Genomic DNA, 72,089 nt, shown 5'->3' with positions numbered 1-72,089 from the left:
TCATCCACTGCCCCTTCGGGATCTGCACTTGGCATAACAGTATCAGCTTTTTTTGTGCAATGTTCGTTTAAAGGGAACCTGTCACGTTGTACATGTGATCTTATACCTGTGCGGATTGGTACAGAGCAGGAGGAGCTAAGCAGACTGGCACGTAGTTTTATATAAAAAAAGATTCTGTAGAACTTGTAATTTATTCATTAAAATCTCTGTTGTTTAAATATTTAGGAGTCCAGTGGGTGGTCCGCTGGACTCCTAAGCACAGAAAGAGAACAGATTTAGATGAATACATTGCAAATTATAATTGATCCTTTCTCATAAAACTATATATCCAGCTCCTCCTGCTCTATAATATGCTGCCTGCAGATCAGGCACCAGATTTAGCATGGATCCCTTTAAAGCCTCAATTTTATCAAAAATTGTTAATATCTGTAGTAAGTATCAGTGTAAATGTTCCTGGAGGTTGTCAGAAATAAAGTTACGTTAAAACCAAGCACACCTTGTGAAATTCCCAATAAGTTTGATGTGTCATATGACCCTCTTCCTATTCGAAAAACAAAAGTTGGATTCAAAATGGCCGACTTCAAAATGGCCGCCATGGTCACCACCCATCTTGAAAAGTTTCCCCCCTCACATATACTAATGTGCCACAAACAGGAAGTTAATATCACCAACCATTCCCATTTTATTAAGGTATATCCATATAAATGGCCCACCCTGTAGAACCAGGCATACAAACTATTTTTGTTAGTGCCCCTTTAAGTCCTCATAGTTGAAGTGCAGGCTCATTGTTGAGAAGCCTGTATGCATTGCATCCCATCATTTTAAAATATATATTTTTCGTATTACAGAATAACATCATTATGACGAATGAATTAAACAGATGGACATTATACAGTTTGCTCACGGTAGTATCTCTGCGGGTGATCACTTCATAGCTTCCTGAAAAATACATCAGCCCAATGGATTTTCAGTGCACACATAATGCAGCTATACATAAGACCTACTCCCCATACAGCACTTTTTGTGCTGACCTATAGGTCTGTATGGAAATGTACTGCTTGATTTTTTTTGGACTGCTTATAGTAGTTTGGAAATGCTAAAAACATACTGAGCAAAGGGCCCTGTACATGGAGCAATACATATTAAAGTAATTGTGCATAATGTTCTCCACGACAAGATGGACCTGAGTAAACCGATTCAAAGAAACCTGAAAAGTCAAAAAACATAGACACAGAAGCTGACAGCATAGCGACAATAAAACCTAACGCCTCCATCCACACTCATCCCCTACCTTCAAGCTGCTAGAAAACATGTGGCAAATCAAGGGAGTATTCAACATCTATCTCAAAGTAGTATTTTTGAGGTCATACCTTAAATGTCAAGTCATGGGCCCCATTGCATGAAACATATAGCGGGTGTTCCTCTTCCTATATACATCCCTTTTACAAACGCTTAGACCTGTTTAGCTTTATGCCCCATGGCTTGAAATAACATGCAGAAAATTTGTTGGTTGGACTCTCATCCACCCCCTGGTCAAAGAGGACCAATACACATGCTGCATCCAAAACGCATTTCCAGCAAGAGCCCAAGGGAGTGCACTCCCAAATAATATGCATGAAACTGGCACCTGCCGTTCCACAACAGGGGCAGTTGGTATCTGCCTTAATTTGTACCTTGTGAAGCAGCCTCAGCATTTTGTAAGACCTAAGTTCATCACAAAGACCCCACGCATCAAATCAAGCTTACCCTGAGCTAATAATTGAAGCTTCTTTTTATCAGAGGATATTCAGTGGTGATAAAGAATGAAAATGAAGTCTTTCGTGTTTCCTTGGTGGCAGCCAGATCAACGATAACATTATCAATTAAGTATAGAGGAATGTAGCCATTGTGGAAGAATGTAAAATTACCGGAACTAGATTCACTTCCCGATTCTGAGTTTTGGCCAAAGCACAGAATTAAATATTTGACTTGGTTGTTCTCCGAAGGAGCTTTTAAAACCTTCCCTGAGTTAAAAGAGGCCTACCCAGGAATAGCCTGTTTAGATATTTTCAATTAAGACATGCCTGTGCAGAGCAATTTGGTAGTGGTAAGATCAAGATAGAATATGGAGAGATTGAAAAATTGCTAGACACAGAACTCTATGTAAACCAGTATCCTCCTTCTACTCAGTACTCATGTCCCAATTGGCTTCTTGGAGTTCTGTGTTGGGGCTGCGGAAAAAAAGAGCTGTTACCATCCCTTCCTACACTTTGAGGCCGGAGTCCGTGGAAGGCAGTACGATCACCTTTCTTATCAATTGGCTTATCTGCTGACCAAAGCATTGGCAAAGTGGCAGAAGGATATCCCTAGACTAGAAGACACAAACACGGGTAAACAGTACTCCTTGGTGATAATGCTGCGGGTGCTCGTCTCCAGGAAGGGTGGTAAAAAGCCCCCCAAAATAGCAACTCATGGATGTCCAAAAAATAAAAAAATGGAGACAGCACGTCCAAAAGGCGGAATTTTATTCCAGATGCAACGTTTCGGCTTAGTGATAGCCTTTGTCAAGACTAGAAGACAGGCATGAAAGAGAGCTCAAGTATAACTGGAGGAGTACAGTCATAAGTGCTAGGGATCAGTTGATACAGGTGAAGTGGTTGCACAGAGTCTATTTGACTCCGGTCAGGCTGGAAGGAATGCCTCAACTTAATAGTTCTGTATGTTCTAGATGTAATAGAGCGACTGGCACTCTAATGCACATGATCTGGGAATGTCCAAAAATTATGGAATTCTGGTCAGCAATTCATGAGTTTTTGAACTTGAAACTGGGATTGCCGGCGGTATGCTCCCCTGTTAGGACTTGTGGATGATCTGTTGCAAACCAAATACTCTAAAAAAACTATATCGGCTTCTAATGTTCTATGCTAGGAAGTCTATCCTATTGAATTGGAAGCCACCGAAAGCCCCCTCAATCCAACATTGGATGCAACTTATAGATGAAGCCTTGCCAATGTATAAAATGACATATTTTTGGCTAGAAATAATTCTGAGAGATTTGACAAAATATGGGGACTGTGGATGACTGCTGGAACGTTGGTGGTCTAAAGGAATGGGGGAGCCCTGTGGCGCTGCCGGGGAGGGGTGTATGAGAGAGTGATTGATATTACATTGTATAAGATAATTATTATGAAGCAACGGCAAAAAGGCAGCCAGACTTTTATGACATCTGTTTAATGTGCTAAACCGTCGCCAACATGTTTCACTGATTTGTGTGAATCTGGTTCTTTGAACTGTTCTAAATGTTTATTTCTTAAAATTACAAATAAAAACTTAGTAAGTATAGAGGAATGTATTTTGAGTATCATGGCCATGATAGCTCCAGGAACCTATTAAAAAAAGTCTATACCAAACCATGGGGAATACCAAATTCCTCCTGCCGTTGGTCAAATCCCTTTTAGGTATTCACACTGCATGTGTGCAATGCTATTCTCTACTCTCCTCCAAGCCACCAAGATCATCCATTTTCTAGAGCTCTGGAAGATTCAGATTGTGCTACATTACATAGGGGTACCCTGGTACATCTGCTTATACCCTCTAGGCATTTTCTTCAATCCCAGACTTTGAATATCATGACAAGCTTTGGACAAGTGGGTTGTAAATGAGATAATTTACCCACTTCTAATAGGGAGACAGAATACCATGGGATTTGTTGAGCGATCAACCTCCCTATTCCTTGCTTTAGTACCTATCCCTTGTATTGAAGCCTGGCCACAATATAATATGCCCATGCTTTGGGATTTACCAGTCCAACCTAGTACTTGTCCCTCTGCGGATATTTCAGTTCAATTCTGGCATACTGTTTTTTCCAAAGCAAAGTCCTAAAATGGCTGTGCACCTTACTGAGATGAGTCAACACTGAAACTGGCACACTGCGCCGGATGTACAATATTTGGGGAATAAGCACAATTTTAATTAGATTTTCTCTACCGAGTATCCTGTAGAGAAAGGGGGACATCTGGAGACAACTCTGCCTGTATTGATCTTAGCTGGTCCACTGACCACACTCTTGCCTGTTCCCTTTGTGCCGAGAACCAGTGTCTAATGACCCGCCTGGGTCAGCAGTTAATGATCAGAGGCTACAAGAGGTGGAGGCCTGGTTCCCCTGCAGCAAGACCAGATCCCTGTATTGGCGTGGAAGAGTGGAAACCAGAGACCAATACATCCTTAGGAGTAACCCAAAGCCAAATCCATTCAGTGGGTCAGGCTCCATGGGTCCACACCTGCTGCTTTATATTTTGTCTAACTTGATTGGCTTAGTTTGAGACAGAATATTACGCCAGGTTTTGGCACTAAATTTTGCATCTTAGGCCTTTCTCACTTTCTCACAAAGTCTCACCCCTCTTTTGGACCTTGTGCAGAAACTTTCTATAAACCTAGCTGCACTTAACTATGCCAAGTTGCACCCCCTTTTGGGGCAATTTTCTCCAAACTCTAGGCGCACTCACTTTAGTAAAGGTGGGCCATTGTGTGTACACAGAGGTGTGTTAGGCCCCGAGATCTTCTCCTGGAGACTGACTCGTGACACAATACATGTAAGGCCATACTAAGATCTCTTCAATAGTCTTTATTGGTTAATGTGAAAGAACATCTTTAAAACATTCACTAAAAGCAGAATTAAAATGTAGGTTACTAGGCAACACTGGGAAAAATATTTTCAACCTCACAGAAATTAGAACCGTTTTCTTTGGCCAAACATTCTTGTGCGCAAACTGTGTAAAACGCGGAAATGTTACATCCAAAAGACTTCCAGGAAAAGTTGGACATGTCTTCATTCTTCTACTGTACAAGTAACCAGTACACATTTTTGCTACCAGTCAGCTTCAGCTATGGAATATAACAGTCTATGTGATTATGTACAGACATTTTATACAAGAACGGATGGCTGAATGTGACTCCTGATTGAAGGAAGGCTTGAGCATGTGAATTTCAATGCGTTCCATACTTGGTTGTCACAGGAGATTGGTATAAACATGCCAAATAAACATATATGGTCTCTTAAATCAAGGATGCATGTTTATGTGGGGGGTTTTAAGACATTTGTCCATGAAATACAAGTATTAGCATAGTCACAGATCTAGCCAATAAAATGTGTCTGGATAGCACCACCTGCTCTTTGATCTTTTCCTTATTTCTCTGTCCATCTCACTGTTGTGGGGCACAAATACTTAGTTCCATTATTTAACTGCCTCCATCTGTATCTACTATTAGAAACTGACCGTTCGAGGGAGAGGACTGCAGAAGAAGGGATTCGCCTCCTGAGCTGTGATAGGGAGAAAGCTGCAACAGAAAGAACACGCCCCTGAGGTGCCAGCCTGAAGAGAATCTAGCAGAGCAATTTATGGGAAGATCTCTGGATCAATGTAAGGTACTGGGCTGGTTCTAGCTTTGTTAGAAAGGGATTTCCATGTACTATAGGATGTCTGATTTTCATTTTTAACATTTGCAGCGAGCCCAGGAGGAACCGAAGCAACGGATGAGAGTGGCAGTGGCTCTGGCTGTTGCAGTGGCTTTCTTCACAATGTTGCTCCCTAGGGCCATGCAGTGAAAGGTGGGGGAACCCTTTCTTCCCTTGGGGCACATCCTGATTCTGGGGCTCCTGCCTGATGGTAGCTGGGGTGCCCATGATGTTAGGTGCATGTATGGGTGGAAGGCAGGGTGTGTAGAGTTCAATGGCCAGAGTTTTGTGCAGTAACCAGGCCAGATGTAGCAGAATATATGTCTCACTTTATTCAACTGCAAAATGGGAGTTGTAGTACATCCAATTAAAGCAGACATAGTTCCAAATGTACACCAGACAGCAATGTATGGATTTAGGCAAGGGTGGGAGTTATGGCCCTCTGCCCTCTCTATCTTGCTAAAGTGTCTCTCAGTAGAATCTATGGCTCGCAACAGTACCTTGGCAATAATGGATGTAATGTCCACTTCAGGATATGGGTTTTGTGACCAGTTGTGAAGGGTGCCTTAACAGTGTACCTCACAGCAGTGAAGTCTTAGCAGCTTTTTGTAGCAGGTTACCTCACTGAATCCAGTGCTCAGCCATGCAAATTCTAGTTCTCTAATTGTCTCTTTTGTCTTTCTAGTTCTCTCTTTCTGTGGATCAGGCAGAGATCGGTGAGTCTCTGCAGTTTTTTTGGGCCTAAGAATAGAGAGCATGAGACAATGGCTTCCTTTCTCTCCGAACTCTCCCTAAGACGACCTCAAGTTAGGGGTGGACCCAAACACCACCTAGCCTCCTACAAAGGCTGATCCAAAATTGTTAATCATGGTTGTGCCATCCATACATGGTTATACTGGGTGCAATACATAACAAACCATTTGCAGATACCACCTGTCCTGGGATACTGTACATTAATCATGGGAAAATCGGTTATGCAGATGTTTCCAGAGACAGAAGCTCCTTGGTCCCCATTCTAAATCTGTTGAAGATGTGTCCCCACCTATTTTGTGCTATTCACAATACTGATATGTTCTTACGTATTGGAGGATGCTTTGGGACCCCTTAGGCACCAGGGCCCTGCGTATTTGCCACATCTGCACCCCTATAGCTTTGTGCTTGGATGTTACTCATGAGATGAACAAGAATCCTCTCAGCTGGTTGTGTAAAAAGAATACAGGAAAAAAATGATGGGTATTATGAATTTTTGAATTTGTTAATTTTTGAAGTCCTTTTTGTTGGAACTTGTGCTAAATTTATCAGACCTTACACACTGATAAATTTGGTAAATCTTTTTAAAATGTTTTTGTCTCAAACTTTTTCACCTCTACTTCTTCTAAAAAGTCAAATCTGGCCTACACTTACCTGCCTAGCTAACCCGTGGCGAGAAATCAGATTCACAAACTTTTGCTTGAAAATTGAGTGCACCCAAATTTTCAACCTTTTTTTTTACAGCAGAAAACTGGCATAAAAGGCTTTAGAAATAACCTCTTATCTATCACTCAGCCAGGTAATAGTCACAAAATACCAATGACCAGGTTTGATACTGGCTCATTGACATCCTAGGCCCTTTATACTGCTGAACATTCTCTGTAATTGAGATGAAAGGTTCCGAAAGAAGATATCACAGCAGCTGAATTGTAGGACTGCTGGATAAGCCAGCTGTTGTCTATAGGCACACATTGCATCCATCTCTAGGGTGTACGTAATCGGTCTATTATTATGTGAGAACAATAGCAAGAGAGACGCTGCTGGAAGCCTAGATTAAGATCCTTCATATGTGATTGGAACAAGCTATTACGTTACCGGGTGGCATTCTTCTCCATTTCTGGCTCCTATTAACGCAACCCATATTGAATTGCAAGACACGCGATGGTAATAGTGCGACTTGCAGAAATGTTGCTTTTTATGGTGTTGCTGTAGGTGTATTACACTTATCCTATGTACATAATTGCTGGTTATTACTATTATGACTGACTAACCTTACATTCACACAACTAGTAAGGGCTCGTGATCAGCCCTGCAAACAGTCCATGTGTCAATCACATCTCTAGGCCGACCACAGCTTCCCCGACCAGAACTGAGTATACTAATTTATGATACAGCCCATCTCTATTTGATTACGCGGCTATTGTACTGTACATGATGATGTCAGTAGCCCCACGATCGGATATGAACTGACTGTATCCTAAATTACTATGATGAAATCAGTTTGAGTCAGGGAAGCCGCAGTTAGCTCGGGAGATGCCACCGACACATGAACTGTGTTTCCTAGGATGATCACAGTTGTGTGCTAGCCCTTAGTGCTATTAGAAGGTTTGTCCACTATTTGGCAAGTGATGGCCTATCCTCAAAATATCTGATCGGTGTGGATCAGACACTCCGCTCCCCCGCCAATCGACTCCTTCAGAGTAACTCTAGCGCCAGAACCACACAGCTCCATCCACTGTAGTACAGCTGCGATCCCAGTCACTGCAATGGGAGAAACATAGAAACATAGAAACATAGAATGTGTCGGCAGATAAGAACCATTTGGCCCATCTAGTCTGCCCAATATACTGAATACTATGGATAGCCCCCGGCCCTATCTTATATGAAGGATGGCCTTATGCCTATCCCATGCATGCTTAAACTCCTTCACTGTATTTGCAGCTACCACTTCTGCAGGAAGGCTATTCCATGCATCCACTACTCTCTCAGTAAAGTAATACTTCCTTATATTACTTTTAAACCTTTGCCCCTCTAATTTAAAACTGTGTCCTCTTGTGGTAGTTTTTCTTCTTTTAAATATGCTCTCTTCCTTTACCGAGTTGATTCCCTTTATGTATTTAAAAGTTTCTATCATATCCCCTCTGTCTCTTCTTTCTTCCAAGCTATACATATTAAGGTCCTTTAACCTTTCCTGGTAAGTTTTATCCTGCAATCCATGTACTAGTTTAGTAGCTCTTCTCTGAACTCTCTCTAGAGTATCTATATCCTTCTGGAGATATGGCCTCCAGTACTGCGCACAATACTCCAAGTGAGGTCTCACCAGTGTTCTGTACAGCGGCATAAGCACTTCACTCTTTCTACTGCTTATACCTCTCCCTATACATCCAAGCATTCTGCTGGCATTTCGTGCTGCTCTATTACATTGTCTTCCCACCTTTAAGTCTTCTGAAATAATTACTCCTAAATCCCTTTCCTCAGATACTGAGGTCAGGACTGTGTCAAATATTCTATATTCTGCCCTTGGGTTTTTACGCCCCAGGTGCATTATCTTGCACTTATCCACAGAAGTAACCAGTTCAGTCTACTATATGGTGGACAAAGCTCAGTCAATACCATGATTGATATTGAGTATAGATATTGATACTTGAATAAAGCGTCAGACTGAAGTTCTGAGGGCCCACCCTCTCTCTATACAGGACATGTACAAGTCTACTTTAAAATTATTTTTATCATTGCACATGCAGTATCTGGAGCCCGCCAAAGGATCCACTGGTGGGCCAGTACAACACTGCTTGAATGTCTATCTCTGACACATTTGAGAAATATTGTGTACTGTAACCAGAGGTGTACAAAGAAACTGACCCCATAGCAAACATCTGAGAGGATTCCACTATTATGGGTTTTTCTACCCAGGACATAAGTCCTGGTGTTTGTTTCTATCTCGGCACCCTTGGACCAAGTCACCACAGCCTTGCTTGCTAAGAATGGAGTTTGTGGGGAACAATCTAGTAATAAATGCAATCTGATCAGCTGGTTCCCATATCTCCAATGGTCACCACCTAGTCTGCCTCCATGTAATGTACACTCTTGAATGTGACAGAATTTCATTTCAAGAGGAATAACCTCAAAGTAATTGCTTGGTGGCAAGACCCCCTCCTCTTTGCAGTGTTGGCCACCATGCAGTGCTGCATCCAGTAGAGTGAGGATCCATTAAAAAGAGGTTGCCATAATGTGGCAAGTGGGCTTATATGCAGTTTGATAAAAATGGATGCTAAGAACCTAATGTTCATTTATATAAATGTGGCTTAGCGGTAATAGACTAATATATAACATGTGGAAGTACCATCCATGTCTTTATCTACAATTGTGGTGGAGTCTCTCTATCATGGTACCTCCATCACCACAGCAATCCCGCTTTTGAAATCCTATCTACAGTAAGTCTTGTTAGAATCCAAATTGCCTAAAAAGCCATTAAAATCATTTATTTTTACATGTTCACGTGGAATTTCACTCATCTAAGGGCTATTTCACATGATGGATCTAACCTTTGTCAAAATTTCCCAGCAGAATCCAATTGAATGGGGCTTTTTTTGCGAGTGGACATTCGCCACAGTCCCACTAAATGCACAAAGAAAGAATACAGGGAGTGCAGAATTATTAGGCAAGTTGTATTTTTGAGGATTAATTTTATTATTGAACAACAACCATGTTCTCAATGAACCCAAAAAACTCATTAATATCAAAGCTGAATATTTTTGGAAGTCGTTTTTAGTTTGTTTTTAGTTTTAGCTATTTTAGGGGGATATCTGTGTGTGCAGGTGACTATTACTGTGCATAATTATTAGGCAACTTAACAAAAAACAAATATATACCCATTTCAATTATTTATTTTTACAAGTGAAACCAATATAACAGCTCAACATTCACAAATATACATTTCTGACATTCAAAAACAAAACAAAAACAAATCAGTGACCAATATAGCCACCTTTCTTTGCAAGGACACTCAAAAGCCTGCCATCCATGGATTCTGTCAGTGTTTTGATCTGTTCACCATCAACATTGCGTGCAGCAGCAACCACAGCCTCCCAGACACTGTTCAGAGAGGTGTACTGTTTTCCCTCCTTGTAAATCTCACATTTGATGATGGACCACAGGTTCTCAATGGGGTTCAGATCAGGTGAACAAGGAGGCCATGTCATTAGATTTTCTTCTTTTATACCCTTTCTTGCCGGCCACGCTGTGGAGTACTTGGACGCGTGTGATGGAGCATTGTCCTGCATGAAAATCATGTTTTTCTTGAAGGATGCAGACTTCTTCCTGTACCACTGCTTGAAGAAGGTGTCTTCCAGAAACTGGCAGTAGGACTGGGAGTTGAGCTTGACTCCATCCTCAACCCGAAAAGGCCCCACAAGCTCATCTTTGATGATACCAGCCCAAACCAGTACTCCACCTCCACCTTGCTGGCGTCTGAGTCGGACTGGAGCTCTCTGCCCTTTACCAATCCAGCCACGGGCCCATCCATCTGGCCCATCAAGACTCACTCTCATTTCATCAGTCCATAAAACCTTAGAAAAATCAGTCTTGAGATATTTCTTGGCCCAGTCTTGACGTTTCAGCTTGTGTGTCTTGTTCAGTGGTGGTCGTCTTTCAGCCTTTCTTACCTTGGCCATGTCTCTGAGTATTGCACACCTTGTGCTTTTGGGCACTCCAGTGATGTTGCAGCTCTGAAATATGGCCAAACTGGTGGCAAGTGGCATCTTGGCAGCTGCACGCTTGACTTTTCTCAGTTCATGGGCAGTTATTTTGCGCCTTGGTTTTTCCACACGCTTCTTGCGACCCTGTTGACTATTTTGAATGAAACGCTTGATTGTTCGATGATCACGCTTCAGAAGCTTTGCAATTTTAAGAGTGCTGCATCCCTCTGCAAGATATCTCACTATTTTTGACTTTTCTGAGCCTGTCAAGTCCTTCTTTTGACCCATTTTGCCAAAGGAAAGGAAGTTGCCTAATAATTATGCACACCTGATATAGGGTGTTGATGTCATTAGACCACACCCCTTCTCATTACAGAGATGCACATCACCTAATATGCTTAATTGGTAGTAGGCTTTCGAGCCTATACAGCTTGGAGTAAGACAACATCACTGGAGTGCCCAAAAGCACAAGGTGTGCAATACTCACAGACATGGCCAAGGTAAGAAAGGCTGAAAGACGACCACCACTGAACAAGACACACAAGCTGAAACGTCAAGACTGGGCCAAGAAATATCTCAAGACTGATTTTTCTAAGGTTTTATGGACTGATGAAATGAGAGTGAGTCTTGATGGGCCAGATGGATGGGCCCGTGGCTGGATTGGTAAAGGGCAGAGAGCTCCAGTCCGACTCAGACGCCAGCAAGGTGGAGGTGGAGTACTGGTTTGGGCTGGTATCATCAAAGATGAGCTTGTGGGGCCTTTTCGGGTTGAGGATGGAGTCAAGCTCAACTCCCAGTCCTACTGCCAGTTTATGGAAGACACCTTCTTCAAGCAGTGGTACAGGAAGAAGTCTGCATCCTTCAAGAAAAACATGATTTTCATGCAGGACAATGCTCCATCACACGCGTCCAAGTACTCCACAGCGTGGCTGGCAAGAAAGGGTATAAAAGAAGAAAATCTAATGACATGGCCTCCTTGTTCACCTGATCTGAACCCCATTGAGAACCTGTGGTCCATCATCAAATGTGAGATTTACAAGGAGGGAAAACAGTACACCTCTCTGAACAGTGTCTGGGAGGCTGTGGTTGCTGCTGCACGCAATGTTGATGGTGAACAGATCAAAACACTGACTTTATGAATAAAGCGAGCTCACGTTCTAAGCCCACTCCATATGTGGAGGGAGCTGCATGTGTAATACAACTGACACCATTTGTCAATGACTGGCAAAGATCAGAGAGAACGCTGATCTCCGCCATCAGATGCCACAGTTAATTGTGACCGCAACATCTGAAAGGTTTGCCAGAGGTGAAATCGCAGGGCTCCAGTTGGTTATTATGGTAGCTTGGGTCTCTCAGGCCTGGCATTGTAAGATGCCTGTTAACCTGTGCATGTGGCGCAGCTTAACAGGAAGCCTGTCAAAATCCCATGGACTGCAGTAGCATTGTGGTATTTTTTTCTCCCCCAGTGTCACTCCACAAAGCATTTTTTCCTGTTTTTTCAATACAAGCCATGGTAAATTACCATGTTATTTGGACTATAAGACACGCTTTTTAGCAAAAAATAAATACATTGGCTAAAAAGTGCCTGCATCTTATAGATTATCAACTATAGTTGATTGAGAGCGGCTTTCTTCTATTCAATCCATATTATCCAAGACATGTGTCTTACCAGAAATTCCTTTCAACAAAGTACCAGCTCTTCTGCTAATGTCATTTGCTAGGTAAAAAATGCATCTCCAATCTTTTAATGTCCCATGGGCAGCTGAATATCTAGGACACCCAGGAGACTGCAGTTGCTGGACATATAATTAGGTATCAGGTCGTTCTCCTTTGTCCCAGAGCTGCTTCTGTAATTTGCCTGTTGACTCCTCTCAGGTTCTCGCATATGTAGTACAAAATCGGTTTAGGCGATGAGAGGTTTCAGCATCTCGTGCATTTCTGCAGGTTCTAATTTACTCCACTTGTGGATCTTCTCATCCCTCCTGAAGACATACATCAAGTCTATTGGCTTTAATATGCATTGAACTTGTGAATATTTCTCAAATCTTAAAGGGTAACTGTCATGTCTTCATAAAAAATATTTTGTTTTGCATATGTTACTGCTGTAGCAGCATTACGCATAAAGCAATCTTTAGTTTCTTCACATACCACAGTTTTCCTTGAGTTTTTCACTTAGTTACGACTGTTAAAACATTTACAATAGGAGGACCTTCTCAAGATGGCTCCTCTGCCAGTTCTCTGAGGCCAAAACTGCTTTCCCTCACTTCCCATACACACTTGCTGTAGCCAGCAGCTCCCTGCCAGCCAATCAGATTGGATTACTGAGAGACACGCCTCCTTACTCTGAAGCCTAATGCAGGCCTGCAGTGTGGAGGACCGCCCCTCCGTCTTCCTGTCTTCTTAGCCAGAGACAGACAAGCCATAGCAACTGTATTTTAAGGGAGCAGTGGAAAGGGACAGAGGACATTAATGAAATCTGTTATTATAAGGTAATTACAGATCTTTTGCCAATCATTGACAGACTAACTCAGGTATACATGCCTAGCTCTAATAAACTAGCAAATAAAATAAAAATGACAGTTACACTTTAAAGCCAGAGAATTCATCTGTATGAACACGTGAAAAAAAGATGCTTCTCCGAGGTGCACGTTATATCATCCTCGTATGTTTCAATTACCAGTTTCAAAATCAAAAGTCAGGGAATGGTAACATTTTTGTCTATATTCAGAGGCTACAAATCAGTCTTCACACAGTCCTGCTAGCATGGCAGAAAGGTAGGAGCTATCAGTCCGAGGTCAATGATGAGAAAGATATTTGTGCTGCTAATGAACAAAGTGTTGCCAAGACTGATCCATTGTAAAAAACTGCAACTGTGTAAGCAGGACCAGTCTATATAGACAGACTAACTGTAGCAAGAATGTCTCCATTCCTTAAAGGGGTTGGCTCATCTCCGACACTGATGGCATATGATGGCAACCACCTCTGGGACCAGCTCCTAGGACCCCTAAAGCGAAGGACAGATGCGGCATGCTCTCCATTCATCATGGAGATGAGTCAACCCCTTCACTGCAAGGAGTGAAGAACTGAGGCTATCTAGACTGGTGTTTCTAATGCCAGTCTTGATCTGGTTAGTGAGAGCTGCACCAAGTTTGAGATATGTACACCTCTGAATAATTTTGGCACATTCTTGCAGGTCCGTAGTCCAGAACTAGCACCTTCTGCCAACTGGGAGCTAATGTAAGTTTCACATGTGACTTTCAGCAGAAAACTGCCAGAACTTTCAATCTGTCAAGACTCACAAGTCTCACCCTTTTCCTGCTCACGCCCAGGGGTGGACTGGCCATAGAACCTACAGGGAAAGTTTCTGGTGGGATAATGCCGAGGGGGCCACCCTACAACATGAGGCCACTTTTAGTTATTTCTTTTTTTTCCAGGGCCACTTTAAGTTCTCAGTCCGCCCCTGCCCACGCCATGCCCACAGATTACATATGTGTCAAGTGAGGCATAAAAGGATAGAAAGTAACAAATGTTTGTACAAACTGGGGCCCTAGAAAATATGTACAACACTCACTAGTAAAAAAAGCTCATAAAAGCAGAAAGCAGTTTTCACCATGCGAAACTGCTGACAGTACTAGGTAGGGGAAGGGAAGAACGGGACAATCGGGGAGCTTTTATTAACAAGGGTAATATGAATTTTAACTAGCTCCTACAGTGATTCAGAATAATCAATACTTCCTATTAATCCTTAACTTCGGCTCTTGACACTTATGGTCATGTTCCAAGGAGAAGTCCAGGGTGGGGCAGTGCTGGTGTCGTCATCCCTTGTCATCACCAACATTCCTACAGACTGAGGTGTGACAATCATGGAGGCACTGTATCCTGCTACATCTGTTACTAGGTGATGGCATCATCTTGTGCCATCATGTATCATATTGACAGTAATTTTTCCTTTTGGTGCCATCAAACTGTTTCCAAACTGTGAATATCCCTTTTTTGACGTAGATCTTTAAAGAGGTTTATTCATCGCTACTCCTTACCATTTAGCTCCAATCCTTGGATATAGGGGGCAGTTGGGCTTGGACCCTAGAAGCCCCACTGCCGTCGGAGATACACCTGTGCTAGAATGGGCACATGATGGGTAAGGGGCTTGAAACCTCAAGTTGTGCTTCTGATTATCATAGTCAAATAATGGTCTAAGAAAGCAGCACATTATATAAATGAGCTACTACTTGCCTAATGAAATGTGTAGACATAGCGCATCTGTTTTATATCCTGAAAGACATACTCATTAAGTATTTGCTTACACAGCTATTCAAGAGCTGCCAACAGGAATTCCTTCCACATTGCAGATCAGAAGATATTGGTATACAACTGTTTTGATTTAACCGAATGATTTATATAATGCATTCATGAGAAGCTATTCCATAAAGTAGTGGTCTCCTCCAACTAAAGGCTCTCCAGTTATTACCTTACTACAACTTCCAGCATGCCCTGCCACAAGTTGGAAACCACTGTCATGGAGGTTTTAGAGTTGAAACAGAAGGATAAAACTTCATAGGCAAGATGTACCTTAAATTGTCCATATGTGTTGGCTGAACCGGCCAATTGGGCAGGTTTGTGGTCCTCCCAACATTGATGTCTAGGGAGATAAGAATCCCTTTGCTCTTGTAGAGATCAGGCTTTCTTCCATTCATAGCACATGCACACTCAAACTGAGTCTAAAATGTGGCTAAATCTTTTGGAACTCTAAGCATGAGTGCCTCACATTGTCCATCAGTCTCCACTGTGACTACATATGGTTCTCTGGCCAGCTCCCAGCATCCGCCCCCACACAACTTTTAGTCCGATGCAGTCTCCATCACATTCCTGTCTGAATGTAGCAGAAGAGCCGCTGCTCGATATCCATCTCGCACAGTATTGTCAGGCTAAAAACCTTACCAGGACATGACAAGCAGATTAAATAATAAGAATCTTTAGACATATATTGATGGAGGCTAGACAGATAATTCCCACATGTTTCCTTCCATAGCTGAACATGTAGACTGAATTATATCTATGTATGGTAGGAATGTTTTTAATGGACTCCATGGTTAATGCTTATAGGATCAGCCTGTTGCCCCCTATTTTGTTGTTGTCTTGTGTTGCCTCCACTGAAGGATTCATATGTTATATAAGGCCTTATATATACTAAGGCCTCAGGCTTCTTTCACTTGATGTTCATCAAGGCTACGGTTCAAATTGTCATTACTGTCTTTCATGACTCCCTCCTGACTTCTTCATACACATACATGTTTGGATTGATCAAAGGTGTATGTATATTCAAGAGAGACAGGAGAAAGCCACTACCAGATACTTATGGCCATGGCTTATCTCCTCGGAGAACTAAAGAATTGGGCAAAAGTATTAAATTCGTCCGATCCTTCTCTTCTCTGACAGATTTAGTCATATTAGATTGTTGGTCAAACCAGTAATTGGGAACATTTGCCTGATGGAAGTGTTATGTGGTGTCTAGGAACATCTAGTGTGTGCCCGGATTTCTAAATTGTAGGTTTCCAAGAATAATCTGTGATGATTTACATACACATGGTATGCTTAAACCATTCACTGAATAACTGTGGTAAAGTGCAGTGCCAAATACAGAGCTCCCAGAAGTTTGGCCAGGAACATGAGCTATATTCCATCTGTAGGTGGTTGCCTCAGACTCCTTTCCTCTGTTTGCATTGTTGCTATAGAACATCCTCATCACTTTGGATAATTTTGGCTGACCAGTTACACTTTCTTGATGTAACACTCTCTTTTTCAGGGATACGCCAGAGAAGAACCCAACCTGATGGTGCAATTCCTAATGTAGTGTTACAGGTGGATGGTGACAACTATGCGATTTGCAGTTCTTTACTGAATAACAGTATGATACAACCAGCACACAACCTTTTTGTACAGCCTCTAGTAGCAGGATCTGAATTTTCTCTCTGCTCTGTCAGCCAGGGAGCTGACGGACTCCTTATCTCTGCTCTCTGACCTTATAAACACTCATTGAAGCTCAGTTCTTATCTTACTGATAAGAATGTGGCTTAAATAAGTGTTTATGACCTCTCAGTAAATTAGAGATAAGGGTTATTAGATGACCGGCACAAAGTAGCAGTCACACAGCTAGAAAAACAGGTAACCCTTGGTGACAGAAAGGCTCAATATTTTCAATAAAGACGAATTGAAAAAAATGATTTTTAGTCCAAAACGTGTAACATACAATCATAAAACATTGCCTCCGAAAGTGTACATAGCCTTTAATGACTTGGACTCACCCTGGGTTTCTATCTGGTGCTGGTACTGATAGCACACTGCTCCCCTCTTACAATCCAATCCTCTGTTATGGGGCTAGTATGAAAGTTGTGGTCTGGCCCTGTAATGTGACTAGAGATGAGTGAAGTTCTCAAAACGTTGATTCCGCTACTTCCCCGAATTATATAAATCGCGTCACTAAGCGCATTTCTTTGTGAGTAGCGGGTGCAATGACAGGGAACAGTGATTGTGCAATCCCCCATCATTGAACCCCTTAGATGCCGCTTTCATCGCTGATTGCGGCATCTGAGACCATTAAGAGCTGTCAGGGGTTAATCTGTAAAAAAAAAAAAAATACTCACCTTATCCATTTGATTGCAAAGAGCCTGCTGCGGCCATCTTGCTTGAACATCAAGCGCAAAACCTTGCGCAGTGCGTGATGATGAAAATATATGTCACTGCGCATGAAATTTTGCACGGGATCTTTAATCAAGATGGCCACGGAGGGCTTATTGCTAGGGATGAGCGGATCGACTTCGGATGAAACATCCGAAGTCGATCCGCATAATACTTTGCTTCAATACTGTACGGAGCAAGCGCTCCGTACAGTATTAGAATGTATTGGTTCTTATGAGCCGAAGTTATTACTTTGCGAGACTTTGCATCATAACTTTATAAATCAATTTCTACTGTAAAAAACACAATTTCCCGAACTCGCTCCGTACAGTATTCAAATGAAGGATTATGCAAATCAACTTCGGATGTTGCATCCGAAGTCGATTCGTTCATCCCTACTTATTGCGCATAAATGGATGAGGCGAGTATGAATTTTTAGTTTTATCGCCATTTTAGGAAAAATTTATTCGTGACAGCGAAGCACAAGGACATTCGGCTGAACTTCGGTGAACTTGGATTCGCTAACCAGTAAAGCATACCTCCCAACCATCCCGGATCCAGCGAGACAGTCCTGGATTTCGGTGGCTGTACGGGGGAGGTATGTCCTGCTTTCCGGCCTGTAATGATGAAGCAAGAGCTGTCTGTCTGCTCTCTGCTTTATCATTCCTGCCGGCGCTCCACACTGCAGGTCTGGGTAGGGGGCGGTAGATTAGTTGGTAAAACAAGGAACAATTAGGCAGTGCCAGACAGATTAGCAACTATAAGGTGAAGGCTACACTAGAGGGCGAGGCCGGAGAATGGTCAACCAAAATCCTTGTCAGATGCCAATTGGTCAAAGCCTATGAAGGCGGTTTAGACATTGACTACTATAAGGCTGGAATCAAACATACCATTTTTGTTGTAGTTGTTGACACCACTTTTTGGGCCAATTACAAAGTCTTTCCTTTATACATTTCAGTGTTTTCCATTCCAATTTTGAATTTGGTTAAAAAAAATAAAAAATCACCAAAATCTGCAGGTGCGATTGCACTCTAACTGGCACCAGAAGCAGATTGTCCAACTTTATGTAATATCTGTATACGTAAAAAGTTCTACAGCTATTTTTGATTTTTACATTTTTAATTACATTTGCACAAAAAATAAAAAAGTAACACATATAGTAGCAACTGTTACCTATGTTTTGGGCATTACAATAAAGAGGAAGTGAATGTTGTAACAGGAACAAAGCTTCAGTAAAACAAAAGCATCAAGAATAGCATAAAAAACAACTCTAGATCGTGACATGAGTCAGAAAATGCAAACCATTTGAGGCAAACAAGAAGGTTGAACATAAAAAGTAGGGGAACTCGGTAAAGTGATTAAACATACAAAAGAACTATAGGGAGTTAGGGGGAGGGGGGAGAGAGGGGTGTAGGCAGGGGCGGACCGGGAACTAAAAGTGGCCCTGGAAAAAAGGGTTTAAGTGGCCCCATGTTGCAGGTGGGTCCAAACTGATTGAACATGGGGCAACATATGTAGGCAAGGACAACAGAAGTAGGAAGGGCCAGCAATACCATAGTGAAGGGCAATATACCACCCAAGCTGAACCAAATACCATAGTGCAGCACTATATAATGCCATCTGCTTCACAGTATTCAACTGTATCCCTGTCCTGAAGATGCCGATACAGTTGAATTCAGGAGGCCCCCAATGCACGGAATGGCAGAGCAACAGCTGTGTCAATGGGGCCTAAGTAAATGGGATCTGTCATGCACATTGTGTTGTGCCTGAAGAATAGTGCAGGAACATGGACAGGTAAGGCTTCTTTCACATTAGTGTTAGGCTTGCCGCCATTTTTGTCCAGCCGCCTCTCGGCATGTTTGCCGTGCTGCGGCCGTATCGCCCGCTCCTCCCCATTATAGTGGAAGTGTTAGTACGGATCCAGCAGGCTGTTTCCCTGCCGAAACCACTTGCCGGACAAGCCTAACGCTAGTGTGAAAGTAGCCTAAGTTCCGTAGGGTCCAGTTACACGACCCAGTGCTCATGGGCAATGAACAGGAATGAACTGTTTATTCCCAATCACTGCCAGCTCGTTAAAAGGGCATTCACATATGAGACAATGGGGGCATATCGCTAGGATATGCCCCCATTGTCTGATAGGTGCGGGTCCCACCTCTAGGATCTGCACTTACATCAAGAACGGAGATGGGGAGGTGGTGGCCGGAGGACCCGTGTTTCGCCGGGTCCAGCCACCACCAAGTGTTCTCCACGTAGTAGTGAATGGGAAAGCACCACGCATGTGCCGCCACCGCTCCCATTCATTTCTATTCACAAATGATGATTACATGACCATCTCTAGACCCAGCCCTGTACCTCACATGGCTCCAGACATCTCCTCATTCATTTTCTCTCTATCACAGCTGAGGGGGTCATGTCCTTTCTGCTGAATCTCTCTCCCTATCCTAGCTCGGGGCGGGGGGGAAGGGGGGGCCCTTTCTGCTACAGCTCTCCATCACATCTCAGAGAGGCATTTCCTTTCTGCCGCAGCTCTCTCCCTATCACAGCTCATGGGGTGTTTCCTCTCTGCAGCAGCTCTCTCTCTATCATAGCTCAGGGAGGGTGTCCTTCCTGCTGTGGCTCTCTATCACATCTCAGGAGGCATTTCCTTTCTGCCGCAGCTCTCTCCCTATCACATCTCAGGAGGCATTTCCTTTCTGCTTCAGCTCTCTTCCTATCACAGCTCGGGGGGGATGGGGGGTTACCTTTTTGCTGCAGTGTAACTTTCACAGCTTCTAACAGTAGATACAGCCAGTTTCAGTTGAAAGATTGAAATTAACAGGTACGACCACCTCAGCGATGTTACTGAGGTGGACAGAGAAATAATTAAAAGAACCAGCAGCAGGTGGCGCTATACAGATACATTTTATTGAATACCTCAGTGGCTATACAACATTTTTAATTACTGTATATGCAATTGCAAAAATATTCAGATCTAGGTGCTGGTTTAAAATTTTTTTGAATATTTGTCATGGGACAACCTATTTAAGAACCATACCCAGATCACACCTAAACATCAAGATATATCTTCCTTCTTGCCTTACACCTAAGATGCTGTGAGTTTGGGTCTGTAAACCAGCAGTCAGGCCTGGACACGTCTGTAATATGGATGCATAAATGCCGATGTGTGAATAGCGCCGTAGGGTCATTGTGCTGCCGCCAACTATGGATACCACATCCGATTAAATTACCACAGCGCGCTGTAAAATATATACTTTGACATTTGAACAAATCGATTTTTAAGTTTTAGGCTATTTAAGTGCATTTTAGAGTGCAGTTGGAGTTGGTCAGAAGAGATTTTGTTTTCTGTAGGTGATTTTAAGGCAGCTGTTTTGCTATTAACAGCATTTAGCGATATGTTTTACAGCACCCACATGAGCCGTAGGTACAACAGACCCGACTCATTGAGAGAGTTTCTATTGGAGAGTTTTCTAGACATGCCCTATGCAGAAGTCACTGTACAGGGAGGGGGAGTAGATAAGCTACTACTGGTGACATCAGTGTGAATGCTGGATCCTGAGTAAGGCCTCATACACACAACGGTATGTATTTTGCAGTCTGCATATTTCACAGACCCGTTGACTTTAGCGATCAAGTTTAGGACATGTTCTATGCCTTTGCGAAACAGACATACGGATCTGCATCCGCATCTATATGTCTGTCCCACAAAAAGATAGAATATGTCCGCAAAGTGGGGACCACGGACCTATTGAAGTCGGCAGACCGCAAAACAGATACGGTCATGTGCCTTAGGCCTTATACGTGTAGGTGTTATCTTTCATTGTAATCCTGCCTGTGACGATAATGAGATGACTGCTGAGGAGTGATCATCCGGGGAACAGAATGTGCTATCCTATTATATGGTTCAGTGGCCAATGTGAAATCAACAGGTTTTCAGGATTTTATTTTAAATAATAGCAACATGGAACATTTTTTCTAAAATAATCAGCAAAAAAAAAGGGTTTAACATAAAAGCTTGATTTAAACAAGAGGACGTTTTGTGATGTGGTGTGAAGGTGCCACTTCATTAGCCTAGACGTCAGCTACAGTGTTAGGCTGGTTTTATACGGGCGTTGCGGGAGAAGGTACGGGTGCGTTGCGGGAACATGCGCGATTTTTCCGCGCGAATGCAAAACATTGTAATGCGTTTTGCACGTGCGTGAGAAAAATCGGCATGTTTGGTAGATTGTATTATTTTCCCTTATAACATGGTTATAAGGGAAAGTAATAGCATTCTTAATACAGAATGCATAGTACAATAGCGCTGGAGGGGTTAAATAAATAGAAAAAATAATTTAACTCACCTTAATCCACTTGCTCGCGCAGCCGGCATCTCTTCTGTCTTCTTCTGCGACACAATATAGAGAGTGCTGCGATTTTCGCGCAACGCATAAGTGATGCGTGAAAATCACCGCTAATGTGCACGGCCCCATAGAAATGAATGGGTCCGGATTCAGTGCGGGTGCAATGCGTTCACCTCACGCATTGCACCCACGCGGAAAACTCGCCCGTGTGAAAGGGGCCTTAAAGGGATTCTGTCATCAGAATTTAGGCCTATAACCTAAACATATGGCGAGGTCCCTACTAATACACAGAATCCTAAAGTGACCTTATCAAATGCGCCTGTGGCTCTATAATCATATAAAACAGGTTTATATCACCTGTCACTCACGTCAAAATGTGTCCAAGGGGACGTCTCACGATGCAGGGTGCCTGGCCGCCTTCTGAATTGAAATCGCTGCCCTCCCTTCCATTAGAGCCGCCTACCTCAGTTCATCATTCACTCCTGGCAGCGGCCTCGTTATGCGAAGTGCGCATGCGCCGGCCGGCGCACTTCGCTAGAACCTGCTTTGGCCGCCCGATCACAGGCTGTAATTGGAGGCAAGCCATTGGGCACATGTGCCCTGTTCCAGATTTTGCATTGGGGCCGAGGAGGTTCAAGTTAAACCTCTGGTCCCAAGGCTCACAATTACTGGTCGATTGGTGGACCATTGCGGGATTTTATAAAAGCTAATAGGAAGGACCTATATGCTATTCCTGTGGCCCTCTACTGGCTGTGCCAGCCTCTGATTTTTATGGATCATACCAGTTTTACAGAGGGCATTTTAGGATGGTTGCCTTCACATGCGGCAGATATTGTTGCAGACATTTTTTGTGTGACAATTTCTATTCTTCTAAATTTGCCTTGCAAAAATTCATGTGTTTCCCACCAAAACAACCCCAGTCAAAGCAATAAAACTGTTTTTGGGTCACAGAAAATATTCTGCAGCAAAATCAGCCACGTGTGAAGTCGACCTTATGTTTTCTCCAACAGAAATATCATACAGTTGCCAAAAAAGAAAAAAAAAAGATATTACTAGTTACACCCATTTGACGTATTAAGGAGGTGAACGCATCGGATTTCACTGGGCTCCACCAGAACTACTTAATGGTAGCTTATGTCTTCCCGTCTCTAGGAATTTGAACAACTTCTCCTTGTCTAATTAATCCAAGATGAAGATTTAGTCCTTGTAGATGTAAAATGTGAATTGTCCCACAGTCAGTGTCGGAGTGGGATGCTTAGGGCCCACTGTAAAGCTGCATGTAAATGTTATCTGCTCACACGTGGTTTATTATGGGGGCCCTGCAGCGACTTCGAGAAGGCAGGTCCATGATGAAACATGATACTGGCCGACCTACCTATGTCCTACAAGTCATCCCAGCCGCCTGATGTGTCTACTATAATAAACTGGATTGATTGTTTAATAATCCACCCAGTTTTTATATGAACATAGACTGTTCACTGCCTATCTATATCTTCTGCAGGGAGTGGGGGACCAGAGGCCCACTGGTGGATTCACTTGTTTCCCTGTGGGCCAGTCTAAGTCTAGCCATAGTGATAGCATACCGTAGCAAGGAAATGTACATGAAATTAAAGTGTGTGATATACATCTTCTTTCTTTCTGGAGCATCTTTTCTTAGGACTCTGGCTTGTGAAGTTCCTCTGGTATTCCTCCTGGAAATCTACAAATAGCAGAAACTAACAACTGGATGCTACTTTCCACTTACTAATAGGGCATGTCCTTACCCACTGTCCAATCAGTGCTGACATTTACATTTCTGATATGTCCTCATCTGCGCCTGAGCTTTTGTCACAGATTCTTCATATTTGACTACAAAAAAGTGATATGCGCAGGCTAAACAAACTGAAATAATTGTTGTTTCCTTAAAGTATTACTGAGCTTTAAACAAACTTTGCATTAATCAATAATACATGCAGAAAGAAGAGGAGAATCTCCAACCAAATGGTCTCACAGTCACTCAGAAGCAGTCCCAGGATAATGGAGGGTGGCGATTACAGAGAAGTACTGACAGACTATGTAGGGAAACACTTAGGCTGGGTTCACACGGGCGTTGCGGGAAAATGTGCGGTTGCGTTGCGGGAACACCCGCGATTTTTCCGCGCGAGTGCAAAACATTGTAATGCGTTTTGCACTCGCGTGAGAAAAATCGCGCATGTTTGGTACCCAAACCCGAACTTCTTCACAGAAGTTCGGGCTTGGGTTAGGTGTTCTGTAGATTGTATTATTTCCCCTTATAACATAGAATGCATAGTAAAATAACGCTGGAGGGGTTAAAAAAAATTTATTTAACTCACCTTAGTCCACTTGATCGCGATGCCCGGCATCTCCTTCTGTCTCCTTTACTGAACAGGACCTGTGGTGAGCATTCATTATAGGTCAAGGACCTGTGGTGACGTCACTCCGGTCATCACATGATCCATCACCATGGTAAAAGATCATGTGATGGATCATGTGATAATCGGAGTGACGTCACCACAGGTCCTTGACCTATAATGAATGCTCACCACAGGTCCTGTTCAGTAAAGGAGACAGAAGGAGATGCCGGGCATCGCGATCAAGTGGACTAAGGTGAGTTAAATTATTATTATTATTTTTTTAACCCCTCCAGCCCTATTGTACTATGCATTCTGTATTCAGAATGCTATTATTTTCCCTTATAACCATGTTATAAGGATAAATAATAATGATCGGGTCTCCATCCCGATCGTCTCCTAGCAACCATGCGTGAAAATCGCACCGCATCCGCACTTGCTTGCGGATGCTTGCAATTTTCACGCAACCCCATTCACTTCTATGGGGCCTGCGTTGCGTGAAAAACGCAGAATATAGAGCATGCTGCGATTTTCACGCAACGCACAAGTGATGCGTGAAAATCACCGCTCATCTGAACAGCCCCATTGAAATGAATGGGTCGGGATTCAGTGCGGGTGCAATACGTTCATCTACCGCATTACACCCGCGCGGAAATCTCGCCCGTGTGAACGCAGCCTTATTGACAAGAACTGTAACACCCAGTTTTTTAGTTCTTTGTACATTTTAGGGAGAAAAAATAGAGGGACAACACAGAGATCTTAGGAAAGATGCTGCAGAATTGTTATTTTGTGATTAATACAAGCATTTAATAAAACAGACCTGTCAGGTGAGACAGAAAGTTCTCTTGTTTGAGACACCCCTTTTAGAATGCTGCCCCTGTGGTCACCCTACAGCGCCTCCAGCAAACATCTGATTTGGGGCAGTTGCTGCAGGGGATGTGTAGTATGACATGACAGCCATTCAAATGAATGTCCATCCTTGTAATACAAAGATGGCTTGAGTATGCAAGAAGGGTCAGAGCAGGGCCGGCGTCATAACCCGGCATCCCCGGGCAAGTGCCGGGGCCCAATGCTCCTGGGGGGGCCCACTGAGCTGCTATGAGCACTTCCATCAATACAGATGGGAGCTCTCACTGCTGTCATTTCACATACGCAGTACCCCTCTGGTGGGCCCTCTGAGCTGCAGAGACTCAGGACACGCCCCCTCTACACAGGACACGCCCCCTCTACACAGGACACGCCCCCTCTACACAGGACACGCCCCCTCTACACAGGACACAGGCTGCCTGAGGAGACTGGAGAGAGACCGCAGGGCTGGAGCTGGAGCAGAGAAGTGTGGAGACAGTCTGTGAGTGAGTCTGCACTGTGACTGTCTCTTCTCTGTGGGACAGAAGGAAAGGGGGGGACACTGCTGCTTCATTCTATTTAGTTGTGTTACTGTTTTATTAAGCTGATTGCCTCCATGACACCTCCCCCCCCCCCCCATATCCTGTCCTATATCACCCTTATGGAGCCCCTGCTGTCTCCTTTCCTCCCTCATGTATCCAGGGCTCCTGTCCCACCCTCCTATCTCCTATTGCTGCCCTGCACAGACCTCCTGCCACTACTTGTATGAATCCCCCTCAGAGCCCCTTCAACCTACTTGCTGTGTCCACCCCTCCTGTCCATCCAGGGCCCCGGGCCCCTGTCTCACTCCTCTGCCTCTCATTATGGTGGCATCTGAACCGCATTCACCATAAGGACCTTCTAACATCACAGGGTCATGTGACTGTGCCCCCCACCCCGTACTGTGCCCCTTTATACCCTGCATTGTGCCCTCTTACCACGCTCTGTGCAGTGCCCATAGTCATTCCCTGTACTATGCCCTCTTATACCCTTTTATCCGGTCACTGTATGGTGGTTTTATCCTTGTATGGCGGTGTTATCACTATATGGCGGTGTTATCACTATATGGCGGTGTTATCACTATATGGCGGTGTTATCACTATATGGCGGTGGTATCCAATAACTGGATGGCCATAACTGTATCCCTTTCTGCCCACGCCATCCTTTTTTAGACCTGGCATGAGCGGGAAAAGATACAGATTGCGGTGTTAAGGACCTTTGCGCCACATCTGTGTCAGAAATACGCCTAATATAGACGTATTTCTATATAATAAATGACCCCCTAATCGTATGATTATTCAGGGGGTGGGGCTAATATCTTTATATTATATAGATTCTAGTGTATTATACTGTGCCCTGTATTTTCCAGTAGAAAATGATCCTTGGGAAGCACAGTCCTCATCCCTGACCAGCAGGACCAGGCAGCGCTCTGTCAGTACATGGCGGCCTCCCCTCTCCGCCACGCTGCTCCGCTGTGTACTGGGGCTTATTCTGACACTAGGGCTGGGTTCACATCACATTTTTGCCATCCATTTAATGCATACTGAAAATGTATGCATTGACAGATGCCTCAGACTGATGCCGTACAGCGGCGTCCGTTCACCATACAGTTCCATGGTAAAAAAACATATACGTTAACGTATGCATTTTTTTACTTGACTCTGCAGGATACAAAAACGTGGAGTGCTGCACATGTGTATACATCAAACCGATAGGAAAAACGTAATGTGAACACACATTGGGGGGGAGGGGGGCGTACTAAATTTCGCTGTGGGGCCCAGTCAGTTCTAGCTCCATCACTGCACAGCTCCTTCTCTCCTCCAGGCCTGGCTCACTGCTGCAGCGGGCCGGAGGAGAGAAGGAGCGCAGGGAGCTGCGGTTAGTGAATGACAGGACCACCAGCTCCCCTGCAATGATAGGTATGTGAGGGGGCCACTGGGGGGTCATTCATCACACTGTGAGGGTCCCTTACACAGTATAATGACTCCCAGTGCCCCCCATTTAGTATAATGATCCCCATTGACCCTCCATTTAGCATAATAACCACCAGATCCCCCATTAAATATAATAACCCCTTGTGCCCCCTCCATACAGTATAACCCCCAGTGTGGGGGCGACTGGGGGTCATTATTCTGAATGGAGGGTCACTGTGGGGTCATTATACTGTGAGGGCCCTTTACATAGTATAATGACCCCCAGTGTCCCCCATTTAGTATAATGATCACCAATGACCCTCCATTCAGTATAATGACCCCCAGAGCCCCCTCCATACAGTATTCCCCCCGTGTGGGGGCTACTGGGGGTCATTCAGGGCCGGCTCCAGGTTCATGTGGGGAGCTAGGAGCTGCGGTTAGTGAATGACAGGACCACCAGCTCCCCTGCAATGATAGGTATGTGAAGGGGCCACTGGGGGGGTCATTCATCACACTGTGAGGGTTCCTTACACAGTATAATGACTCCCAGTGCCCCCCATTTAGTATAATGATCCCCATTGACCCTCCATTTAGCATAATGACCACCAGAGCCCCCATTAAATATAATAACCCCTCGTGCCCCCTCTATACAGTATAACCCCCAGTGTGGGGGCGACTGGGGGTCATTATTCTGAATGGAGGGCCACTGTGGGGTCATTATACTGTGAGGGCCCTTTACATAGTATAATGACCCCCAGTGTCCCCCATTTAGTAATGATCACCAATGACCCTCCATTCAGTATAAATACCCCCAGAGCCCCCTCCATACAGTATTCCCCCAGTGTGGGGGCTACTGGGGGTCATTATTCTAAATGGGGGCGACTGGGGGTTATTATTCTGAATGCAGGGCCACAGGTGGTCATTATACAGTGGGGGGGGGGGAATTGGGGGTTCATTATACTGTGTGAAGGGCCACTAGTAGTCATTATACTGTATAGGGGCCACTGGGGGTCATTATACCGTGTAGGAGCCACAGGGGGACATGTCAATGTAAAAAAATGCCTCATGGGGGCCCACTGGGATTTATCGCCCAAGGGCCCACATGAACCTGGAGCCGGCCCTGGGTCAGAGTTGCCTCTCCATTCTGGTTCATAGAGGGTCCTGAGCAAGGGACTCCCTCTATGATGTCCTTACTCCATGATAGGCTATATGGAATGGGGATGCGGGGAATATTTTCATTACAATATATAGTTACAGACATTTACTTTCATATACTTTACTATTTCACTTCCTTGTTGTTTTTAACAAGTTAAACATTTTCACTGGAGCTCCCCGTTTCTACAGTTCCACCGGGGAGAGATCATCTGTTCCATTTATAGCACATGGACAGAATGCCAAGTTTACAAAGCGCGTGTAAAAAAATTGTACCGGACTTAAAAAAAACTAAAGAAATGTACAGTGTGGCTCGATATTATGTGATGAATATGAGTGAGAAGCCGATAAAAGTAGTCATTTCCTGAAGGGTTCTGCAAGTCGACGACTCCTTTTGGCTGAAACAAAAGCTCTTTCTACGTTCATATACAAGATCTACTGTGAAAATAAAGCTCAAGGCCAAATCTTTAGGACTGACATCTAACGTCTGCTGCCAAAACATGAGTTAGATTAGTACAGTCAGTGGGCACTTTTGTTCGAAGCAGACATGTCATTACTCTGGTGACATTCCTGCTCGTGTAAACATGAAGTCATCTGGAGCATTGAACAATGTGAGGAACTCCAGACCAACACCCACAGGGTGAGGTCCATTGGACTTCAAAGTAAACGTTATGTCTTTGCATTGAAAAAAGCAGAATGTCTGACGTTCTCGGTAAATGGCTGCCATGGTAGCCAGGATCAACACTGCATGGTCGTCAGAGAAATGTCTCAAAGAACAGATAATCTCTTATTCGAACCCTTAACCTTTTTTTTGTTTTCAAGGTCATCGTCTACTCTTATTTTTCTTCGTCTTAATGGGCTCTTGTTTTTGTGAGAACAATAGGTCAAAGAGAGAATAATGAAAAAAGCAAAGTAGTTACGGATGTTCTATTTAAAGTCTTGTGGCAAATAAATGTCCAGATGTTCTCATGACTTCCTTCCTTATTGGAGAACCTTCCAAGTAGTCTACAGTAATTGATAAACCAAGTGTTCCTTAGAAGAAGTAGAAACAAAAAATAACAGAATCCTTGTCTATGGAGACGGGTGAAGGAAACCCTTCAAACAAGAAGAGAGTTCACCACCCCTTTGAATTTAGAGTTGAAATTGGCAGGACCTTCTTCTATGAGGGTTTCTTGGATATATTTTTGGAGCTGAATTGTCTCGGGTTCTATTCTGCCCACTCTGCTAACAGTAACATAGTTTGAAGGGCTCAAAAAATATCCATTCATCCAGTTCTGGTCTGACTCAGGAACTAGGCAGCAAGTGTTGAGGTTCATGAAACAATATGGCTACCCTTGTCTGCTCATTCCTGAAATCTTATCAGGTCACCTCAACTGACCGAGCAGCTATGGAGAATCCAGATGAGGTTTATTCCAGGCTAAATCCTTGTAATTATGTACAAAACAGTAGATGAAAATTGTGTTTTGCCAGGTTTATACAAAACATGTGGACTGTACAAAGCATATGTGGAAAAATGGCTGCCATAGGGAGAAGGGAAGAGCTGATTACATCAGAGCCTGGCTACAGGGAGATTTTAGGGACAAACTTAAAGGGGTACTCCCATCTCAGACAATGGGGGCATATCTCTAGGATGTTTTAGAGAGAGGTCCTGGTCCCAGAGGTGAGACCCACATTGTCTGATGGGTGCGGGTCCCACCTCTGGGAACAGCACCTATCGCTAAAGCGAAGCCTAAGATGGTCATCTGTATGAATGGCGTTCAACAACGAGTGGACATCTGCTGAGGCTTCGAGTTGTGTCCATTCAGGTATTGCACCAAGAAAGGACATGTCTTTTTTAGACATGGTAAAATGGAAGACGATTACCACACAGTTTTTGGCACGGAATATGCACCAGATCCCGCTGGCAAAAAACCTTTGAACTAGCCTTTACAGTCAGCGTTACAGTCCAGTATAGAGAGATCTCTGTATTGACCTTTTATACATTTATACTGTACATAGTGTGAGGAAGTCAATGGAAAGATGGTAAAGGGTATATACTGTGTGTGTTTTTTTACTACACAATTACATTTTTAGATAGAACAAATCCACAGTCAGGATGCTCCAGCTGTGCCAGACCCCCATGATTGCATCCTGCCCAATCTGGACACTTCTTTCTCTCCTTGCCCAACACTGATCTGTATGATCGGTGCAGACAGGAAAGGAAGGTGAGCAATCATGGAGAAGACTGTGAAAAACACCTCTCTCTCCATGCTGAAGGTCTCCAAGCTGCAGGGAAGGAGATGAAAGCTCTAATTTACTGCAGCTTGAGGACGTTTGGAGATGGCCTGCCTGGGAGGACTCAGGCCAGGAAGAAGAAAGCACTGTGGAGGGGGCCCTGTACTGAGCACTGTAAATTGTGAAGTACTTTAAAGGTAATACTGTGTAATGTGCCTGCAGGGTAATGTGTGCTGTGCCTGAACAAGCAGGATTTTAGTGCCTGGACAAGCAGGGTTTTGGAACCAGTATTTATATGCTGCCGGTAAAAGCTAGACAGAACTCTGATTTTGTACATTTGACTAGTGATTTGCAAATCCATGTTCTTGTCATGTGCATCTATGCTTCATCTGATGATTATGCTTCATCCCTTGATTTGTCTTGGCAGCAGCTGCCTGACATTGGTTGCTACATTCGAGTGTCTTGTTGACTGATATTTATAGGTTTCCATGCCAGTTTCACCCAGTGTTTACCCAGTAATGATGGTATTTTCAATTCCCAAGTGCATAAGATTGCATAGTGTGGAATTCTTTATAGACCTTCTAGGTGTCTCCCTGATTTGCACATTGAGTAATAGCTGTTAGATTCAAGACTACCTCTCGCTAGACCATTAAACCTGCCATACACACGAAGCAACGATCAGCTGCATTGCAGCCAATAAGTTGTCATTGGAATTATTCATACGAGATTGTGTCACTGTCACTAGTGGGGTACCTCAGGGATCAGTATTGGGCCGTATTCTTTTGAATATATTTTCTTGTAGAAGGCTTGCACAGTAAAATATATTTTTTTGCAGATGACACTAAACTGTGTAAAGTAATTAACACGTAAGAAGAGAGTATACGGGTACAGAGGGATCTGGATAGATGGACAAATGTAAGGTTATGCACATGGGAAGGAATAATCCAAGTCACCCGTACATACTAAATGGTAAAACACTCGGTAACACTGACATGGAAAAGGACCTAGGAATTTTGGTGAACCGCAAGCTAATCTGTAGAAACCAGTGTCAGGCAGCTGCTGCCAATGCTAATAAGATAATGGGTTGCATGATGAGAAGTTGAACATAATCCTGCCACTTTACAAATCACTAGTCAGACCACACATGGAGTACTGTGTACAGTTCTGGGCTCCTGTGAACAAGGCAGACATAGCAGAGCTGGAGAGGGTTCAGAGGAGGGCAACTAAAGTAATAACTGGAATGGGTGGACTACAGTACCCAGAAATATTATCTAAATTAGGGTTATTCACTTTAGAAAAAAGACGACTAAGGCTGGGTTCACACAGGCGTTGCTGGTGACGTGCAGGAACTGATGCGGGTGCGTTGCGGGAAAATGCAAGATGTTTCCCCGCGAGTGCAAAGCGTTTTAATGCGTTTTGCACGCGCGTGAGAAAAATCGGCATGTTTGGTACCCAGACCTGAACCCGGACTTCTTCACAGAAGTTCGGGTTTGGGATCAGTGTTGTGTAGATTTTATTATTTTCCCTTATAACATGGTTATAAGGGAAAATAATAGCATGCTTAATACAGAATGCATAGTACAATAGGGCTGGAGGGGTTAAAAAAATAAAATAAAAATTTAACTCACCTCATCCACTTGTTCGCGCAGCCCGGCTTCTCTTCTGTCTTCTTTTTTGATGATCTGTGAGAAAAAGGACCTGTGGTGACGTCACTGCGCTCATCACATGATCCATCACCATGGTGATGGATCATGTGATGGACCATGTGATGAGCGCAGTGACGTCACCACAGGTCCTTTTCCTCAAAGAAGAAGACATAAAAGAAGCCGGGCTGCACGAACAAGTGGATTAAGGTGAGTTAAATAATTTTTAAATTTTTTTAACCCCTTCATCCCTAGTTTACTAAGCATTCTGTATTAAGAATGCTATTATTTTCCCTTCTAATCATGTTAAAAGGGAAAATAATAAAGATCGGGTCCCCTTCCCGATCGTCAGCTATTAACCATGCGTGAAAATTGCACCGCATCCGCACTTGCTTGCCATTTTAACGCAGCCCTATTCATTTCTATGGGGCCTGTGTTGCGTGAAAAACGCCCAATATAGAGCATGCTGCGATTTTCACGCAACGCACAAGTGATGCGTGAAAATCACCGCTCATGTGCACAGCCCCATAGAAGTGAATGGGTTCGGATTCAGTGCGGATGCAATGCGTTCACCTCACGCATTGCACCCGCGCGGAAAACTCGCTCGTGTGAAAGAGGCCTAAGGGGGAGATCTAATTACTATGTATAAATATATCAGGGGTCAGTACAGAGATCTCTCCCATCATCTATTTATCCCCAGGACTGTGACTGTGACGAGGGGACATCCTCTGCGTCTGGAGGAAAGAAGGTTTGTACACAAACATAGAAAAGGATTCTTTACGGTAAGAGCAGTGAGACTATGGAGCTCTCTGCCTGAGGAGGTGGTGATGGTGAGTACAATAAAGGAATTCAAGAGGGGCCTGGATGTATTTCTGGAGTGTAGTGTAAATATAAACTCCAGCAATATTGATGCAAGCGTGATTCTTTATTTCGGAAATGCGGCTGTGTGGAACAGGTGTGAAGTTTCGGCCACGCGCGTCTCCCTGAAGTGCTGAGGCACATTTTCAATAGCGCACACAACCATGAGGCTCTACCCACCAGTTTTATAAAGGCCCTGCGTGGCCGAAACGTCACACCTGTTCCACACAGCCGCATTTCCGAAATAAAGAATCATGCTTGCATCAATATTGCTGGAGTTTATATTTACATTACTATTGGGGTGGGAACCTGACTCCAAGCACACAGAAGCAGAGTGCCACAAAGTTTTTTTTGAAGATGTATTTCTGGAGTGTAATAATATTACAGGCTATAGCTACTAGAGAGGGGTCGATGATCCAGGGAGTTATTCTGATTGCCTGATTAGAGTTGGGAATGAATTTTTTCCCCTAAAGTGAGGAAAATTGGCTTCCATCACACAGGTTTTTTTTTGCCTTCTTCTGGATCAAGTTGCAGGATAACAGGATGAACTGGATGGACAGATGTCTTTTTTCAGCCTTATAAACTATGTTACTATGTTACGAGCGATCCCACCAACTGTATTTTCCTCAAAAAAAAATAAAAACATCCCTTCTCCTTGAGCACCAGGGCGAATGATCGGCCAAATTCAGTCAATCTTAACATATACATGAAATTTTGGCCAACTTTGGCCAAAATTTTCCAATCTAGCTGATCACATTTTCAGCAGACAGAGGTCTGCCATTGGCTATCGCCAATGGACATTCACACCAAAATCAAACATTTCAACCAACTTTAATCTTATGTTTATAGCCAGCCTTAGATATGATAGAGGACTTGTATGAGGTGCTTCCCCAACCCTAGTAGAATTTTTTACAAAGCAGGGTATTGCATGTGGCCTTTTAGAGGCACATTTACCCAAAAGTCTATCTCAAGAGTCTGGCCATTGGCATCACCATGATCTTAGCTCTTCGTAGATTCTGCTTTTTTGGCACAACCTAGCTAGCAAAAAGGCATCATGCAAGCCATTGTATGATAGCTCCATTCAAAGGAACAGGTCCAAATTCCAGTTTCTGCACAATACTAAGTTGTGAGAGGTGTTGTTTCGAATAAAAAGAAAAATCTAATGGGTTGATTGATCTTTGCTAGCTTTATGACCCTCGCTTAGTTCTAGTCTCATTCAGAAGGTGATGGCAAAACATACTATTTTATCACATTTAATAATTATGTAATTTCAGTCTCACTTCTTGTCTTTTCAAGCAGAGCACTGGACGAGTGGACACTTCTCTCCGTGCCCACAAATTTTTTAAAGTGTTTTTCTTTTCTGAAACGACACAGAGTTTCAAATTAAATCATGGCTCACTTTAAAAAGGGAGCCTGTTGGTGTTTAATACTGCCCATGGTTTGAGCAGCATGAAACTGCTGACAGGGTTACATTCAATGTACCCCAAAAAGTGATCTACTTATGGGACCTCCAGTTAATCCAATCAGGTTGACGAGTGCCAACTTGGGTTGTGGAATCGAAGGGAAGCCTTGTTTTCAAAATTGACCTTTCAGAGATGTACTGAATGGAATTTATCCCAGGCCAAGTCTCCAATCAGTAAGGCCTCATGCACACGACCGTTGTTGTGTTCCGTTTCCGCAAAATGGGGTTCCGTTGTTCCGTGATCCGTTTCCGTTTTTGTTTCCGTGTGTCTTCCTTTATTTTTGGAGGACCACCAGACATAAAGGAAAGTAAAAAAAAGTCTAAGACAGGTTTGCCATGCAAATGATAGGAAAAAAACGGACACGGATGACAATCTTGTGTGCCTCCGTGTTTTTTAACGGTCCCATTGACTTGAATGGGTCCGCAAACCGTTTTCCGTCAAAATAATAGGACAGGTTATATTTTTGACGGACTGGAACCACGGATCACGGACGCGGATGGCAAACGGTGCATTAGACAAGTTTTCAACGGACCCATTGAAAGTCAATGGGTCCGCAGAAAATCACGAAAAACGGCACAACGGACGCGGAATAAAACAACGGTCGTGTGCATGAGGCCTAATGGTGAGAGGCAAGATGAGTAGCAGCCAGAGGTCAGAACCAGTGGTAGCAAATAGAAGACGACGTCATAAATGCAGCCAAAAAATCAGGAGTTAACAGATGAAATAACAAACTAGAAGCTTAGGGTGAAAGTACAAGTGAAATAACAGATAATCACGTTTCGAAATAGTCACAAAAACTAAAGTAAATTCTTCACTTCTGAGAACCTTTACTAGCTCCTGGGTTTCAGTGGTAAACTTCTCAAGATGCTGCTCATCTTAGATGACATATTCGACTATTGTCCTTGTAGAAGGCCAGCGACCCATTGTTGTATCATGCCAGGGTTAACCTCAAAGCTAGCACCATTGGACATGAATGCATGAATACCAGCTAGACCCTAATTCAACTGAATCTTGACCTGTGACTATGTAAAATACCAACTGGCGATGTGTTGGTCACCATTGTCTTTATTATACATGTTTCACTTACCCCATGTTTTAAGTTTTCCTTTTATAGATTTAGGTAGAAAAGTATAACATGCTGTCACCTATGTTCTCACTTTTCTTATTTTTTCCTTGACCATCCTCAGCTGGATGTCCTTACCATTAACATACAGCCACATGTTCATGTTTTGGAAGCCAAAATCAAGAGTGAATTAAAACAAGAGAAATTGTATCTCTTTATACTTTCTCTCCTTTTTTGATATTCTCCTGGTTTAAAAACTGTGTCCAGACCAAACCTGACCATCTGGCTGTACCCTTAGGCTAGCAGAGTATTTAGCCTGGTTACCCAGTTACCCCCTGTTACTTATTGTGCTATGTTCTTGGTGACCATGTTCTTTAACTTTTTGAAATTCTTAGGCTACCTTCAGGGGGACAGCCTGCCGGATCCATACTAACTGTAGCCCATGTGTGCATGTCAAGCCACCTCTCAGCATGTTTGCCATGCTGCGGCCGGACCTCCGGCCTGTCCCCATTATAGTGAATTGGGCCAGCACGGACTTCCAGCGGCACACATGGGCTAGCGTTAGTACAGATGCGGCAGGTTGTTCCCCTGCCGGAAAAGCCTGCCACACCATGCTAGCGCAATTTTGAAAGTAGCCTTAGCTGGTGTAACCCTTAGATTTGGATCAATTCCCTGAGGAGCCAAAGTGGTAGTGGCTCTGGCTGTAGAATGTCTATAAAAGTGTATTTCCTCAAAATTTTGTTTCCTGTGGCCAATGCAGTAAAAGGAGGGCACACCCTTCTTCCCTCAGGGCACTCCCCAGTGTTAGGCCTCCTGCCTGATGGCAGTTTGGTTTGCCGTTGGTGTTTATATTTGCATGAGTGCAAGACAAGGCATGTAGAGTGTGCAAATGCCCACCTTGCTCAGGGTCCCACTGGTGGATTTGCCTGTTCCCCTGTGGGCCAGTCTGAGCCTGGCTGTAGGAGTCGGTAACCAGGCCAGAATAAACATTTCTCTTTTTACTAGTGCAAACTGAGGGTTGTTGTACTTGCAACAGTTTCAGAACACTGTTCCAACAATGTACAGTGCCAATCTTCTACAGTGCAGATGGCATGTATGGGTATAGGTCAGAGACGGGGGAAGAAAAGAGAGGGTTAGTCACTGGGCCTTCAGAACGAGGGTCCAGGGATAACTTTGCAGGGTGCCAAAGGGAAGGCAGACAGTGTAAAAAGAAGGTTCAACTCAATTGGACAAAATTCTTGGTAGAATAAAGGAGGGCAGGCTGCCAATGGTCTCAACCTAACCCTGATGCCCTCAGGGTAGGTGATTGGAGAGAAAGGTATCTGCTCCTGATGAAGGGGACCCATTAAGAGGCCCCGAAACGCGTTGAGCTGCTCACTCCCCTACCCTGGCTTTGGAATAAAAGAAAAGAAAAAAGAACAAAGACTCCTGAGTGATCATTGTTCGTTTCTGAGACTCTACGGGCCACCCAGGCGCAGGAGGTGTGATGTGGGTGTCTTGAGCTTTATCCCACATTACCCTCCTGGGTGAAGTGAGTCACTAATATTTTGACAATATTTTGATTTTATATCTGCACATTATTGTTTTATCTTTACCATTGTTTGACCATATATGAATTGACCCTGAGATTATATACATCCTGTGAGTGTGTAAGTATTGCTACTCCACTTGCGTATTTTTAACCACATAAGTTCATATCTTCGGGCTATATACTATCCAAGTCCTAGATTCTAGGGATTTTGGCGCCTCCTCTGTGGTCCTTTTTAGCGTTTCGACGCAACATCACCCTTTCTCATGTATGGGTATAGGCCAGGTTTAGATTCAATGTACTCCTTCACTTTTCTTTAGAATTTGAGGCTAACAATAATACATTTGGTTAGTAATATGTTTCTGCAGCCTAACGATTCAGGGGACCGACTGACCAGATCGTGTCTGTATGGATAGTGTCTTAGCAATATTCCCCTGACAGCAGTAATTTCTATAGCTTTTGATAGCAGTGTACCTTACTGACCTCGTTTTCTCAACCATTACAGATTCTGGAATCTCTCTCTCTCTCCAGGAGTATTTCAGTGTAAAGATGGTTCTCCATTAGTAGATCATGCAGAGATGATTTGTGTAGCTTGAGGCCTAGTACTATGTGTCACGATGCAGAGTTCCGGGAAACGGGGACAGCCGTGGCGCGCTCGCGTCATTAGCGAGCCTGGCGTCGCCCGTTCCCGTGGCAACCACAATAGTACTGAGCGCCGAGCTGATTACTCTGCGCTCAGCTGCATCGCAGCTCAGGAGTCATGTCACATGACTCCACCAGCATCCTATTTAAACAGGCAATCTGCTGGCCACAGATTGCCTGTTATTGAGGTCCTTCCTGCAATATACTTACCTGGTTTGTTGTTCCTGCTTGGCTTCCGATTTCCTGTCTATCTCATCCTTTGGTCTTGGCGTCCCCTCCTGGTTTTGACTTCGGCTTCTCCTGACGATCCTCTGCTGTCACGGATGGTGTTGCAGAAAGCTGGAACTTATAAATAAACATCCGACTGGCTTGATCCCAAACTAAGGAGCATATGGGTGAGCCCTATAAAACCCCTAGAGCTCTCCCTGACTGCTATGCCCATGCAAAGGTCTTTATGGTAGACGATTGCATGCCCACGTACCTTATACTGTGTGACACCTGAAAACCCTATAATAGTGAGGGGACCCGAATACCGGCTCCCTGCACATAATACGGACGGAGTCAGGGTCACCTAGAATCAAGCCAGCAAGGAAACACAAATAAAGGAAAAGGACTTATCTGAGGAATCAGCAGTAGCAGCCTCCAGCAGTGAACAACTCATCCAGGAAGAAGTATAAATCGCAAAGTGAGGCAGTATGGGAGGGAATATAAAGGGAGACAATTAGTGTAAATAGGTGACAGCTGGGAGAAGGAAAGGAGATGACAAAGTGAAACCAAAACAAAGAACCTCATGCAAGAGGTAGAGAAGAACGTCTAACAGACCTTCTCACAGAACTGGCGGTGACATCTGCTTGCTCCTCCGATACCTTTCTGCTCTCCTGGTTATTGACACGGGTTGTTGCATGTGTTGTTTGTCTTCCCTGTACTTTCCTAGCCAAGGGGTTGTCGACCAGTTGTCCCTTGTCGCTAGGACTTGCGAGGCAAGTAGGTAGGGACAGGGGTGCGGGTGGAGTTCAGTGGTCACTTCCCCACCCTCTGTGTGTGTGACAGAATAACAGGCCCAAATTACCACTGTTACCATGAATCCTTTGGTTACCCTGACGGAGCATGTTTCTAATTTGACTCAGATGGTTCAGGAATTGGGGGAGAAACTCCATTTACATGAGTCAGGACAGAGTGTTTCTACCCCGCATTCATCTAACCATCTTATGGAGCCTCAGATTAAACTTCCTGAACCATTTTCTGGTGACCGTAACAAGTTTTTCTATTTCAAAGAGAATTGTAAGCTTTATTTCAGATTACGCCCCTTGTCATCCGGTTCTTAGAATCGTGAATTGCTGGCCATTAAATGAGCTTTTGAGGAGTGGAGAGATTTTCTTGAGGGGGCTAAACATTGTGTTACCGTTGTTACTGATCACGAAAATCTGATGTTTCTTGAGTCTGCTAAGAGGTTGAATCCCCGTCAAGCCAGATGGGCATTGTTTTTTACACGTTTTAATTTCTCCATCACTTTCAGGCCAGGAAGTAAGAACGTGAAGGCAGATGCTCTATCTCAGAGTTTCTGTGCGTTTCAGCCGACGGACGCACCCCCTGAAACTATATTGCCAGCTAGTGTCTTCGTGTGCGAAGATCTTACGGCTCTTATTAAGGCGGAACAACATCTGGCCCTGGCACCCACACCATCAGATAAGTTGTTTGTTCCTTAACAATTCCGTCTCCGGCTGTTGGGTGAGTGTCATGACTCTGTATTGTGTGGACATCCTGGTATCAAGTGTACTAAAGAGCTGGTATCTAGGTCTTACTGGTGGCCCACTCTATTCAAGGATATCAAGTCCTATGTGTTGGCCTGCAATGTATGTGCCAAGTCTAAAACCCCTAGAACTCGCCCTGCTGGTGAGCTGCGACTGCTACCCATTCCCAGTAGACCCTGGTCTCATATTTCTACGGATTTCATCACGGATCTGCCACCTGTTGAGGGTAACACTGTGGTTTGGGTAGTGGTCAACAGGTTCAGTAAGATGGTACATTTTGTTCCCCTTGCTAAGCTTCCTAATGCTAAGACTCTGGCCTCTGTATTAGTGGAACAAATTGTACATTTGCACGGTGTCCCCGAGAACATTGTGTCTGATAGGGGTGTCCAGTTCGTGTCTAGATTTTGGAGAGAATTCGGTCAGAGGTGCCAAATATCATTGTCTTTCTCGTCTGCCTATCATCCTGAGAGTAACGGGCAGACAAAACGACTTAATCAGTCTGTAGAACAGTTTCTCAGGTCATATGTCTCTGATGATCAACAGTTATGGGTTAAGTACCTTCCTTTGGCAGAATTTGCGATAAACAACCATGTTAATTCCTCCGCTGATGTCTCCACGTTCTTTTGTAATTACGGTTTCCATGCTCGTTTTCATTCTGGGTCATCCGTCTCCTCGTATAACCCTGAGGCGGATAAGGTCTCGTCAGAACTGTGCACAGTTTGGGCTGGGGTTCAGTCGAACCTAGAAAAGGCTCAAAACAATTAAAAAGTTTAAGCGAATAAGAGACCTTCTAAGGGGATGGATTTTCAGGTTGGGGATAAGGTGTGGCTATCTCCTAAAAATGTGCCTCTTAAGGTGGCCTCCAAAAAGTTTGCTCCTCGCTTTAAAGGTCCGTACGAGATTACAGAGGTAATTAATCCAGTGTCTTTTAGATTGAAGTTGCCTGAAACTTTCCACATACATGACGTCTTCCACAAATCTCTGCTGAAAAAAAATATTACTCCTGTTGTTCCTTCACAGTCCGCTCCGCCGCTGGTACTGATTAATAATTCTGATGAGTTTGTGGTTTCCAAAATCTTGGATGTTAGGAGTGTCCGTAACACCTTGCAGTACCTGGTGCATTAGAAAGGCTATGGACCAGAGGAAAGGTCCTGGGTACCAGCTAAGGATGTTTATGCCTCTAGACTTGTTAAGAAATGGAACATCCGGAGAAGTTGTTGCCTGGGGCCTTGGGTCCGGTGGCCCCGCGTAAAAGGGGGGGGCTACTGTCATGATGCGGAGTTATGGGAAGCTGGGACGGCCGGGGTGCGCTCGCGTCATTAGCGCGCCCGGCGTCGCCCGTTCCTGTGGCAACCGCAATAGTGCTGAGCGCCGAGCTGATCACTCGGCGCTCAGCTGCATTAGAGCTCAGGAGTCATGTGACGCTGGCCATGTCACATGACTCCACCAGCGCCCTATTTATATAGGCAATCTGCTGGCCACAGATTGTCTGTTATTGAGGTCCTTCCTGCGATATACTTACCTGGTTTGTTGTTCCTGCTTGGCTTCCGTTTTCCCGTCCGTCTCATCCTTTGGTCTTGGCGTTCCCTCCTGGTTTTGACTTCGGCTTCTCCTGATGATCCTCTGCTTGCTTCTCCGGTACCTTTCTGCTCTCCTGGTTATTGACACGGCTTGTTTGACTTCCCTGTTGCATGTGTTGTTTGTCTTCCCTGCACTTTCCTAGCTAAGGGGTTGTCGACCAGTTGTCCCTTGTCGCTAGGACTTGCGAGGCAAGTAGGCAGGGACAGGGGTGCGGGTGGAGTTCGTGGTCACTTCCCCACCCTCTGTGTGTGTGACACTATGGAGTGGAGCACATGGACTTTTCCTCCTCTCTCCTTCCCTGCTCAATTTAGACTCCTCTACTAGGAGTTCAAGTGGAGCTAACAGTACACACCTCAGATTCCCTAGGGGCCATGCCACAGTTGGTTAACTCAATCCCTCCTATACATTACCTTACTGGAGATACAAAGCATAAAATGACATAACATAAATGAAGAGAACAATTTGCAAGTACCCCCTGGAGCTGCACATTTACCTGTGTTCCAGGAATTACTAATATGCTGTCTACTGTATGGGCACATATTGATTTTGTATACAGTCCATGGTAATAAATTGTATGATTCACTATGGACTCTTAAATCATGACATTATGAATTTTAAGAAACAAATGTACTAGCAGTATGTATGAATATAACTGGTTCCCAACAAGTTGATCAGTGTTATATTGTTTCATTCCACTTGAACAAGGTGTTTACTATATGGAGATTGAAGGTGAACTTTATGAGGATCTACGAGGGAGGAGAAGGAGCTGAAGGTTACGGAGCATAAAAATGTGATATCAGCAATAGAGCTATAATAGAATAAAATCATTGCCAATTGCAGTTCAAAGATTAAAGTACATAGAGGATGTAATATAAATCCCAAAATGTTCCGTCAGAGCCTCCTTATTAGTGTCATTGAACCATGAGCTATGCTGTTTGTTTAAGCTAAAAAAGTATTCCAAACATCTTAGTGTTTCGTGTTCTTCTCTAACCTAGTCCTTTAAAAATGGCTAGATGGGGCCTCCCTGAGACCCAGTGCATGTCGCCAGCCCTGCCCTAGCTACGTCATGTTTCTTTAATTAGGATGAAAATGCTTTTATGTCTCCTTACCAAAAGAAACCAACATTTGGGATCAACTATGAAATACATACCCCATAAAATCTCAAGTGAGAACATGGACTAAATGGTTCGATAAGGAGAAGACAATGAGTTAGTTAGTGTAACTTTAGAGACGAGGGTATTTCCCCAAATTTATTTAGGTTCCGATTTAGTCGAAGTGGCCGTCAGATCTGATTCAGTCCGAACCTAAAGTGCCGCAACTGAACTGAAGCCATCTATGAAGCTCAGAGGTCTCCTGGACTGTATACAACCCAAGACAGCATTAGTAATGACTGTATCTTATATGCCTATGGGTAAATAGATGTGGTGGGTGGTAACAATCAACCTTTTTTAAAAACACACTGCACAGTAGGATTTTTGTTCTAAAAGGTTCAAAAATGATCCCTTTCTTCTCTGTCTTCTGATCTATAAAATGGTGGCTTCCATTTTGAACAAATCATGAGGGACAAATCCCAGAAGTTTAAGATTTCCAGAAATTTTAATCTTTTGGGAAATTTGTAACAAATTTGATTAGTTTAGAATTAATTCACGCATCTCTAAGTGTAATTTGTAATTTGTACGACCTATTGTCCTGATGAAGGGGGCAGTCCGCCCCTGAAACGCGTAGACTTTTACAAATAAAGACCCACTTTATTTTACCTACCTGAGTCCTGTCTTCTGCAGCAACGCCGCTTTATATAAGGTTAAATTTTTTGTTTACCTCTATCTACCTAAGTGTAATTTGTGCAACGTTCACTGAACGGTATGTCGGGACTATTATTCTTGATAAAGACTAGGTTTATGACAGCTGCTTCCCTGTGTTACTGAATAGCTGAGAGGTTTTCCTACCCTGGAGGCATCAGCAATATTATAAGTCTGGAACCGGTGTCTGAGCTTAACACACGTCATAGAGAGTAAACCAACAAACAATCAAAGGAGTGCAGACACGGAGGAGGCAACCATACGAGCAAAACATAGTAAACCTGTGAATAGGAGTGAGGCGAACCATAAAATATGGAAATAACTGCTCCGCTGCAGATATGTTTTGGGATTTCATTTCAGATAGCTTCCTCTCTGGCTGACGTGTAACCCAAAAATGAATTCCGTTGTATATTGAAAAATGAAATTATGAAATACAGGAAATATTTTTTAGGCTGCCTGCAGACAGTATGAGGATTCAGTTTTATTGCCTTGCAGCACTGTAGATAAGCTGCCCATGTCACATTCTTCCTGTGTCTGCTCAGTGTTCACACTCCCCACACTGTAAAGTTTAGAAAGCCTATAAAATACATTGCAAGAAATAAAAAAAACGCCATGGGGTCCTATACCCTAGAGCTTGAGCTGCATGCCCAAAACATTTAGAGGTGCGTTTCGGTCTTTCAGTTCCCAACATGAATATTACTAGGAAAGTTCATGGTGCAAAAGTTCAAAAAATGAATCCAGGTCCCAAAATCAATCCAGACCCCACCTCAGACCAAAAAACGTAATCCTGACTCCACACTAGGCAATAATAATTAATTCAGACCCAGACCACACCCCAATGTTAATCCAGACCATAAAATTAACTTAAACCTTAATTTAGACCCCAAATTAGACCCCTTCGCCCCAAAAAAGTGTGACACCCCCAGGCCAGAAAACAAATTCAGACCTCCAAACCAGATGCCAAAATGAGTTCAAACACCCAAATGACTTCAGATCCCATTCCATTCCCCCCAAATTAATCCAGACCCCAATATAATCCTGACTCCAGCCCATACCCTAACATTCATTTAGATCCAAGACAAGATCATACCATAAAATAGATCCCAAAGTGAATGCAGAACCCAGACAAGACTTTAAGACTTATTCAGACCACAAATGAGACCCCAAAATTAATCCAGACCCTAGACCAAATTTATAAATTAAATCAAACCCTCCTCAAAACTCCTACCTTTACTTACCTCATTAACTCTGGTACAGGAACATGAGGGTGCCTGATACAGGAACAAGGAGGCAGGTTTACTATTGATAATGTCCCAGAATTCCTCCACAATGTGCACTGAAAAACATTTATTGAAGGGGTTGTCCCATTAAGACAACTTATCTCCTATCCACAGGATAAGGCAAAAATGTCTGATAGGTGGAGGTCCACCCGTTGGGGCCACTGCTGATCACGAGAATGGGGTCACTGATACTTGTTTGAATGGAGCAGCAGACATGCATGTGTGTCCACCACTCCATTCAAACAAGAGGACGGGCCCCCATTCTCGTGATCGTGGGGGAGCCCTAGTGGTCGGGACCCCTGCCAATCAGATCCAAGTATCCCATGAGTAGGGCATAAGTTGTCTTGGTGGTCATGCACAGGGCTGTTGGATGATTCACAGATACCGGCCATGTGCGTTCCGCATTTAGCGGAACAGAAGGGCCGGCCCCTAATAGAACAGTCCTATACTTGTCCGTAATGCAGACAATTGTAGGACATTTTCCATTTTTTGCAGAATGGCCATACGGACACTGAATGCACACAGTTTCAATTGTTCGGCATATGGGCCGCAAAAAAATTAGGAACGGACACAGAAAAAAAAGGTTTGTGTGCATGAGCCCTTAGGCCTCGTTCACATCTCTGTTTTCAGATCCAGCAGGCTGTTTTGGCGCAGAGCAGCATGCAACAGTTTTTATCCATACGAAACCCATCATTTATACCGGAAATCGGCCGGATCATCACCACCGGACCCCATTGCAGTCAATAGGGATCTACCAGTGAAACAGATCCATCAACTCCGGATCCGTGAGATCTGGCAGCCAGGCTGCTCTGTGTTGGAACAGCTTGCCAGGTCTGAAAATGGAGATGTGAACGAGGCCTCGGACAACCTCTTTAGGTGTTTTAGATACTTTTAGTCACTTTTTACTCCTTGTTCGACAACCAGAGCAGCTTATTGAGAAAGGACAAAACTGGAAGGGAAAAGGGATGTGGTTTACAGGAAATATTGTGCAGTATCGCTCTATAGATCTGTCTATTAGACAGTAAATCTGCCCCAAAAGTCAGTCTTTAACCACTTAAGGACCACAGGTTTATACCCCCTAAAGACCAGGCCCTTTTTTACAAATCGGCACTCCACAACTTTAGCGGTTTATTGCTCGGTCATGCAACTTACCACCCAAATGAATTTTACCTCCTTTTCTTCTCACTAATAGAGCTTTCATTTGGTGGTATTTCATTGCTGCTGACATTTTTACTTTTTTTGTTATTAATCGAAATTTAACTATTTTTGGGCAAAAAAATGACATTTTTCACTTTCAGTTGTAAAATTTTGCAAAAAAAACGACATCCATATATAAATTTTGCTCTAAATTTATTGTTCTACATGTCTTTGATAAAAAAAAAATGTTTGGGTAAAAAAAAAAAATGGTTTGGGTAAAAGTTATAGCGTTTACAAACTATGGTACAAAAATGTGAATTTCCGCTTTTTGAAGCAGCTCTGACTTTCCGAGCACCTGTCATGTTTCCTGAGGTTCTACAATGGCCAGACAGTACAAACACCCCACAAATGACCCCATTTCGGAAAGTACACACCCTAAGGTATTCGCTGATGGGCATAGTGAGTTCATAGAACTTTTTATTTTTTGTCACAAGTTAGTGGAAAATGCTGATTTTTATTTTTTTTATTTTTTTTTATTACAAAGTCTCATATTCCACTAACTTGTGACAAAAAATAAAAACTTCTATGAACTCACTATGCCCATCAGCGAATACCTTGGGGTGTCTTCTTTCCAAAATGGGGTCACTTGTGGGGTAGTTATACTGCCCTGGCATTCTAGGGGCCCAAATGTGTGGTAAGTAGTTTGAAATCAAAATGTTTAAAAAATGACCGGTGAAATCCGAAAGGTGCTCTTTGGAATGTGGGCCCCTTTGCCCACCTAGGCTGCAAAAAAGTGCCACACATGTGGTATCGCCGTACTCAGGAGAAGTTGGGGAATGTGTTTTGGGGTGTCATTTTACATATACCCATGCTGGGTGAGATAAATATCTTGGTCAAATGCCAACTTTGTATAAAAAAATGGGAAAAGTTGTCTTTTGCCAAGATATTTCTCTCACCCAGCATGGGTATATGTAAAATGACACCCCAAAACACATTCCCCAACTTCTCCTGAGTACGGAGATACTTCATGTGTGACACTTTTTTGCAGCCTAGGTGCGCAAAGGGGCCCACATTCCAAAGAGCACCTTTCGGATTTCACCGGCCATTTTTTACAGATTTTGATTTCAAACCACTTCTCACGCATTCGGCCCCTAAAATGCCAGGGCAGTATAACTACCCCACAAGTGACCCCATTTTGGAAAGAAGACACCCCAAGGTATTTCGTGATGGGCATAGCGAGTTCATGGAAGTTTTTATTTTTTGTCACAAGTTAGTGGAATATGAGACTTTGTAAGGAAAAAAATAAATAAAAAATAAATCATCATTTTCCGCTAACTTGTGACAAAAAATATAAAATTCTAGGAACTCGCCATGCCCCTCACGGAATACCTTGGGGTGTCTTATTTCCAAAATGGGGTCACTTGTGGGGTAGTTATACTGCCCTGGCATTTTCCAGGGGCCCTAATGTGTGGTAAGTAGGTAAATGACCTGTGAAATCCTAAAGGTGTTCTTTGGAATGTGGGCCCCTTTTCCCACCTAGGCTGCAAAAAAGTGTCACACATGTGGTATCGCCGTATTCAGGAGAAGTTGGGCAATGTGTTTTGGGGTGTCTTTTTACATATACTCATGCTGGGTGAGAGAAATATCTCGGCAAAAGACAACTTTTCCCATTTTTTTTATACAAAGTTGGCATTTGACCAAGATATTTATCTCACCCAGCATGGGTATATGTAAAATGACACCCCAAAACACATTGCCCAACTTCTCCTGAGTACGGCGATACCAGATGTGTGACACTTTTTTGCAGCCTAGATCCTTTTATGAGGGCATTTTTAGACATTTGGATCCCAGACTTCTTCTCACGCTTTTGGGCCCCTAAAATGCCAGGGCAGTATAAATACCCCACATGTGACCCCATTTTGGAAAGAAGACACCCCAAGGTATTCAATGAGGGGCATGGTGAGTTCATAGAAATTTTTTTTTTTTGGCACAAGTTAGCGGAAATTGTTTTTTTTTTTTTTTTTCTCACAAAGTCTCCCTTTCCGCTAACTTGGGACAAAAATTTCAATCTTTCATGGACTCAATATTCCCCTCACGGAATACCTGGGGGTGTCTTCTTTCCGAAATGGGGTCACATGTGGGGTATTTATACTGCCCTGGCATTCTAGGGGCCCTAAAGCGTGAGAAGAAGTCTGGAATATAAATGTCTAAAAATTTTTACGCATTTGGATTCCGTGAGGGGTATGGTGAGTTCATGTGAGATTTAATTTTTTGACACAAGTTAGTGGAATATGAGACTTTGTAAGAAAAAAATAATAATTTCCGCTAACTTGGGCCAAAAAAATGTCTGAATGGAGCCTTACAGAGGGGTGATCAATGACAGGGGGGGTGATCAGGGAGTCTATATGGGGTGATCACCCCCCTGTCATTGATCACCCCCCTATAAGGCTCCATTCAGATGTCCGTATGTGTTTTGCGGATCCGATCCATGTATCCGTGGATCCGTAAAAATCATACGGACATCTGAATGCAGCCTGACAGGGGGGGTGATCAATGACAGGGGGGGTGATCAATGACAGGGGGGTGATCAGGGAGTCTATATGGGGTGATCACCCCCCCGATCCATCTATCAGTGGATCCGTAAAAATCATGCGGACATCTGAATGGAGCTTTACAGGGGGGTGATCAATGACAGGGGTTAATCAATGACAGGGGGGTGATCAGGGAGTCTATATGGGGTGATCACCACAGTCATTGATCACGCCCCTGTAAGGCTCCATTCAGACGTCCGTATGCGTTTTGCGGATCCGATCCATCTATCAGTGGATCCGTAAAAATCATGCGGACATCTGAATGGAGCTTTACAGGGGGGTGATCAATGACAGGGGGGTAATCAATGACAGGGGGGTGATCAGGGAGTCTATATGGGGTGATCAGGGGTGATCAAGGGTGAATAAGGGGTTATAAGTGACGGGGGGGGGGGGGTGTAGTGTAGTGGTGCTTGGTGCAACATATTACTGAGCTACCTGTGTCCTCTGGTGGTCGATCCAAACAAAGGGGACCACCAGAGGACCAGGTAGCAGGTATATTAGACGCTGTTATCAAAACAGCGTCTAATATACCTGTTAGGGGTTAAAAAAATCACATCTCCAGCCTGCCAGCGAACGATCGCCGCTGGCAGGCTGGAGATCCTCTTACCTTCCGTTCCTGTGAGCGCGCGCGCCTGTGTGCGCGCGTTCACAGGAAATCTCGGCTCACGCGAGATGACGCCAATCGGCGTTAGCGTAGCCTGGGAGCGCCGCAGAGATGACGCCTTTCGGCATTAGCTTAGCGGTAAGTGGTTAAGGTGGAATATATTGGGGGAGATTTAGCAAAACTGGTGCAAAGGAAAACTTAGTTGCCCATTGCAACCAATCAGATTCCACCTTTCGTTTTTTAGAGCTCCTTTAGAAAATGAAAGGATGACTCTGATTGGTTGCCATGGGCAACCTTTGTACCAGTTTTGATAAATCTCTTCCACAGAGTATTATCATTAGGGGTCATTAACAAAGGCCAGTGTTTTACGGAGAAAGCACCTAATTTATGACCAGGCTCAGGCCTCGTCCATGTGCCTGGAGTAAAAAGGACTCCAGGCATAAAAGATGGTAAATGTGTGGGCCCGATGCCACAACCCGACCCCCAACATGCGCCCATCATTCCCATACGGTCTTGTGTCAGAGCCACCAACGCTGAATGATTATAGCGTAGCAAACGGTGGCCCAGAATGTGTCTGCGTTCTAAAAAAAAATCTGACTTGTTCGAAAAGTAGGTGTGGCTTAATGGGAGGGGTGTGGTTTACGGGAAAGATGGTGGCACTGTTTTGGCCTAAATGGCGCCTCATTTCTGGTGTAAGAAAACCAATAGTTGGTATAGAGCTGGACAAAGGTGTCTACCCCTGCACCAGATTCCTTGTGGGATCAGAAATATGGGGGCGCCATTCGTTCACAGTGCATTTTGTGACACCAATTGAATTCTATAATTCTATGTCACAAAATGAATTTTGCGCCACAAGATACAATTCTGTTCATTTTGACACAGAATGTAATTTTGTCTCACAAAATGTCATTTTGACATAATATTCATTTTGAAGAATTCTATCTATACAAGATGCACTGTGAACAAAATGGCGTCCCATGCAGAAAGCCACCGGTCTTATCGGGGTGGAGTCAGAAGGCATGGAGGGGGTTTGTTTTAGTTTTTGCAAATGAACCCTTCTCCTCTACGTATGCACGTAGTGAAACATATTTTGGGGGATGCTCCCATAAACTAGATACATAGGAGGTCCTTTATCAAACGGGTGTAAAGTAGAACTGGCTTAGTTGCCCCTAGCAACCAATCAGATTTCACCTTTCATTTCTCACAGCTCCTTTGGAAAATGAAAGGCGGAATCTGATTGGTTGCTAGGGGCAACTAAGCCAGTTCTACTTTACACAGCTAAATGACCCCAGTAATGACCCCAAATGACCCCAGTATTATGAAGGAGATCACACGAGACACGGTTGTAGTTTTTTAAAGTATTTCTATTTATTAATGAATAATCACATCCACTTGCCAGATATTTTACTTCTGTATCAAAATGTATGGTTACAAGGGTCATTATCTATACTTCTAGTGGTATCGGAGAGCGGACTTCCCGTTGCTAGCGCTTGATGCAGGTCGTTCAGATGGTGGACAGGGCACAAGGACATTTATATTTGAGAACTGGCATATCAATAGACGGCAGGGACAAACAATTCATTGCAGGTAGGGTGGAGAAGTTCTCCGGATACTGTGCGTGCTCAGACCTGAGGAAGAAAGGAGACGTCAGGAGAAATCACATTGTGCAGCCAAGTGTCGTAAAAGTCATGCTTCAGGTTCTGTACATGTTTGCTTGCTGTCAATGAATGGGGTAATTTATGGCTAAGGAAATGTCATCAGGCCTGTACGGTTTGTATCACGGATTGTGAACGGATACATTGTACAAGCGCTGAGGGCAGGAAACAGATTTGCTGCTGATATCAAGTTCCCTCCTATCGTAGCCATGCAAATCTTTCAGTAGGGGTGCGGTATTATTCACAGGCAAACACTGGCGAGGCAGACCATAGTAATATTATTACTCAACTGATAAAGGGAGCATACTTGATGAAAGTTTTCTAGGGCAGAATTACTATTGAAGATTTTCTTATGGAGTTTTGGGTTATAGTAATGTACTTACTGCTTCATTTGAAGGTGTGACTTTCTGTACCTCCGCGGCCAAATCCTGGACAACACATATATGTTTAGAACCACATATAAACCTACAGGTAATTAATGACCACTATACTATACCGTACTGTGCTATACCATACCGAACTACACTGTACCATACTATACTATATACCATATATACCGTACTATACCATACTATACTATACTGTACTATACCAAACTACACTATACTGTACTATATTATACCATACTATATACTATAAATACCATATTATACCATACAACACTATACCATACTATACTATAGATCATACTATGCTATACCGTACTATACCATACTTTACTATATATCATACGATACTGCACTATACTGTACTATACCAAACTACACTATACTGTACTATATTATACCATACTATATACTATAAATACCATATTATACCATACAACACTATACCATACTATACTATATACTATAGATCATACTATGCTATACCGTACTGTACCATACTTTACTATATATCATACTATACTGCACTATACCATACCGAACTACACTGTACCATACTGTACTATATACCATATATACCGTACTATACCATACTATACTATATATACCATACTACACCATACTGTACTATACCATACCGAACTACACTGTACTATATTATACCATACTATAAATACCATATTATACCATACTATACCATACTATATACTATATATCATACTATGCTATACCGTACTATACCATACTTTACAATATATTATACTATACTGTACTATTCCATACTCTACTATACCATACTATAAAAGATGAGAGAATTTCCGCTTATGAAATTCGTTTGCGATTCGTTCACTAGTAAAAGCAGAATTGCGTTATAGATTTCGTTACCACGGACCATAAAGCAATTCTATGACGGAATGCCTTTAGAGGCATAGTAGAAGTCTATGGGCTGCAAAATGGATTCGTTCCGTTTCCGTTATGCAGGGGAGTCCTCTCAAAATATGAAATTCGCTCATCTCTACATACTATATTATACCGTACTATACCATATTATACTATACACTGAATTCTCACCTTTTGGTCCAAACAAGGCACTATAACAAGGCGCGTTGCAATAGGGTTTTCCCTCATGCTGAAAGAGAAAGTGTGCAAATTAGTACTGCTAATAATATATACTATAATAATATACCTAACACATTATAAGACTTTATTGGTTAGAGTAGTTTATATCTTTTTATGTATATTTATGGGTATTACAATTTAAAGGGGTTGCATAAAGTTGTACAATCATGGCTGCTTCCTTCCTTGTCCATAGGTTGTGTCTGGTATTACACCACTGAGTTGAGATATCAGAAATGACCCATGGACAAGAGTGATACTGTGTGTGCGAGGAGGCAGCCATATTTTTTAGCCTCCTACACCTCTTTTAATGCTATAGGGAATACATATGTATGATCACATAGAGTGATCCCAATAACCCTCCTAATTCGGCATCCTACGGACATCTCCATCTTCTCTGCATCTTACTCACTAGTTGCACTCCTAGATATTAACTCTCAGGTCAGAACTTCAAGCGGGGTCATGATACTAACATTAATACTATCATATACTAAAGCAGGCGATACATATTAGATGAATGGCGGCCCAGCCTGCTTGTTTCAGAGAGACCGACTGACCATCTTGTGTGCCTCCCAACTCTCCCCACCAGATCGGACCCGACTTGGCCCTATGGCCACTGCAGGCAATCACTGGCCTCAGTGGTCACACGTGCTAGAACGGACCAGTGATTGACCACAGCGGTCACAGGCCCAATCCACTTCCAGTCCGTCAGAGAACCAGAAATGGGGCAGGGGTGAGCAACACGATCAGGTGAGCATCCTTCTAGGGACTGAAGATACGTGAGGGTTTTTAGTTTTTTTCCTTGGGCACAAGTTAGGACCATTGGGGTTGTCAGCTCCCCTTTAAGTTTATAATGTATCGTACCTCAGCGTGACTCCCCGGAGTCAGAGTCTTGCTGCACTTCTCACATCGTAGGCATGGTCTATGCCAGTCCTTATTAAGTGAGGTCACCCTTTCAGCTGCAACAAAGAAAGCACGCAAGTTAGGAATCTGATGCTTTCATCAGTTTTGTACATTGCATGCCTGCAGAGGACATCACGGAGACATCATAGCTATGGAGACGGCTGACATCCTCCTGTTATAACATGCACAAAACAATGGAAAATACACTATGTATGGGTCTGTATACTTTAGGTTGAAATGTAGAGCTGACGTAAACCTTCATTCCAGGCAAGGCAAAGTAATATCACTAACCCCCATCGCTGCTACTGCTAGAAATTTGAAGACCGAAACGCCCCAAATCATAAAATGTAGACACTTTAGTGTAACAGAGAAGTTCATTGAAGACGTTGTGTGGTTTTGGAGCTTCCTGTTCCAGAAAACAAGCCTCCATTGTCCATTACTGGTATCTACATGTAACAGCAGAGATACCATAGGCCAGAGTCTACTCCTACTGAATCATGTTTCATGCATTATTTACAGCAGATCAGTCACCAGTTTGACTGGGTTGGACAGATCAGCTTTACACCAGTGACCGAAAAATGGTGGCTGTGGTCCAAATGCTCCCACTCGTCCTCACTCCTGGTTTCCCTTATCTGTGTACTGCACAGTGTACAGTCCCATGCATGGAGCTGTGTACTATCTGTATTATAAAATATTTCATCTTTCGCCCCCTCCCGAATCTAAAAGTCTTTATGATCAAGCTCTGGATTTGTCTTTGATAGTAGTTTGACTATACATATGAAGGCTTGATCAGATGGAGATCACCTACATGTCCACATCACAATTTGTGGACACAAATGTGAGGTCACCCTCCATTTGGTGAGCTGGATATTTGGAGGCTATAATGTAAAATTACAGTTTATGCATAGCCACCTCAACACCGAAAATGGGGAACATTGGACACAAAGTGATGTCGGGCCTTCACACCGAGTCCAACCCTCACACCATCAAAGTTCAGTTTTGTCATACTTCCCAAGTGTTTCCTTTTAGAGGGGACACTCCCTATGTTTGACCCTTGTGGCCTTGTCCCTCTTTTCTTCATAAATTCCCTTCTTATTGACCTGAAAATCAGATGTGCATTAATAAATTTACTATATTGCTCCAGAAAATATATAGTTGGTGCAAGGTGGAGCTTAAAGGGGTTGCTTACGTTTTTGAAACTAGCACCTAGCTCCAAATCCTTCTGGAGTTTAATGTTATAAAAAATGTAGTAGAGCCACTGAGTTATTTAATAGACTGTATCTGTATAGAGCCACCTGCTATTCTTTTTCCTTATCTTTCTGTCCACTTCACTGAGGTGGTCTCACATCCTCAGTTGTCTCCTTCAACTGCTACCAGCCGTATCTACTGTCAGAAGCTGTGACCGTTACAGAGAGAGAGAGCTGCAGCAGAAAGAACATGCCCTCTGAGCTGTGATAGGGATAGGGCTGCAGCAGAAAGAACATGCCCTCTGAGCTGTGATAGGGATAGGGCCGCAGCAGAAAGAACATGCCCTCTGAGCTGTGATAGGGATAGGGCCGCAGCAGAAAGAACATGCCTCTGAGCTGTGATAGGGATAGGGCCGCAGCAGAAAGAACATGCCTCTGAGCTGTGATAGGGATAGGGCCGCAGCAGAAAGAACATGCCTCTGAGCTGTGATAGGGATAGGGCCGCAGCAGAAAGAACATGCCCTCTGAGCTGTGATAGGGATAGGGCCGCAGCAGAAAGAACATGCCCTCTGAGCTGTGATAGGGATAGGGCCGCAGCAGAAAGAACATGCCTCTGAGCTGTGATAGGGATAGGGCCGCAGCAGAAAGAACATGCCTCTGAGCTGTGATAGGTATAGGGCCGCAGCAGAAAGAACATGCCCTCTGAGCTGTGATAGGGATAGGGCCGCAGCAGAAAGAACATGCCCTCTGAGCTGTGATAGGGATAGGGCCGCAGCAGAAATAACATGCCCTCTGAGCTGTGATAGGGATAGGGCTGCAGCAGAAAGAACATGCCCTCTGAGCTGTGATAGGGCCGCAGCAGAAAGAACATGCCTCTGAGCTGTGATAGGGATAGGGCCGCAGCAGAAAGAACATGCCCTCTGAGCTGTGATAGGGATAGGGCCTCAGCAGAAAGAACATGCCTCTGAGCTGTGATAGGGATAGGGCCGCAGCAGAAAGGACGTGTCCCATTAGCTGCCAGCTTAAAATAATCCAGCAGAACAACTGAAGCAATGAATGGAGAGATCTCTGGTTCCATGCGAGGTACAGGGCTGGCTCTAGCTTTTGTCAGGGAGGGATTGTCATTTTTTAATCATGGTATAACCCCGTTAAGATGTCTATATTCAGATGATTTTTGTGCTAATACAGATTTTGTTTTTTAAAGCATATACAATTCATATTCTTATTGAGAGGTATGGGTTTAGTAGGACCATTTGGGGTCCAAATTTAGGCAACTACCACCCTGAGCAGAGCATAGGCTTTTGACTCCTTTATGGTGGAAGCACCCAACCTGCCCGTGTACTTTACACTTCAGGCCTCAGCTATGGCCAGCTCTCCTTATCCCTACTTCTAAAATGAAGTTAAGCTGAAGACTTTTGGATGGCTTTGATACTTTCTTGTGATTTATCGTGTGTTAAACATCAGTCTGACAACAGCATTATGTGAACATTTCAGTTTTGGAGTTATCTTGACGTTCCTTCAACTTTGTACTGAGCAGCTGTATTACTGCTGGTAGCACACAAGACAGACCTTACACTACTGCTAGACGATAACCAGGCTTTGGGGATATAGCCAAATGAAGGACATGGTTTTAGGGCGATACAATCTACAGTACAATACAGTAGCAGTTTATATTAAGCATATGCTCATGTATGAAGAGCCAACAACTAGTCATTGTTCTTATTCTTTAGAGGTTCTTACTCTTCTTAACCTGAGCAGTAAAACTGAGTCATGTCTGACATTCTGGTTGCTAAGGATGCATTTGCCTAACAACCAAAGAGTTCATAATACGGTTGAAGGACATCAACTCCTTTGTAACATATCTTTCAGATTAGTCAGCACTCAGCAGCACAACTATTACATAAAGGGGAATTCTGGAATCAGAACAATAAGCTTTAGAACACACAGCCATGTCTGTATATCTGTCTGTAGAAAACCGATCTGTGAAATACAGGTGCATTCCGTATTTGCTAACTTTGATCAATAGAAAAGAGGTTGTCATTGGGAGACAACCCCCTTAAAGGGGTTTTCTGGGATTTTTGAACTGATAGCCTATTCTCTGGTTGGGTCATCAGTATCTGATCGGTGGGGGTTTGACAACCGGGACCCCCACTGATCAGCTGTTTGAGAAGGCTCACAGTAGAACCACGACCTTCTCTCAGCTTTGCCTAGGCCAGTGATGGTGAACTTTTTTGAGACTGAGTCTCCAAACTGAAACCCAAAACCTACTTATTTATCGCAAAGTGACAACACTGCAATTTAACCTGAATACTGAGGTTTTAGTTCAGGAAAAACAACTCATACTTTAACATGGGCCGGACTGGGACTTAAACGTAGCCCTGGCACACCAACCTCACCAGCCCACATACAAAATGGCTACACAGCGATTTGGGCCACGACAATGACCCCATATACAGGGCAGTATAATACATAGGTGATAGTCTCCTTATATACATCCTCCATATACAGGGCAGTATAATACATAGGTCATCGCCTCCTAAGCATCATCCATATATATAGGGCAGTATAATAAATATCTCATCGCCTCCTTACAACATCCATATATACATCCTCCATATACAGGGCATTATATTAGATGGCTCATCATCTCCTTACATACATCCTCCAATGGAGAACCTCCATAATATGGAGTCCCTATACAGGCCTGAGGGCTTAGGCCTACCTACATTGACTCCACTGCGCGCTGAGGCTACAGGGGGAGGGCAGGATTCAGAAGCTCAGCAGAGTGTCTGACGTGCTGACGTCCTTCCTGAGCACGGCAATGTTTCCGATGTCCCACACAGAGCTAGTGGAGAACAGGAGCTCCACCAGCCAGGACACGTTACATTTAAGGAGTGGACTGGCGACCCCCAGATTGCCAGTCCGGGCCTGCCTGCCTATAATCTGTTCTTGTGTGCATGCCCACAGAGAAGGCTCTGAGTGCCCCCTCTTGCACGCATGCCATAGGTTTGCCACCACTGGCATAGGCCATGTGACGTCACATTCATCAGGCACATGGTTTAGGCGCAGCTCTACTGTTCTATGATACTAACATATGTACAACGCTGTGCCTGGTGAGCAGAAAAATGGTTGTGGAGCTATTGTGTGCGCCGGTGCCTCCTCAAACAGCTAATCAATGGGAGGATAGGTTATCAGTTCAAAAATCCCAGAAAATTCCTTTAAGGGCGTTGTCTCCCAATGACAACTTCTTTACATCTTCCCTATTAGGGCCTATACATGTCCTAGAGGGGGTCCCTCACTCTTCAGTTAGACTTGCTCCCTCTGTGTACTGTATTACATAGTTGTCCATTTATCTGAATGCAAGCAGGTGATTTCCCTTGAAGGACCTGTTACATCCTGTTGTTCGCCAGGGGTTTCAGAGGCAACAGCTTATTTAGAAGGACACTACCATAAAAAAAAAATAATATTCTACTCTGCACCTGGTAGCCTGTGTAACACTAGCCTGTTATAGGTGGGGCGAGCAGCCTCCTCCCTCCTCCCATTGTATTTGGGATCTTACCTTGGAGGTTTGTGGTAGCTTGGCTGTGAGTCGGACCTTAGCACCTATCAGACAGTGTTCACACACTAGAGGTAGGTTTAGCGGTAGGTCCCGCTCAAACTGAGATACCTTGACGGGGTGCGCTGGCTCCGATATGTTCTTGACAGGAATATATTGGCTAAAGTCTCATTTTTAACATCTAGCATGAGGGTTTAGCCTTGTATTTTCTGTGCACCTTTGCAGTGATTTATTTATACTCTGTAGTCTGCCCTTCACAAAAGACCTCATCTATTTATCCCCAGGACTGTGACTGTGACGAGGGGACATCCTCTGCGTCTGGAGGAAAGAAGGTTTGTACACAAACATAGAAAAGGATTCTTTACGGTAAGAGCAGTGAGACTATGGAACTCTCTGCCTGAGGAGGTGGTGATGGTGAGGACAATAAAGGAATTCAAGAGGGGCCTGGATGTATTTCTGGAGTGTAATAATATTACAGGCTATAGCTACTAGAGAGGGGTCGTTGATCCAGGGAGTTATTCTGATTGCCTGATTGCAGTCGGGAAGGAATTTTTATTCCCCTAAAGTGGGGAAAATTGGCTTCTACCTCACAGGGTTTTTTTTTGCCTTCCTCTGGATCAACTTGCAGGATAACAGGCCGAACTGGATGGACAAATGTCTTTTTTTCGGCCTTATGTACTATGTTAAAGGTGGCTAATTTTCTGGGTATAGTTTTTTTAAGTCACTCCATGTATTCTACTTCACTTGACTTTCTCGGTCAGACCATTCACGGGGGGAATTGAGAGAAGGGGATGAGTGACTCAATTAGAGCATCACAAAATACACTGAGAAATGCAATGCTCTTCTGTGGACATTTTTATCTAGGCGGACAACAGAGTTGTCATACTGTCATCCCATTTCTACACCTACTATTATAGTAGCAGATAACACCTTCCCCTCACAGCGGTAAACTGACAATAGAATCCCTGTCTGTGTAGGAGTTTTATTTCTCTGTGCTAACTGCTAAAGAAGAAAAATATTTAGTTTATTTTTTAGTTGCATAGTACTGCTGAGAAAAATGGGCAAAAATTCGACACAAAGTTGTCTTCTGTGAATTTTGGCCTCATAAAATACCCCTTTCTAATAAAACAATGGCTCCTCTGAGGGATCCCATTTGTCTCCTGATGTTTCTAGCAGGCAGACCTGCACCATAAGAAGAGATTGTGCAAGTGAGACAACTGCCTTGATGAGGAATGATCATAAGATGTAGTGAGTGACGGTCAAGTGGCCCAGAATTCCACTGTAAACACTTCAGTCATCTTAGGATGAGGCTGGGCATTCTATATGGTGCACATTGAACCATTGTGTTATTTGTCTTATTAGCTTTGGCCAATAAAACTACTTGTACCAAGGTGTTAACAATCCTCCTTTGGTCAACAAAGCGATATAATACAAATACTAACAAAGCAACACAAATGCAAGACGTTTCAGTGCAAATAAATGATAACAAAAGAGCTCGGAACAGAACCAGGGGTTATGAACTTCATGGGTGAAAATCGGCAGACATTCCTCTGATGTGAAATATCCTGAAATATTGTTTTGGAAGGCATTGATATCTTTAAAAAAAACTGGTTGGTAGTGACAGCTATTGTTGGGCAGCTGAGGTTTACAGCTTGTTTGGCAGCTCTACAGGCCTTGGCTTAAAGACTATACTGTCCTGTGTTACTGTGCTAAAAATAATCAAACAATATCAACTGTACCCTCCCATGAAATGGAAAGAAGGGTGAAGCTGTGTAGCGCCTGAAAGGGAGCCTGTCACCTGGTTTGGGGTCACCAAACCACCAGCATGGCATTATGCAGCTGGGGTTTCAGGTCCAAAATCTGCCCATAGCAAACGTATTCATCCTCACAAATGAAAGCAAATTCAAACTTACTAGGAGAAGAGTCCAGGAATCTTCTCTAGTGGCATCAGGTGTGTGCGTATTGGACGATAAAGTCGAGGATGGACACTTATTTTGACTGCCCGTGTGCTCCATGTGCAGTGTATGTGAAGTAAAGCGTGGTGTAACCTCCTCAACTTGCACCTGATACCAGTGGAGAAAAGTCCTGGACTCTTCTGCTAGTACATTTGAATTTTATTTACTTTCGTTAGTGGGGATAAGTGGCTTTACTACAGGTAGTTTGGGACCCTAAACACCAACTTTAGTAGCCGCAAACCAGGTGACAGGTTCCATTTAATGTCTGCCTGATGCCTTCTTACAATGGGTTGAAGGAAGTCTTGAATGTATGCACTGCCCTTTCATGACGGGCATCCATGTAAAACCCTCCCTGCAGAAGTGATATATCACAGACATTGTGACCTACTTTAGAAATTACATACCGGTATATACCCGTCCATCATTTGACATGGATGTTAACCACTTGTGAGGCCCAGGCACCATGGTTTGGCTGGTGAGGCCTAAGAAGGAAAGGTTTGAGAAGTCTGGCTATAGAATGTGTCTGGTCACAAAGACATAATATGTTCCAGCCTTTAAAAAGGATAAGCAAGACAGGAGAAGCTGAGACTAGTTTTGGTCATAGGGCTTTAAACCCTCGTCAGTGTTTGTTGTATTCGGCTGGCACCTGCAATTATATTGTTTGTATTGGGTTTGATAGGTGTGTTCAAAGGACTTTGAGTCATACCATTATTTTATTATAAATTCATTTTTAATACACTTGATAACGTATCTGTGTGTATCCTGCCCGGATTGCTATGCCATCGGTGTGGTGGGGAAATTTCCAGTTGCAGAATACCGTGCAAAATCTTAAGCAGATATCTTATCAGAGCATATTAAGGTGGGAGTGTTCCACTCATGGCCATATTCTATGAGCCAGAGAGGAGAGGCACTATCCAACAGCGACTCCCACTCAGATACACTCCAGTTGTCCATGTATTTCCCTAATGGCCATTTAAAGACAAAAATCAGGTAGGACAAATTGAAACAAAAAATGAAAATGTTATTCATCCAGATAAACATTCTTATACATGCAACGAGAATTAAAAGTCCACACAGAACAAAAGATAGAACAAGGGGCAAAGTAGTATATGAGTCCTTATTGTTCTGTCTGGATTTTTAACTCTTGGACGGTGTATGTCTAAAAATGTTTATCTGGATTAATAACTTTTATTATTTTATATGAATAATTTTAATTTTTCATTTAATTTTGTTCTACATGATTCTTGACTTTGGTGGTTCATTTCATTGAATGGTCACCATTTAATATTACATTTCTTTTTGGCCAGCACCAGAAAGCATTATCTCGATTTTGTAAGGGGTTCCAGGCGGCTGCCATATTCGACAGGTCGTCTGTGATGAGACTTTAACAAGGTGACTAAAAGCTTTTTATAAGAAACCTAACATTACCGGTCATCGTCTCCTCAAAGCTGGCCAATCTAGTAATTTAAGAATTAAGAAGTCAACAAAACAAGGACTTAATGTTCTCGACTGGTCCTAGAAAATCGCTATAATTTCCAAATTGCATAATATAGAATAACATTGTTGCTATTGTGTTTCCTGACCTTTCAATGCTACTTCCAGTTTCAAAACTTACCAAAAGAGGAACTAATATTAAAAAATTCATCTTTATTAAATTTGACTGCTGATTCCAAAAAAGCATAACCCACATTTAATATTATATTTATATATATATATATATATATATATATATATATATATATATACTTGCCATCTACTGTATCATCTCCATCTGTATCTATACACCTTCCATATCTGTTTGACCTCAGTTATCTCCCTTAAAAGACAAAGGAAAAAATGCCCAGTCCTTTTTGTTCCCCTTAAATCAAATGGTTCAGTCAACTTTTCTCTTGAGAGTTTCTCCATGAGAAAACCATCTTATTATATCTATGAGGTGCTAACACCTAACACTAGACAAAAGAAATGTAATATAATAAAAATACGGTATATGATATGGAATTGGGGGAGCTATCACTTGATAACTTGGCAGAATTGCTGTCCAGAGGTCTAAGATACCTAGTTGACAACCCTGTGGTTGCTGTTAGAGCAGACATATTGGTTGGCACTCCAGAAACAGACACAGCATCGGGCTGATGAGCCCAAGCTCTGACATGTAAAGGGTCCTAAAGGTCACGCAAAAGTCTCATTTGGAGCCATACACTTACCACTGAGGTCTAGCTCTTATGAGTTGACTCCTAGATAACTAATTAGACCTTACTAGTGACATGTCCTGAGTGTTCAATGGTAAAAACAAAGTTTATACTACAATTTAGAGTGAATATGCACATGTTCTTTATAGATAAAGATAGGGCCCTCGGGATCATCTCTTCAGGAGATCCAACACTAATCAGATTCAATATGTGGCTAAACATCTTTCCAAATACCTACACACCCAACTTGACTGAACACTTCTGGAAGCGCATTGGAGATGTTGAAATCCAACATGCTTGATCCTGCTTTGCCACCTAAATCTGCTTTCACAGGAGAGTTGGGAAATCTCCGCGCACATCGACTAGTTGGCTCGTCCCACCTAAATCAGTTGTTTCATCTGAGAGTCATCTGATCTGTAGGGCCACCATAAGTGCCTATGACTTTAAGAATCACCAAAAACTACCCTCGAGTCTATGTAAAACAATTACAGTCTTGACTTATCTGCATTGAGATTTAAATAATTTTTTTAAGGATTTAGGAACACTTTAAGATCTGCCATTCTTCTGGACATTGGTTAATGGTCAGGAGACACTTCCTCAAGCATTAGCTTAGACCTTGCTGTATATGGTTATAAGAATAAAAAGAAGCGTAACTAATGACAAATCCTATTTAAATACTTTCTAAATCTTAACTCTAATATTGAAAATCAGCTCTAAAGATAATCTAGAGGCATCAAGAACATGTTGACAGTAGTAGGCTCTAAGTAGTACACCATGGTGCAGTCAGGGCGGGCTTTAGGGTGTCTGCCTTGTGTGCTCCTGCTGAAGGGGATGCCACAGAGGACATAGTGCCTAAGGTTGGTGACCAGCATGAATCCTAATATTTATTCTATACTAGTATTATTTAGACAATGTATAGCACTATATAGTTAGATTATGTAGGAGTTGTTATTTGGTCTCCTTATGTTGATATCATTTGAGCACTGTATGCTGATAGTTACTTAGACAGACATTACTATTAGACTAACATATGGAACAGAAATGTGAGCACAATACATTTATTTATACATGATATGACAGTACACACACTAATGGAGATGAAGTGACTGCACAGGGCACCTCCCAACAGAAGGTTGGTTATAGTTCATAAAAACAAGTCAAGGATAATCAGTGATTAGACAGAACTTGCAAAAAAATGTGTTGAATCTGTTCTTCGCATGAGAATCTATAACAATACCAGCTGTCATACAGATGGTTCTGTACAGTGTTGTGAAGATTAAAGGAGCCCAGTGACGCTGCACCCAAGGGTATAGGAGCACTGTATAATTTAATGTATGACTTGTAATTTTGCCTATACATAGCATTGTGTCAATCCAACTAAGATGTTTGCTGAGCATGGTTGGGACTGAAAAACAAACAGTGTGAGGGTTTCTGATTGCTGGATATTACGTCTTATCATAGTGTCAGCATGATCTAAAGCAATTACTGCTGGTAAATAATTCATGGTAATGATCTTGCAGAAGTTAGATTTGCCTGAACGAGATGGCCCATGGACTACAGTTGTACCATATATATATTATGACTCCAAGTAATAATTAGGGAAAAGGACTGAGGACAATTTTGATTAAATTTTTTTTAACCAAAACCAGGCTATCCATGTGATGATTGACTGTCTGTGTATTAGATTCTCAACCAAAGATTGCCCGTCTTTTTCTTCCACACACACATTACGTGGTCGACGATCCTACTGAGATTGGCAGGTTCGGTTAACATTCATCTAACTATTGTGCCTACCTTAAGTCTCCCAGAGCGAATGGTGGTGCCACTCTGGATCATAGAGGTGAACCCTAATAAGGCATATAGACAGGGGGTTTACTTGTAGAAATATAATTTGGCCTAAACAATGGTTAATATGTGACTTTTCATGGTTCTATTTTAAATGTTCTGTCTACAGGGCCAACATTCATTGGCTCTTGGTCGGAATGGGAACAGTGGGGGCAGCAGAAGACCACTTGGGACTTCTCCACTATAATTATCTCTGATATGTAACTGGAAATGTGTGGTCAAGATGCAATGCTCTTATGGCGTTACTAAGTTTTGACAGAAGAATGACAAGGATGAGGTTTGCACTATATTATAGGGTTGACAAACATCTGAAACCAATTATGTCTCGAAAGAACACAAGGAGAAATGTCCACTCAGTCTGCAGGCCATCAGACCATCAAATGTACAGAGCAGGAGCAGATTTTAGAAACAAGATGTATACCGACATCAGGTAAACAAGTCCTTAGACACATCTGATGTGGTTCTTATAAGCCAATTGGGTTTGTCTCCAAAATGATCTGGCAGGCTCCTAAACATAATTGCCTGGATTTAAAAGGATTTTTGTGATTCAGCTGAAGGCCCATCTAATATCTTCCACATGTTCTATTTTTAGCCTTGGATGATGCTCTAACAAAAAGTACCAAAGAGGATATAGTCAAGAAGGATCAACTGTAGAAGAGCCACAGTATGTGACTGGGCCAACAACGAGTCAAGGATTTCAAAACCAAATCCATTTATGAACAGAGACCTTCAGGGCCAAACAATTTTTGTACTTTTTAGAGGAACGCTATTGTTTTAATAGGGTTTTATTGAGCTAGGTTCTGTAGAAACACACAGGATCTGCATAATACAGATCCGAAAATATATTGCAGTAGGATAAAAGGACTTGGTTAATTTTTCATGAGTTCTTTGTCCTGTATAGAAATGGCCTTTCTAATGCACCTTTTGTCAGGGGCGATCACAATAGGGTTTGGTTGGGTGATGGGCGTGGTGTTCATCGAGCAAACCTCAGCTTATCTTGCATCACTGATATAGCCTCAATGGAGATTATGACGCCTAGGCTTCCTACGTCAAACATCGAGGCCATCAAAGGATCACGTTGGTTCATTTAGTTAATGGGGGAGATTTATCAAAACTGATGTAAATTATAAAACTGGCTTAGTTGCTCATAGGGGCCAATCAGATTCCACCTTTCATTATTGGTGGCTATGGGCAACTAAGCCAATTTTTCGTTACACCAGTTTTGATAAAACCCCCCCAATGACTACTAGACATTGGCAGAGATAGTTTCCAGATCATATGATTCAGAAGGGGCAACAATCGGAACAAATGCAGATATTGTCTCTTATTATACAGTAGGTGCACTGTTAAAAAATGATCCTTTGGTTGACTATTTGAACTACTTTTCCTCCTTGACATGAGTTTCACTACAATTTTACAAGCATTGTACTGTTTCTACTATGTTGACAACCTCAAAACTCTATATATTTCTTAACGTATGAACCTGCTTGGCACATATTCTCAAACCAGCATGAAAAATGAAAAAAAAAAATAGGCTATAGTACCCTCATGGACATTTTTTACCACCTTTCTAGCCAGTCTCTGTCCTCCTTCCTCTGCTCAATTTTATTGTATCATACAAGTATGCAAACTGCTCTGACAGGGTGCGGTTTCGAAACGTCCTTTGAACTTGTGAAACCCTTCTTTGAAATAATTAGTTAACCAGCAACTTTTCCTGCCTGAATAAAATACCCAGGAGGCACAACAACCAGAGGAGATGATCGCCTTGTCAAATATAATCCCATGGTTTTCTGTTAAAATTGTAAAGAACTAGGTTTGGTTATAGTGTTCTACAGAGTATTGTACTTTATTGGTACATTTTGTTGAATCACAGTCAAATATGACATTAGTTCTGCTACATCTCTGTGGTTTTAAGCTGTGGTTGATACATCAGCATCACACCTTGCACTGCATTTATTCCCCCCTTCCCCTGTGTATAGAAGAAACAGAGACATATATGGAGTTTGGACGCCTTGCAGTAAGATCTGCTTCTGGTGTCAATATTGCTGGGTGAGCAGACGTTCCTGCTTGCCTGCAAACACTTTGGTAATCTCTGTACTGTCCTACAAGAGCAAAGGGCAGAAGTGCATGACTGATATCAGTAGTTCACATATCAAGCTCTGCAGAAACCTTTAGAAGCTCCACACTTGCTTAAAAGTGTGTCTTCTACATTCCTCAAAACTTTGCACACCATTTACTGTGCATCATATGATCTCTCATGTGCACAGAGACTAAATCAAAATTTTTGAAACAGCGCCCCTTCGGTCTATTGGCTGTGTCTGGTACTGTAGCTCAGCTTCATTCACTTCATTGAAGTTTAGCAGCAATACCAGACATGCCCTATGGATAAGTGGGAAGCTATTTCTAGATAAAAAGAGATGTTACTCTAGAAAAAAAAACATTTCTCATTTCAGTAAGACTTTGTAGCATAGTTACAGTAAGTTATTCATTTTTTATTTTTTTTAGATTATCATCTATGGGGGGGTCACAATGATGCAAAAAACAATCGGTGCAGTACTATTCAGCTCTATAAATGAATTATGCCCATACTGAAAGACGCATACAGTACAGTGCAATCTATTATATTTTCAATAACATAAGTGATCTACACTCATGCCTCACCTCGGTTTCTTAGTCAGGCAAGGTGTCATTATAAGCATGTAGGTCAATATAACCAAACGTGAGATAACCAGTCCAGAAGTACGTCAATATACCATAAAATGACAGCGTTTCATAGATTTCAGCACTAGACAGTCTATTTTTTTTGTATTGTGCACAAATTGCAGGTTCCTACAAGAGTTTACTTTTTCGCCTCTAGCTTAGGGGAAGCTGAAGGCTTAGGTCAGGGTTCTGGATGCAGTTTTGGAAGCCAAAACCAGGAATTCTTACAAAAACAGAGAAGTTGTACCTGTCCTTTAAACTTTCTCTTCTTTTAGGATCCACGCCTGAGTTTGGCTTCCAAACCTGACCATGTGGCCGCACCCTGAGGTGGTGGTTGTGGTGATACTTACCAAAGTAGACTTCCTTCTGACACTTAGGGCACTTCGGCATGTTGATGCTGATGCTGTGGCCAAACTCGGAGTGACTGCACAGCAGCTCAGCTCATGTTTTAATTCTACATTGGGAGGGACCGAGATGGGAGTGTAAGCTACTTTGCACACGGCTTTTAGCAGTGAGGTTAACTCTTAAAGGTTGCATGATAAGATCAGATGCCTCCTGGATGTTGTTCTTGACCTGCTGTTTAATACTGAAGTCAATGCACACCATCTTTCATCTGATTAAAGAATTGGATGATACCTGCTCTATGAAAGCGATAAATGTTTGTTAATTAAATCCTTTTCATCTAACATCTGATTATCTGGAAAGTCTGGTAACCTGGCACAGATTTTCGGTACGGAGCTGCAACTTAGGGCTGGGGCTAAATGGTGACATGTGTCGCGCGACTTGTCTTATTTTAGAGCTGTAGAAACAGGAACAAATTGCAGAAAAGTCACAGTTGCCCGTGACTTGCCTTGTGGTCTGTGACAGCACTGTCTTGCACCCTGCAACCAACAATTCAACAGTGTTTAATTTTCTGTGATTGTCATGTCACAATCGAGGAAGGGAGCGTGTTGACAGTCAGATTCAATGTCACGCATTTTTTATAGTGCACCTTAAGGGGTTCTTTCACCCGAGACGTTGAGGGCATATCATTAGGATATGTCAACAAAGTCAGATAGGTGCAGGTCCCACCTCTGAGACCCACAACTATTGGGAAGTCCCATAGAAGTGAATTGAGAGCACGCTGTGCATGCATGGTGTGCTTTCATTTCACTTTCAGGGTCCCGTTTTAGAAATAGTTGTGGGTCTCAGAGGTGGGACCTGCACCTATCTGACTAGGCTATTTTTGGGAGTCCCATAGAAAAAATGGAGAGCCACCATGCATGCGTGGCCATCGCTCCATTAAAGGGGTTGTCCAAGTTATATTTATTGATGACCTATCCTCAGGATAGGTCATCAATATCAGATCAGCTGTTTTAAGAGAAGGCGCGCGCCGTGCCAGTGCTGCCTCCTCTTCACTGTTTACTTTCTAGCCGTTGCATCTGCAGTGGTGAGCAGATTGTGCACTGGTTAGTACCTTCCAAGTGGTCCAAAGAGGGACAACCAGTGAACTGGTGACATGGGCACTCAAAGCTCATTGATGAACATGGAGAGCGAAGGCTAGCCCGCCTGGTCTAATCCCACAGAAAAACTGTACTGTAGAGCAAATTGCTGAAAATGTTAATGCAGCCTATGATAAAAATGTAAACATTGTTCAGGAATGGTTTGAGGAGCATGACAAAAAGTTCAAGATGATGACTTGGCTTCCAAATTCTTCAGATTTCAATTTGGTCAAGTATCTGTGCTGGAAAAAACTAGTTCAACCTATGAAGACCCCGCCGATAGGTCATCAATAAATATAACTTGGACAACCTCTTTAACTTCTATAGCACTTGGCTATTTCCGGCAGTTCTGTAGAAATGAATGGAGGGCTGCACATGTCGGGATTCCGTTCTGGACATAGGTGCAGGTTCTAGAGGTGGGACCTGCTTCTATCTGATATTGGTGGCATATCCTAGTGATATGATACCAATGTCTCAGATGAGACAAATACCCTAAAGAGGTTATCCAGGGAAAAATATTTATGACTTATCTTTAGGATAGGTCATCAGTATCAGATCTGTGGGGTGCGACACCCGTGACCCCTGCCGATCATCTGTTAGAAGAGGCCTAGAGTGCTGCAGCCTCTTCCTAGGTCAGTAACATCACTGTACATCGGTCACATGGTCTAGTTGCAGCTCAACCCCATTAAAGTCAATGGGGCTGAGACGCAATATGAAGCACTGCCACTCTACTATGTATGGTGTTGTCTTTGAAAAGCTGCCGGGAGCCCAAATCCCTCACCAGAGCTCTGGTGAGCGCAGTAGCTCCCTGAAACAACTGATCGGCGGGGATGCCGGGACTTGGACCTCTGCTGATGTGATAATGTTGAAATATCCAGAAGATAAGTCAGAATTATCAGTTCCTGTATAACCCCTTTAAGGCCTCTTTCACATCACACGTCCCTGTCCGTGATGGCATCCATGACAAGATGGCATGATGTATCTGTGTTTGGTCCATGTGTCTGTTTTTTGCCCTCCATGTTTCATCTGTATTCCAAGGACACTACTGGGGTGAAAATTGGCTTACAGAGCATCTACCAATGGTCCATGAACACTATGGACCAAACACGTTTAGCACCTATGTTGTGTCCGTGGTTTCCACAGACCGATAGATTACAATGTTTGTGAGGGACCCATAATCATGGACAAGTGTAGCGAATGCTTCAGTGGTCCATATAAAACCATCGATGGGTGGCTAACACATTAAAGTCAATGGGTTTGTGTGCTGTCTGTGGAGACATCTATGCAGTTTCACAACCAACTGGGAATTAGGAAATTATTAAAGAAAATAGAAGTTCTAGTAGGATATTTTGTTAAAGCTTTGCTTTTGGCTTTTTCTCTATCCTTTTTGTTCTCTAGCATTTTCTAATAATATAATATAACACATATTAGGTCCCATTTATGCTAGTGTATATACTCTCATCGCATGTGCATAAAGTTGTGTAGGTCCTCTTCATGTTGCTAAAACAGCTCTGACCCATCAAGACTCCACAAGACCTCTGAAGGTGTCTTGACTGACACTAAAATGTGTACGTTTCGAGGCGGGGTCTTCATAGGTTGAACTAGTTTTTCCAGCACAGATACTTGACCAAATTGAAATCTGAAGAATTTGGAAGCCAAGTCATCATCTTGAACTTTTTGTCATGCTCCTCAAACCATTCCTGAACAATGTTTACATTTTTCATAGGCTGCATTAACATTTTCAGCAATTTGCTTTACAGTACAGCTTTTCTGCAGGATTAGACCAGGCGGGCTAGCCTTCGCTCTCCATGTTCATCAATGAGCTTTGAGTGCCCATGTCACCAGTTCACTGGTTGTCCCTCTTTGGACCACTTGGAAGGTACTAACCAGTGCACAATGGGAACTCCGCACAAGACCGGCCATTTTGGAGATGCTCTGACCCAATTATCTAGACATCAAAATTTGGCTTTTGTTAAAGTCATTCAGATCCTTATGTTTGCCCATTTTTCCTGGTTCCAACACACCAACTTCATGAGATAACTGTTTACTTCCTACCTATAAATATTATATTATATATAATATATTATAATAATCATTCACTTCATCGATAAGTGGTTTTAATGTTATGGCTAACCAATGTATATATAACCAAGCTGTCTGACCATTCAATCGGTTGGAAGTCATACAACTACTGTAAAAACACAAGATCTAAAACCAGTTTAAAGGGTATGTAAACATTTGAAACGAATTCATTGCTAAAATTCTGTAAAAACAAAAAAACAAACCTTGATTAATTCCTTCTTGCACCGGAGAGTAAATGTACAACCGAGGTGCACAAGGAAAGCACGGACTTAGCTACACTGGCTGTGCCCTCTCCATACATGCAGGTGTCTGGGGATAACTGTGATTCTGGCTGTTTAACCCCTTAGATGCCACTGTCAATAGCAACCACAGCATCTGAGATGTTAGCAGAGGGAGGGGGCTCAGTCTCTCCTCTGATCAGCAACCCTGCCATGTAATGGCGCGGTGCCGATCAGTTGTTATGACAATCGGGAACCTTCTGACCATTCCCAGGCTTACCATGTTTCTGATCCTATTACACCCTGCCACTGGTCGCTGTGCTCTGGTAAGTGTGTGGCCTCTTACTAGGCCAGTGACATCACGTTCAAGTCAATGGTGCTGACCTGCAATACCAAACACAGCCAGTATACAATAGACAGCGCTGTGCTTGCTAACCTACAGGCCACTGCACTCCCTGGAACACCTCAGCCTACTCAAACAGCTGATTGGAAGAGGTCCTGGGTGTTAGGCCCACACCAATCGGATGATAATGACCCATCCTGAAGATAGGTCATCAATATCAAAATCTCTGAGAATCCCTTTAATAGATGATCAGGAATGACAGGAAAGTTACACTAGCTGTAAATCCCAATGAATCACATATTATTGTTGAAGCACTCTAGATAATTATTAACAGCTAAGATATAGACAGGCACTTGAGAAAGCAAGGATGAAAGCTCTTGAAATGCGTCTATAATACAAAGATCAGAATTGGTCAGGTGTTAGTATTTTATGTAGTTGTTTTTACATGGGAAATCTGAATGAAAAGAGAATTACTTAGGTAAAACGCGCAAGATCATGCAGCCAGGGGTGGGCTGGGAACGTAAAGTGGCCCTGGAAAAACCTAACAGTGGCCCCAATGTTTTAGGTGGGTCCAAATTGACAGAAGGTGGGGCAACACAAGTAGATAGGGCCAATACAAGTTGGCAGGGTGAGCAATACCATAGTGCAGCAAAGAATACATCCCCAGAAGTTTGTCCCCTAGCCATCAATAGCTGCCACATTCTGTCCTCCTCCTCCTCTAATTGTCTCTAATTAAGATATGGAGCAGGGGGCTTAGGAGGTGAGATGTGGACCACAACACCAAACCTTTAGCAGGCTGCCTGGACTTCTTCTAATAATGACCCCTATAGTGCCCTCAGTAGTATGTACATGGCCAGTGGCAGTGAGGAGGGCTCTGGTGGCCCTATGGCCATCGGCCCACTGGGAAAATTCTCTGTAATGTCTATGGCCAGTCTGCCCCATTGGTCACCACATGTGAACTGGGTTTTTCCTGTCTATTATTGGTCCTCAAAAATAGCAGTATCTTTGTACATTAGTTCTCTGTTAATAAAGATCCATCTTGCATTTCTTGTTAAGCGACCAGACCCCAGGGGCGTGCGTATAAGTAAAAGGTGACCAGATGGGTATAGTAGTAGTACTCACAGTTCTGAAGCTCCCTGGACTGACAGACCGTGATGGGGAGGGCACACCTTTTCTTCCCGTCGAGAACACTCTGGTTCGGAGGTACTCCTTCCTGATGACTGTCGAGGTGCCCTTGAAGATAACGTTTTTATGGTGCAAAACAGGACCCTGGTTGTCGTGATGCCAGCATTTTTCAGTGCAAAAGTAGTGTGGAGAGAAAAGATGAGGCTAGGTTAGTTGCAGCAACTTCATTGTACTTAAAGTTCATAAATAGCTCATAGGGGTATTGTGTACTTTGGATGCAGTCTTTACAGCGAACATAGGCAATCCCTAAGGTGCTATGGGAGGCTAGTTTCTCTCTTGAAATCGGGCTGTACAAGCTTTCTTTTCTGGGCCTAAAAGGATGTACTGTCTCTGTCTCCAAATATATATTCATATCCACACTATACTCAGTGGAATACAGTCTCTGAACAAAGGTGCCTTTCTGTCTTTTAGCTATGAAGGGCAGCCTGTGGCTTATATTGTTTCCACCACATGCAGAGGAGGCTATAGCCAGGGTGTAGGCAGTTACCGTATCTGACAAAGTGGTCTGCAAGTTTTTGTAAGTTTTCTCCCTTCCGAGGGCTACCATTTTGCTGTTCTTGAAGTCTGCAGGGGAGTTGGATCTCCCTCAGTGGTGTAGCTAGAAATGACTGGGCCCCACAGCAAATTTTTCAATGGGGCCCCCCTCCCCCAGTAATTTTTTCGCAACCCCTTCCTTTCATGCCGCCCCCACTCCTGTGGCTAGTAAAGATCGCTCTATCAGACCAGGGCCGGCAGCTGTTCCATCCGTTTCCTACACTGTCTATACTGTCACTGTATATCATTTCATTGTGTAATACTGTTGATTGTGCCCTGACAAAATCTTTTAGTCCTCCCTCTCCTGGATGGGCCCCTTTTGGGTCAGGGCCCCAAAGCAGCCGCTTCCCCTGCTTCTCCTATAGCTACGCCCCTGATCTCCCTATTGGATCAGCTCCTTGCT

The 72,089-nt window shown here is 43.2% G+C and overlaps 1 protein-coding gene across 1 annotated transcript; it reads right to left on the bottom strand.

The window, feature by feature from the left end:
- Positions 1 to 49,697: 49,697 nt before the first annotated feature.
- On the bottom strand, positions 49,698 to 66,348 carry CRIP1 (cysteine rich protein 1). The gene is made up of 5 exons (XM_040412844.1): positions 66,194 to 66,348; positions 52,373 to 52,467; positions 51,464 to 51,521; positions 50,390 to 50,434; positions 49,698 to 49,979 (listed from the first exon to the last, which is right to left on the bottom strand). The coding sequence occupies exons 1-4, from the start codon at positions 66,231 to 66,233 to the stop codon at positions 50,394 to 50,396; spliced, it is 234 nt and encodes a 77-aa protein (XP_040268778.1). The 5' UTR covers positions 66,234 to 66,348; the 3' UTR covers positions 49,698 to 49,979; positions 50,390 to 50,393.
- Between the last annotated feature and the right edge of the window lie 5,741 nt (positions 66,349 to 72,089).

Source organism: Bufo bufo, chromosome 11 (genome assembly GCF_905171765.1).
Source record: "Bufo bufo chromosome 11, aBufBuf1.1, whole genome shotgun sequence".
Taxonomy (NCBI): Eukaryota; Metazoa; Chordata; class Amphibia; order Anura; family Bufonidae; genus Bufo; species Bufo bufo.
This window is presented reverse-complemented; position numbering and strand designations above follow the sequence as displayed.

What these genes read in the sequence shown, in the direction of transcription:
- CRIP1 (XM_040412844.1), bottom strand. Translation starts at nt 66,233, where the DNA reads ATGCCGAAGTGCCCTAAGTGTCAGAAGGAAGTCTACTTTG. An exon ending in CTCCGGGGAGTCACGCTGAG is followed by an intron (nt 51,522 to 52,372) that starts GTACGATACATT and finishes TTTCTCTTTCAG; the next exon opens with CATGAGGGAAAACCCTATTG. An exon ending in TGCCTTGTTTGGACCAAAAG is followed by an intron (nt 50,435 to 51,463) that starts GTGAGAATTCAG and finishes TGTGTTGTCCAG; the next exon opens with GATTTGGCCGCGGAGGTACA.